At 48.0% G+C, this 68,641-nt stretch overlaps 4 protein-coding genes across 22 annotated transcripts in view; 3 read left to right on the forward strand and 1 right to left on the reverse strand.

Moving 5' to 3' along the window:
- The first annotated feature begins 12,483 nt into the window (after positions 1-12,483).
- On the forward strand, positions 12,484-20,809 carry Gata1 (GATA binding protein 1). The gene is made up of 6 exons (XM_042669248.1): positions 12,484-12,583; positions 16,702-16,938; positions 17,523-17,900; positions 18,001-18,146; positions 19,325-19,450; positions 20,112-20,809. The coding sequence occupies exons 2-6, from the start codon at positions 16,722-16,724 to the stop codon at positions 20,481-20,483; spliced, it is 1,239 nt and encodes a 412-aa protein (XP_042525182.1). The 5' UTR covers positions 12,484-12,583; positions 16,702-16,721; the 3' UTR covers positions 20,484-20,809.
- A 10,873-nt stretch (positions 20,810-31,682) lies between these two features.
- Hdac6 (histone deacetylase 6) lies at positions 31,683-57,566 on the forward strand. Of its 19 annotated transcripts, none has more exons than XM_042669201.1 (31): positions 31,685-32,402; positions 32,493-32,621; positions 32,745-32,833; positions 35,596-35,680; positions 35,780-35,820; positions 37,846-37,942; positions 38,072-38,169; positions 39,875-39,979; positions 40,073-40,141; positions 42,631-42,757; positions 42,842-42,907; positions 43,010-43,069; positions 43,147-43,236; positions 45,053-45,159; positions 45,459-45,526; positions 46,449-46,623; positions 46,714-46,842; positions 47,039-47,207; positions 47,466-47,599; positions 48,269-48,337; positions 48,440-48,632; positions 50,562-50,711; positions 54,098-54,272; positions 54,379-55,007; positions 55,050-55,091; positions 55,134-55,208; positions 55,293-55,529; positions 56,556-56,705; positions 56,830-56,976; positions 57,073-57,201; positions 57,434-57,566. In XM_042669201.1, exons 1-31 carry the CDS (start codon positions 32,310-32,312, stop codon positions 57,500-57,502), a joined length of 3,996 nt encoding a protein of 1,331 aa, XP_042525135.1. In that variant the 5' UTR covers positions 31,685-32,309; the 3' UTR covers positions 57,503-57,566. The 19 variants fall into 19 exon arrangements, with proteins under 19 accessions (XP_042525142.1, XP_042525148.1, XP_042525149.1 ...); XM_042669199.1 differs by having other exon boundaries at positions 31,685-32,008; positions 32,280-32,402; positions 55,050-55,208; XM_042669198.1 differs by having other exon boundaries at positions 31,685-32,003; positions 32,280-32,402; positions 55,050-55,208.
- Positions 57,567-62,316: 4,750 nt separating this feature from the next.
- Eras (ES cell expressed Ras) lies at positions 62,317-63,188 on the forward strand. The gene has a single exon (XM_042669284.1). It carries the CDS (start codon positions 62,343-62,345, stop codon positions 63,009-63,011), a length of 669 nt encoding a protein of 222 aa, XP_042525218.1. The 5' UTR covers positions 62,317-62,342; the 3' UTR covers positions 63,012-63,188.
- Positions 63,189-64,616: 1,428 nt separating this feature from the next.
- Positions 64,617-68,641, reverse strand: part of Pcsk1n (proprotein convertase subtilisin/kexin type 1 inhibitor) — a 4,514-nt gene continuing 489 nt past the window's right edge. The window contains exons 2-3 of the mRNA XM_042669260.1: positions 65,205-65,677; positions 64,617-64,937 (exon numbers count right to left, since the gene is read on the reverse strand). Coding sequence (XP_042525194.1) covers positions 64,742-64,937; positions 65,205-65,677 — 669 coding nt within the window. The 3' untranslated portion in view covers positions 64,617-64,741. The remainder of the gene's footprint in view (positions 64,938-65,204; positions 65,678-68,641) is intronic.

Genomic DNA, 68,641 nt, shown 5'->3' on the forward strand with positions numbered 1-68,641 from the left:
TTTTTATTTTTCCTGCTTATGTGGTGCTGAGGAATCGAACCCAGGGCCTCATGCATGCAAGGCAAGCGTTCTACCACTGAGCCACCTTCTCAGCCCCCGCCCAGCTATTTCTTAATCCCGTCACTCTCCTAAACAATCTTACTTAACTTATAACACGTGTGCACCAATAAAGCTAGGATGCCTTATATGGATACCAGTGGCTTATACATTTAATACTAAGTACTTGGGAGGTAGACATCATCTGGAACATTGCAGTTCACACCAGTCCAGGCAAAGATCTCCTGAGACTGAATCTCAACAAATAGCTGAGCACTGTACTCCATGTATGCTACCCCAACTATCCAGGATTCTGAGTTAAGTGAGGTCACTGTTCCAGTTTCGGGACAGTTTAGAGAAAAAAAAACTATTTAAAAAAACAAACTAGCTAGGCACTAGTGGCTCACACCTATGGTCCTAGCTATTCAGGAGGATCTGAGGATCATTGTTTGAAGCTAGCCCAGGCAGGAAAGTCTGTGATACACTTATCTCCAACAAACTACTCAGAAAAAAACTGGAAGTGGAGCAATGGCTCAAGTGGTAGAGTGCTAGCCTTGAGCAAGAAGCTCAGGGCCAGGGCCTGGGCCCTGAGTGCAAGCCCCAGGACTGGCACAAAACAAAAAGGGAGATGTAGACAGGCACTAGTGGCTCACACCTGTAATCCCATCTACTCAGGAGGCTGAGATCTGAGGATCGTGGTTTGAAGCCAGCCTGGGCATTAAAGTTCCCATGATACACTCATCTCCAATTAACCACTCAAAAACTGGGAGTGGCACTGTGGCTCAAGTGGTAGAGTGCTAGATGTGAGCACAAAGAAGCTCAGGGAAAGTGTCCAGGCCATGAATTCAAAGCCTCAGCATCAGCACCCCAAATTTTTATTCATTTTTTATTTACTTTTATTTATTTATTTAGGTCGGTTGTAGGGCTTGAATTCTGGGCCTTGGCGCTGTCCCTCAGCTCTTCCGCTCAATGTTAGCACCCTACCACTTGAGCCACAGTTATACTTCCAGTTTTCTGGAACTTTCCAGTCTCAGGAACTTTCCTGTCCAGGCTGGCTTTGAACCATGATTCTCAGATCTCAGCCTCCTGAGTAGCTAGGATTACAGGTGTGAGCCACCAGTGCTTGGCTATGTTTTTTTTGTTTGTTTGTTTGTGTTTTGGTCGGTCGTGGGGCTTGAACTCTGAGCCTGGGCGCTGTCCTTCAGCTCTTCAGCTCAAGACGAGCGCTCTACCACTTAAGCTACAGCACCACTTCCGGTTTTCTGGTGGTTTATTGGAGATAGGAGTCTCACAGTCTTTCCTGCCCGGGCTGGCTTTGAACCGCGATCCTCAGATCTCAGCCTCCTGAGTAGCTAGGATTACAGGCGTGAGCCACCAGAGCCCGGCTTGGCTATGTTTTATGTTTTTGTTTTTGTTTTGTCGTGGGGCTTGAACTCTGGGCTTGGGTGCTGTCCTTGTGCTCTTCAGCTCAAGGCAAGCGCTCTACCGCTGGAGCCACAGCACCACTACTGGTTTTCTAGCGGGGGTGGGGGGGGTGGGGGGATGGGGGGGTGGGGGGATGGGGGGGGTTGGGGGGCGGTTGGGGGGGTGGAGGGGGGGTAGTAATTGGAGATAAGAGTCTCATGAACTTTCCTGCCCGGGCTGGCTTTGAACCGCGATCCTCAGATCTCAGCCTCCTGAGTAGCTAGGATTACATGCGTGAGCCACCAGCGCTCAGCTAGCTTGGCTATTCTTTATTTATTATTTTTCTTTTTTTGGGTCTGGTCGCGGGGCCTGAACTCTGGGCCTGGGCGCTGTCCCTCAGCTCTTCAGCTCAAGGCTAGCGCTCTACCACTTGAGCCACAGCACCACTTTCAGCTTTTTTCTTTTTGCTTATGTGGTGCTGAGGAATCGAACCCAGGGCCTCAGGCATGCAAGGCAAGTGCTTTACCACTGAGCCAACTTCCCAGCCCCTCTTTATTTTTTTTTTTCACGTTATTTTATTTTATTTTTTTTTTTTGTGAACATACTGTACAGAGGGGTTACAATTACATGGGCAGGATAATGTGTACATTTCTTATCAAGCATTGCAGCCTCCTCCTTTGTTTACCCTTCACACCCCTCCCAGCCTCCCCCCCAATCCTCCCCCGCCCCACCAACGTTGTAAAGCTCGTTTTCGACATGACAACTTGTACTTCTCATTGTTGCAACAGGTCCACCTGTATCCTTAAACGACTTGTTTTTCCCCATCTCCTCCACAAGTTATACTGACATCAAATATAGTGAAAGCAGGGGTTATACTGTGGGGGAGGGACATAAAAAGCAACAAAGAAATAATCTTATAAATGCGTTAGAAACAAATGCATGAAAGAACAAAACATTAAAATACATATCTAAGGGTTCATTTTCCTAACATCACATTATCTGACCTTTTCCGCTTGACTCATACATATACTAGATACTGCAAATAAGGGAAACCATGGGACCTATGTTTCTTTGGGCCTGGCTTACTTCACTTAATATAATTTTTTCCATTTCCTAACAAATGGGGCAATGTCATTCTTTCTGATGGAGGCATAGAATTCCATTGTGTATATATACCACTTTTTCTTGATCCATTCATCTACTGAGGGGCATCTGGGTTGGTTCCATATCTTAGCTATGGTAAATAATGCTGCAATAAACATAGTTGTGCTGGTAGCTTTAGTATGGTCTTGTTTGTAAACATTTGGGTAAATGCCCCAAAGTGGGATTGCTGGGTCATAGGGGAGCTCTATGTGAAGTCTTTTGAGGAACCTCCATACTGCTTTCCAAAGTGGTTGAACAAGTTTACATTCCCACCAACAATGTTGGCTATTCTTTATTTTGTTTGATTATAATTCTTTTCGTACCTCTGATGGTATACTAAGATTACTGTGACTTGGGTGTTGTGGCATGCTATGAACGTGACCTACAGAATCTGTTTATTTGGGGGTTTAGTTCCTTAGGCCTTAAGAATACTTTGGAGCTCCCTCTAAAAATGCCCCAGGATTTTTTGTTTTTGTTTTTGTTCCAGTCCTGGGGCTTGAATTCAGGGTCTGGACACTATCTCTGAGCTTTTGTGCTCAAGGCTGATGTTTTAACACTTGAACTAGAGTTCTACTTCTGGCTTCTTGTTAATTAACTGGACATAAGACTTTTACAGATTTTCCTGCTCAGGCTGGCTTTGAACTGAACTCAGGGCCTGGCACTATCCCTAAGCTTCTTTTGCTCAAGGCTAGCACTCTACCACTTAAGCCACAACACCACTTCCAGCTTTTTCTGTTTATGCAGTGCTGAGGAATCGAACCCAGGGCTTCATGCATGCTAGGCAAGCACTCTACCACTAAGCCACATTCCCAACCCAGAGTTCAACCTCTTTAGGATTGCAAGTGTGAGTATCAGTGCCTGGCTAAAAATGTCTCCGTTTCAAAGGGAAAAGAGCATTGCTTTTCCACAGTTAATGCTACCTAAAAAGAACCCTAAGGTAAAGGGATCAATTTTATAACTTCTTGATTCTAAAACAATGAGTCTAAGAAGTAGAATGAAAAACTAAGGGGAAGTGGCGCTGTAGCTCAAGTGGTAGAATGCTAGCCTTGAGCTGAAGAGCTGAGGGACAGCGCCCAGGCCCAGAGTTCAGGCCCACGACTGGATCCCCCCCCCCCCCATAACAAAAAGCAAACAAACAAACAAATAAACAATAAGTCTGCTGGGTACCGGTAGCTTACTCATTGAATTCTAGCTACTTAGGAAGTTAAAACTTGGAGAATCAAAGTCCTAAGTGATTTGAGCAGAAAAGTCTATGGAGGCTCTGTCTCCAATTAAGTACCAAATATCCAATTGGAGGCATGGCTCAAGTGCTACAGCTCCAGACTGAGCAACAAAGCAAACTGAAGTCCTGTGTTCAAGCTGTAGTACTGGTACCAAAAATAAATTACTAAACAACAATGAGCCTTTCTCAGTTGTTTGCTTCCTTGAGTAAAGTGTCCTTGCCAGTTTTTTTTCTTTTTTTTTGTCAGTAATGGGGCTTGAACTCTGGGCCTGGGCGCTGTCCCTCAGCTCTTCAGCTCAAGGTGAGTGCTCTACCACTTGAGCCACAGCGCCACTTCTGGTTTTCTGGTGGTTTATTGGAGATAAGAGTATCATGGACTTTCCTGGGTAGGCTGGCTTTGAACCTCAGTCCTCAGATCTCAGACTCCTGAGTAGCTAGGATTACAGGTGTGAGCCACCAGTGCCCAGCCATGGGTGCTTTTTGTTACGTTATTTTCTTTTTCTTTAGAATTATTTTTCTTTCTAGTGATACTTGAGTTTTGAATTCAAGGGCCTTGCATTTGTTTTTGTTTTGTTTTTGTTTTTGGGTCCAGTCGTGCGGCCTGAACTCTGGGCCTGGGAGCTGTCCCTCAGCTCTTCAGCTCAAGGCTAGCGCTCTACCACTTGAGCCACAGCGCCACTTCTGGCTTTTTTCTTTTTGCTTATGTGGTGCTGAGAATCAAACCCAGGGCCTCATGCATGCAAGGCAAGCACTCTACCACTGAGCCACCTTCCCAGCCAAGGGGCCTTGCATTTGATAAGCCAGCATTCTGCCAATTGAGCCACACTTCAGCCCATGAGACTTATCTCCAATTAGCTACCAAAATAAGCTGGGAGTGGAGCTGTGGCTCAAGTAATTAGAGCACTAGCCTTAAGTAAAAACAAAAACCTCAGGGACAATGCACAGGCTCTGAGTTCAAACCTTAGCACCAGCATCCCTACCAAAAAAAATTTTAATAGAGGAAGTGGCGCTGTGGCTCAAGTGGTAGAGCGCTCGCCTTGAGCTGAAGAGCACAGGGACAGCACCCAAGCCCAGAGTTCAAGCCCCAGGACTGACCAAAAAAAAATTTTTTAAATAGAGATTGGCACAGTGGTTGAGGCAGAATTTCTTGAGCCCAAGAGTTGGAGGGCTGGGAATGTGGTTTAGTGGTACAGTGCTTTCCTAGCATGCATGAAGCCCTGAGTTCGATTTCTCAGTAGCACATAAACAGAAAATGCTGGAAGTAGCACTGTGGCTCAAGTGGTAGAGTGCTAGCCTTGAGCAAAGGAAGCTCAGGGACAGTGCCCAGGCCTGAGTTCAAGCCCCAGGACTGGAAAAAAATCAACATAGTGAGACTTCAGATATTTTCTTAAAACAAGCAAACAAACAAAAAAGCCAGCCCTAGTGGTTCACCCCTGTAATCTGAGCTATTTAGAAGGCTGGGATATGAGGGTCATGGTTCGAAGCCAGGTTGATCAGAAAAGACTATGAGACTCTTATCTCCAATTAACAAGCATATAGCCAGAAGTGGAGCTATGGTTCAACTGTTAGAACACCATCTTTGAGTGTTGGGATCACAGTGTTTATCACCATGTCTGTATAACTTAATTTTAACTCTTTTTTTTTTTTTGGGTCGGTCGTGGGGCTTGAACTCTGGGCTTGGGCTCTGTCCCTGCACTCTTCAGCTCAAGGCAAGCACTCTACCCCTTGAGCCACAGCACCACTTCCGGTTTTCTAGTGGTTTATTGGAGATAAGAGTCTCAGGGACTTTCCTGCCCGGGCTGACTTTGAACCGCGATCCTCAGATCTCAGCCTCCAGAGTAAGCTAGGATTACAGGCATGAGCTACCGGTGTCCGGCTTTAATTTTAACTCTTAATTTTATTTACTTACTTACTTACTATCCAGTAGTAGAGTTGGAACTCAGGGCCTTATGCTAATTTGGCTTTGCTTACTAAGCTGGTACTCAACTACTTGTACCAATTACCCTTCTAGTTTTGGGGGGGTTTTTTGGAGGGGGGGGTCTGGTCGTGGGGCCTGAACTCTGGGCCTGGGCGCTGTCCCTCAGCGCTTCAGCTCAAGGCTAGCACTCTACCACTTGAGCCACAGCGCCACTTCTGGCTTTTTTCTTTTTGCTTATGTGGTGCTGAGGAATCGAACCCAGGGCCTCATGCATGCAAGGCAAGCGCTCTACCACTCAGTCACCTTCCCAGCCCGCCCTTCTAGGTTTTTTTTTTTTTTTGTCAGTTGTGGAGCTTGAACTCTGGGCCTGCTTGCTGTCCCTAAGCTCCTCAGCTCCAGGCAAATGCTCTACTACTTGAGCCACAGCACCACTTCCAGTTTTGTGGTGGTTAATTGGAGATCAGAGTCTCATGAGAGGCTGCGAAGGTGGCTCAGTGGTGGAGTGCTTGCCTTGCATGCATGATGCCCTTGGTTCAATTCCTCAGCACCACATAAGTAGAAAAAGCTGGAAGTGGGGCTGTGGCTCAAGTGGTAGAACGCTAGCCTTGAGCTGAAGAGCTGAAAGACAGCACCCAGGCCCAGAGTTCGGGCCCCACGACGAGCAAAAAAAAGAGTCTTATGAGTATTCCTGCCTGGGCTGGCTTTGAACTGTGATCCTCAGATCTCAGCCTCCTGAGTAGCTAGGATTACAGCAACCAGCTCCCAGCTAGCTTTGAACCATAATCATCCAGCTCTCAGCTTTCCTAAGTAGCTAGGATTGCAAGCATGAGCCACCAGTGTCTAGCAAGTTAAAAGTTGTTTTTAATCAAAAGTTTGATAAAAACTTTTAACCAGCTTGTTTAATAATATGTTATTTTCCTGTATCATTAAATAAGAACATCATGTGTGTGTGTGTACGCACACACACTTATCAGTTTACAATCAGTTGTGAACTATAGTAAACTAGTTATCCGACTGTACTGAGCTAGAACTTTTTTCTCCTCTATAACTGTATTCAGTACTGATTATTTGCCCCCTCTACTTCTCCCTCTTCCCAGCCTCTAATGATTGCTTGCTATTCTACTTTCCTTCTATGAAATACTTTTGTAGATACCAAGAAACAAACATTTTGAAGGAGCTGGATATGATAATTTTCCTGACTTAACTGTTAAACATTAGCATATGTGTCCAGTGGTCATGCTGTACCCCCTAAGTATATACAATTATTACGTTCCAGGTAAAAATAATCCTTAAAAAAAAAAAAAAACAACCACATGTGGTTCTGAGGTCAAACGTATGACTTCTTAGCAGGTTTTGATCGCTGCGTCTCTTGGTGGTGTGGACATGGAGGTGAATTGGGCTCTAGAAGATGTCCAAATGTCCAAAGACAGTGGGCTTGGATCAAGCAGGGGCTCAAGAGACCTGGAAGATGCCAAGATGGAGGGGACCAGTCAGAGAAGGCTTCCAAGAAGAGAGGACATTGCAGTGGGTTTCAAATGGCAGCCTGACAGAAAGGACTTGGTGCCCGGACACCCCACCCTGCCCCCGCCCTTGGCTCCCCAAAGCCTGGCCTGGCCCCCGCTGATTCCCTTATCTACACGTGCCCAGCTGCCTCCCTGATGGCTGAACTGTCGCCACAGACTTCTGGGCCTATGCCCCCTCCACAGGGATGGGGGAGGGAATAGGGTGAGGCTTGGCCTCAGAGGCACCCCACTCCCCACTCCTTACTTCCTTTCCTGAGCCATTTGTCCTCTATGGGAATAAAGAAATGGGGTATGAGTCCAGAGCCAAACTCTAGTCTTAGACATGCCTCAGTTTGGCCCTCCTGATGAAGATCCCCATACTGGCCCTGGACCTTTCAAGTTCTGTTGCATGATAATAATAACAGGGATGATGAGAATTGGCCATTTACACAGTATACCATAAGGGCTTATACCCATTTTCCAGGTGAAGCAACCGAGGCCCAGAGAGTAGCTTGCCCAAGAGCCAGGCAGTAAATTGGTATGAGAGCCAAGACAAAGATGTGCACTTACTCTTGGTTTAGAAGATGGGAGTGATTGTATACATTTACACTACATGGAGCTAGATGAGAATGGAATGGTAAGCAGCATAGTAGCTGTGGTCTCTTAGCAAATAATGCCACTCTTGTAGTGTATTCGTGCAGAAGAACACCGGTATCATAATTAGTGTTGTTATTCTTCAAATTATAATAAATAATAAATAGTTTTAGGGATTGGGGATATGACTCAGTAGCAGAGTGTTTGATGAACCAGAAGCACTGAGCTCCTGTCATTGTCATAATCAAATATTAGTGGTTTAAAATTAGCATTAATGACAGTATTTTTATTTGTTTTATTTGTTTTTTTTTTTGTTTTTGCTTTTGGGTCCAGTCGTGGGGCCTGAACTCTGGGCCTGGGCGCTGTCCCTCAGCTCTTCAGCTCAAGGCGAGCGCTCTACCACTTGAGCTACAGCACTACTTCCGGTTTTCTGGTGATTTATTGGAGATAGGAGTCTTACGGTCTCTCCTGCCCGGGCTGGCTTTGAACCGCGATCCTCAGATCTCAGCCTCCTGAGTAGCTAGGATTACAGGTGTGAGCCACCAGCGCCCGGCTTAAAATTATTTTTATTGTTATTATAAAGGCAATGTACAGAAGGATATAGTTACATAAGTCAGGTAATGAGTACATATCTTTTTTTTTTTTTTTGTCATTCGTGAGGCTTGAACTCAGTTCCTGGGCGCTGTCCCTGAACTCTTTTGCTCAAGTCTAGTGCTCTACCATTTGAGCCACAGCTCCACTTCTGGTTTTCAGGTGGTTAACTGGAGAAAAGAATCTCATAGGCTTTCCTGCCTTGGCTGGGTTTGAACTGCTATCCTTAGATCTCAGCCTCCTGAGAAGCTAGGATTATAGGTGTGAGCCACCAAAGCCCAGTATGAGTATGTTTCTTTTTGGACAATGTCATCTCTTCCCTCACAATGACAATATTAATGTTAGATTAGAATTAGTATCAGTGTTAGACTAATATAACTATTAAAATGTGGATTAGTACTAGTATACATTTAGCATTTAGTGTCAATTTGGTTTTACTAGTGGCATCAACACAAAACCTCAGAACTAGAATTAGAAGCAGTACTAAGTCAGAGGCTGGTGGTTCACACCTGAAATTCTAGCTATTCAGAGGTTGAGATCTGAGGATTGAAGTTCAAAGCCAGCTGGGGCAGAAAAGCCCATAAAACATATATCTCTCCAAGTAACCAGTAAAAAGCAGAAATGGAGTGGTAGCCCAAATGGTAAAGCACCTTGAGCAAAAAGTTAAGAGAGGGCTGGGAAGGTGGCTCAGTGGTAGAGCGCTTGCCTTACATGCCTGAGGCCCTGGGTTCGATTCCTCAGCATCACATAAGCAAAAAGAAAAAAGCCGGAAGTGGCACTGTGGCTCAAGTGGTAGAGCGCTAGCCTTGAGCTGAAGAGCTGAGGGACAGCGCCCAGGCCCAGAGTTCAGGCCCCACAACCGGACCCCACCCAAAAAAAAAAAAAAAAGTTAAGAGAGAGCATAGACCCTGAATTTAAGCCCCAGTACCAGCACACAAAAAAGCAGTGCTAGTTAAGGCCAGGACTCTCCCTTTTATACTGTAAGGTCTTCCTAAAGAGGGGGATGTGGACTGTTTCCAATTGTGCCAGTTACCTAGGTGACACAGGTACTGGGCAGAGACATGCAGGAGGTGGGGAGTCAGGGCCTGTATTGCATGGGGCGGACCTTACATATACAATAGGTACTCAGTAAATAAATCAGAAGATCAAACACTGAAATTTAAGACTCAAGTGAATACTCAATAAAAATTACAATAGTCAAGGTTTGTTTTTGTTTGGTTGGTTTTTTTTGTGTGTGCCAGTCCTGAGCTTTTTTGCTCAAGGCTAGTGCTCTACCACTTGAACTATAGCTCTGCATCTGTTATTTTGGTAGGTTTTTTTGGTCAGTGGTGGGGCTTGAACTCTGGGCCTGGCCGCTGTCCCTCAGCTCTTCAGCTCAAGGCCAGTGCTCTACCGCTTGAGCCACAGTGCCACTTCCAGTTTTCTAGTGATTTATTAGAGATAAGAGTCTCACAGACTTTCCTACCAGTGCTGGCTTTGAACCGTGATCCTCAGATCTCAGTCTCCTGAGTAGCTAGGATTACATGCATGATCCACCAGCGCCTGGCTTTTTGGTAGTTTTTTATTGGATAAGAGTCTCACAGACTTTCCTGCCTGGGCTGGCTTCAAACCAGGATCCAACAGATCTCAGCCTCCTAAGTTGCTGAGATTAGAGACATGAGCCACCTGCTCTTGGCTAGAATAGCTGAGGTTTTTTGTTTTTTTTTTTTCTGGTTGGTTGTGGGGCTTGAGCTCTGGGCCTGGGCACTGTCCCTCAGCTCTTCAGTTCAAGGCTAGCACTCTACCACTTGAGCCACTGTACCACTTCCGGCTTTTTCTGTGGTGCTGAGGAATCAAACCCAGGGCATCATGCATGCAAGACAAGCACTCTACCACCTTCCCAGCCCCTGATTTATTTTTTTTTTTTGAGGTCTCAGATTCAAGCCAACTAAAACCACTTCATAGTGATTAAAACTCATTCAGTCTCCAGTCAGCCTGGAGAGAATGGTGATTAGAAACTCCACCAAAGTTGAGGCAGGGGAGTCTATGAGGTCTATGAAGGAGGGCAGGCTGACTGACATGCATGTGGCAGTATCCTGCCTTTCTTTTTTTGCTGGTCCTGGACCTTGAACTCAGGGCCTGGGCCTTGAACTCAGGGCCTGGGTTCTGTCCCTGAGCCTCTCTATGCTCAAGGTTAGAGCTCTACCACTTGAACCACAGCAGCACTTCCTGTTTTTTCTGTTTATGTGGTACTGAGGAATCGAACCCAGGACTTCATGCATTCTAGCAAGCACTCTAACACTAAGCCACATTCCCAGCCGCAGTACCCTGCCTTCTTATTGAAGAGGGCTCAACATCCAGAGGAACACTCAGCTGGAGGTGGGCAAATAGGAAGCCAACCTCAGCCTAGCTTTTTCCTCAAATTTCCTATTTTGCCTACTAGGACAAGGAAATGTAGAGAGGTAAGATGAGAATGGTCTTCTTCTTCTAGGATGGACTAATAAGCAAGCGGATCCCACTGACATGGGGCTCCATCCTTGCCCTCTGCAGGTTTCCAGTCTCCCTAACTGTAGAATGGGTGAGGAGAGTTTCTGGTCCCATGGAATTCCAGGATCATGACAAGGAGTCTTATGCTCTTGCTTTATGGGGACTCAAGTTCGACACCTACTGTGTGCATGTGTCAGATGCTTTTATACAGTGAAAGGCTCAGTGTGAAGCACTATGACAGTGTGAGGCACTGTGGTAGCTGAATATTTGGCGAAATATTCAGAGGAGGTCAGGCAATGCAGAAAGGTTGGGACTTGATTGTAAGGGCCCAGTGACTCTCTGAAGGGGGATGGTGAATCCCTCAAAGCAGACTGGGAGCAGAGCCACATAAATCACATCAGTCAATATTCCCAGCTCACCTACCCAAGGACCACCTGCCACCTGTAGAGGACTTTCTCCAGACTGCCATCTTAGGCTCTCAGACTCAGATTTGCCTATGAATATCTGTCTCAGTGGCCCTCTCTTCAACATCCTCTGTCACATTTTTTGGTTCTGGTTTCTTCACCTGTGTCCTGGGCCTCTATTATTTTCAGGTTTTCTTTTACCTTTTGTCCATTTGTCTCACATTCTGTCTTGGGCTCTCTCCAGGCCTCTCTTTCTGTACCATCTCTCAGCCTTCACTTACCTCTCTTTTTCCTCTGCGTATCATCTGCACTCTGCCCCATTTACATTTCTGTTTTTCTCTGTTCCTGTCTCTGCCTCTCTCATCATCTCTTCCATACCCTATTCCATTCCTCAAGAACTCATAGGACAACTCACCCTGGGTATCACCTCAGTTTCCCGCCTCCAGTGCAGTATGGCGGGCAAGTTGAGGCCACTGTCCCTGAGTACCCGCCCACCCTGCTCCCTAACCCCAAGTCAGCCTGTTACTACAGGCGCCAACAGCCACAGTGGCCTCCATCTGATAAGAGTTATCTGCTGCCCCAGGGCAGGCCAGAGCTGGCGTAAGCCCCAGGCATAAGCCCCAGTCACTAAGGGACAGTGTCCTGGCCTCCTGCTGGCCCTGGCCCTGGCCTAGACCAGGAGCCTGACTCCCCCAAGGTGGTCCACAAGCTCTGACTCAAATTCTATGAAACCTCTCTGAATCTCATTCTTGTCACTTGGAATATGGGTATAACCACATCTCTGCCCTCCCTGTGGTCAGAAAGGAACATATATGTATATATGTGTGTGTGTGTGTGTATATATATATATATACACATATATATATATATGGATCCAGTTCACACATAGCCTAGCACACAATAGGAGCTTTTCTTGCTGAAAAGCTCTGAGGAGTCAAGAACCCATATCTGCTAGTTTCATTTATCTTGATTGCAGCCATGTCACTTAGCTGGACACTGAACTCCTTGGAAGTCCAAGGCAAGCTGGGTCCAACAATCCATAGGGTGGACAGGTAGGGTTAGGGCCCCCAAGTGCCCAAGAGGTCCCCCCACAAGAAGGGGCACGCCCCCCTCCCCTACACTGCCCCACCCACTGTGGCACCAGCCACTCCCTGGGGAGGAGGGAGGAGGGAGAAGAGAGAGAGGGAGGGTGAGAGGGAGGAAGGGAGCCTCAAAGGCCAAGGCCAGCCAGGACACCCCTTGGGATCACACTGAGCTCACCACATCCCCAAGGTGGCTGAACCCTCCGCACCAACCAGCCCAGGTCAGTCTCAATTCCCCTGAAAAGCCCCAGCAAGGAAACCCTAGCTTGCTGTCCCTAGCCTTTTGGCTAGCTCTCCAGACTGTCCAAGCTGCCCTACCCACTTCTCTCCCTAAAGTACCGGCCGCCCCTGAATCCTTCCACAGTTTCTCACATCCACTGCTGTCTTTCCAATCTCATCTTTACCTCTCACCTTATCCTTCTCCGCCCCAACTCCTACCCACTCCTCCCTAGATAGCTACGTGACCCTAAGCCTTTAACTTAGTTTGCCCCCAGCTCTGCCTTCCCTAGAGATCAACTCTACCTCCAATATGCCTCAAAACTACTACCTCTACCTCAAATTTGATTTCTGCTCACTCAAACTTGTCTCTCTCCCTGAGTTCTCTAGAAAACCCTCACATTTGCTCCTCCAAAGAGATTTCTGTTCCCAAACACCTTGTCCACTACACAATCCCCTTATCTGGGTTTCAAATTCTTTCTGTCTCTCTAAAACCATCTCTGCCAAACCTAGCTTTATTCTCTTACTCCTTTCTGCCTCACCAGCCCATATCTGTTCCCTGTCTTCCTTGCTCTCATCTCCACAATCCATTTCTCCCAGTCTCTCAGAATGTTGGTTACTCTGAATACTAACTCTATTCTCCCGAATGAACCTTCACGTCTGCCTCTCCTAAACCCTATCCTAGATCTAAAACCTGTCTGCCTCCTAAATCACTCTAATTCTGCCTTTTTCTGCTCCAGTTCTATTTTGACTTTTCCACCTTCTTTTGTGCCTACCATTTGTAACCATCAGCTACAATATTGTCTGCTCAAGGTGATCTCTGCTTCCTAAACTTTATGTTTTTTCTATGAACCTCTCCCCCACAAAAATACATCTCTAACCCTAAACCACATTCCTAACTTTCCAGCTTTATCTGGCTCTCAAACTTCATCGGATTCCCCAATCTCATCTGTTTTCTCAATCTATCTCTGAACCCAACATGTGTCTACAATTCCCAAGCTTGGTTCTGCTTCTCAAATCCCATATTTGCTTCCCCCAAACTCCACAGTTATACCCCAACCTTTCTCTCACTCAATGCCCCATCTGCCCCTCAGATTCTACTTCTAACCACCCCCAAGCCCCATATCTGCCCCCTCTGGCCCCATGAGACCCTCAGCAGAGGGTTGGGATAGGGACATGAGTTACCTGGGGCGAGGGGCTGGGCCGAGGGAGAGTAGAAGAGAAACTGGAGGGTGCAGCTGCTGCCAGTGCCTCTGGTTGGGGCAGTTGCTTTTTCTAGTGGGGTAGCTGATAAGGAGCTTTCATATCCCCCAGCCTCGAGATAAACTTATCTCTGTTCAGAGAGTGATAACTGAAGTGGGGGTGGGGGCTACCACAGGAGGGGTGGGCAGCCCTGGGCTCATCACAAGTGTGAGGGTCTAGAGGGAGAGTGTGGGGGGGTAAGGATGAAGGGATGAGGAAATACATGGTGACAACAAAAGAGCAAGAATGCAGAGTACAGAGGAGAGCAAAGGGAAGAAGAAACAAAACAGGGGAAGACACACAAAGAGTGAGACAAAAGACATGAACAAATATAAAGGAGAAACAAAGATAGAAGCCCAAAGGAAAAGTAGACAGAGACAGTGTAACAGTAGGAGAGAGGAAGAGAGCCAGGAGCAGAAAATGAGAGATAGAGACAGAGACAGAGACAGAGACAGAGAGACAGAGAGAGAGAGGACAGACAGACAACTGATGGACAGATAGACAGACAAAAAGAATCGTGGAGACAGAGACAAAGAATCAGAGATAGAGATGGTGGAGGCCAGAAATGGAAGCATGGAGAGACAGGGGAACTATGGAACCAGGAATGTAGTGGTGGTGGGGATGTGATGGGCACATCCAAGGATTGTCTCTTTCTCCCAGGACAGTCTCCAACTCTGGGTGCAGCCCTTGGCCTAGCTACACAATGACAGGATAAGGGGATGGTCTGAAGGTCGGCTTCTATTCCATCTGTCACCTCACTATACAGAGAGGGCACTGAACAGGCAAGTCCACAAGCAGGGTTCTCGACTCCTTGGGGTTTTTGTGACAAAGTGTGCTGCAAGATATGGAAGAGTAACAGAGATCCAACAGCTCCAAGAGAGAAGTAGGTGAAAGAGGTAAGGGGAGATAGAGCAACAATGTTGAAGAGACACAGAGACATGCAGAGGGAGGAGTGAAGGAGGGAGAGAGCAATAGTAATACAAGTGCTGAGAGAGACTCAACAGAAAGAGACAGAAATAAAGCTGGACAGAGATAAACATGAAAGGACAAATGACGGAGGGAAAATATGTATTCATAGAAGCAGCGTGGGAAGGGGGTTGGGGGGCAGGCTATCACAAAAACATGGGAAGATGGGGGAGAAACGCTTAAGGAAGACTTGAAGGGAAACAAGAGAAATGATACCCAGGAATACAAACAAGACAGACAGCAGCAACTGGCCATGTCCCAGGTCTGAGTTAAGCCTGTCATCACCTCCAATAGAGCAAGTATGGAAACTGATGCCTGGGAATGGTGGTGGGACCTGAAGATGCTTGAAACTGAGGCACCCCTCCCCAGGAGACAGGGTATGAGAGGGAGTACCCCCACCTGTCACCCTCCTTAGAGGAAGCCAGTAGCCTTGGGGTGATTTCAAAAGTTGGGCGGGGATGGCAGAGATAAGCAGTGAGGGGTACTGACCCCCCCATGGGACAGGGAGGAACTAAGGGGGCCCTTAACGGAGATGGGGGTGGAGGAGTGAAGCCGGAAACCATGGGGTTTCTGAGAAAGTCTGAAGGCAAGATGCAACAGATAGGGATGAATTTGGGGAACACAGGAGGGTGAACCCCAAGTTCCTGGGGGGATTACCAAAGAGTTCAAAGGGATGGTTATAGTTCCAATCCCACCTCATCTAGATTCTTACAGAGGAGTAGGGGAGGAAGGATGGGTAACAGAGAGAGAGACTAAGAGGAAATGGGGGAAGAAAGGAGGAACAGGAGAAAATGAGGGAGAAAATGGTAAAGGAGGAAGATAGAAGGAAGAAAAAGGAGGCTGGGAAGGTGGCTCAGTGGTAGAGCACTTGCCTTGCATGTCTGAGGCCCTGGGTTTGATTCCTCAGCACCACATAAGCAAAAAGAAAAAAGCCGGAAGTGGCGCTGTGGCTCAAGTGGTAGAGTGCTAGCCTTGAACTGAAGAGCTGAGGGACAGCGCCCAGACCCAGAGTTCAGGCCTCATGACCGGACCCAAAAAAAAAAAAATGAAGAAAAAGGAGGGGAGGAAAGAAAGGGAAGAGGCAGGAGGTGAAAGTAACAGGATAAAAGGAGTGGAGGGGAGCCGAACAAGGGGAAGAGAGATAAAGCACTTGAAAAAGGGAAACAGAAGGGAAGTTGAAATGAGGAGGAAACAAAGATGGAATAGAGAAAGGATAAGAGGAGGAGAATGAGGATGGAATGGAAAGAAAAGGAGGGAGGGAAATGAGAGGAGTCTGGGGAAAGAGAGGAGGAAAGATAGGAGAAAGGGATATAAGAGAAATGGGGAGGGGAGAAAGAAGAGAAAAAAGTGAAAAGGAGAATGGAAAGCAGATGACAATAAATGGAAAAAAAGAAATACTAGTGAGGCAAGAAGGAAAGGGGAGGATGAAAGGAGGGGAGACAGGAAGTGAGAGGAGAAAGAAATGTGAGAAGGAAGGAGAGAGCTGGGCACTGGTGGCTCATGGCTATAATCCTGGCTACTTAGGAGGCTGAGGAGGCTGAGATCTGAGAATCATGGTTTGAAGCCAGCCTGGTCAAGAAAGTTCATGAGATTCTTATTTCTAATTAACCATCAGAAAACCAGAAGTGGCGCTGTGGCTCAAAATGGTAGAGCACTAGCCTTGAGTGAAAAAGCTCAGGGACAGCGCCCAGGCCCTGAGGTCAAGCCCCATGACCGACAAAAAAAAAAAAAAAACTAGAAAAACAAAAGAAAAAAACCCGGGAAGATAGGAAGAGGAGGGCATTTGGCAAATGGGAAGGAAGAATATGGAGACAAGGAGATAGGCTGGGAGGAGGAGTATTAGGAAGGAAGAGGGGCAGGCAGAAAGAGAGGAGGGGAGGAGAACTGTGTCTGAGAGCCCTTTCTGCCTTCACAGGTTAAACATCTGTGCTCCTCATGGAGTTCCCTGGCCTAGGGGCCCTGGGGACCTCAGAAACCCTGCCCCAGTTTGTGGATCATGCTCTGGTATCCTCAACACCAGAGTCAGGAGGCTTTTTCCCCTCTGGGCCTGAGGGCTTGGATTCAGCAGCTTCTTCTGCTCCGAGCACAGCCACGGCTGCAGCCACTGCACTGGCCTACTACAGGGACACTGAGGCCTACAGACACTCCCCAGGTAACTCTGTTGGGTGGCTGTCTTGGCATGGTCTGGGTGTGGTGGGATGGCCGCGGAGATCCTTAGCTAGGTTAGAATCCCACTAAGAGGTCATCTTGGGGATGCCTGGACTCTGAGGATGAATGTGCTGACCCCTCTCCTACTTAAGTCTAGACCTTGGAATGCTAATATTCCTCCGTCCACCATGTTGCGGCAAGTATCTCGAAAAGTGTGGTCGGAAGTATGTGGTAGTTGCTGCCCAGTTATCTGGGCTACAAATTCCCAAACATCCTCAAAGCCCATTGGAAATGGTTAGCAGAAAGGCTGGAGGTATGGCTCAAGTAGTTTAGCCCTTGTGCCCAGAAAGCACAAGGTCCTGAGTTCAAATCCCATTAATGCAGAAACAAATAGGAAATGGTTAGAAGGTATTGTGACAAGTGGGCTCAGGACCTAAAGGTCAATGTCAGCAGCTGTTCTGGTAACTTTGTGGAAAGTTTAGAAACCTAACTGCCATGTTGGGCTAATGCACACCATTGGGCCCTAAAGGTGGGATGGCATAAGATTGACCTCCCCACTCTTTCCTCTTTCCTCCCTACCCCCAACAGTTTTTCAGGTGTACCCATTGCTCAACTGTATGGAAGGGATCCCTGGAGGCTCACCCTATGCTAGCTGGGCCTATGGAAAGACAGGGCTCTACCCTGCCTCAACTGTGTGCCCCAGCCGCGAGGACCCCCCTCCCCAGGCCTTGGATGATCCAGATGGGAAGAGCAGCACCACCTTCCTGGAGACCTTGAAGACAGAGAGGCTGAGTCCAGACCTTTTGACCCTGGGGACTGCACTACCTTCATCAATCCCTGTCTCCAGCAGTGCTTATGGGAGCCCTGAATTTTCTAGTCCCTTCTTTCCTCCCACTGGAAGCCCCCTGAATTCAGTGGCCTATTCCTCTCCCAAGTTTCATGGAAGCCTGCCCCTGCCCTCTTGTGGTAAGAGTGTCAAGAAAAGACTGGGAGGTTGAGTTGAGGTGGGTGGCACAAAGCAAAGTTAAACTGAGCCTGGCTCTCTATTCTCTGTTCACCCTACCAGAGGCCAGGGAATGTGTCAACTGTGGAGCAACAGCCACTCCACTGTGGCGGAGGGACAGGACAGGCCACTACCTGTGCAATGCCTGTGGCCTCTATCACAAGATGAATGGGCAGAACAGGCCCCTTATCCGGCCCAAGAAACGTCTGGTAAGATTAAAGGTCTGGGGCTGGGAATGTGGCTTAGTGGTAGAGTGCTTGCCTAGCATGCATGAAGCCCTGGGTTCAATTCCTCAGCATCACATAAACAGAAAAAGCCAGAAGTGGTGCTGTGAACAAAACAACTCAGGGATAGTGCCCAGGCCCTGAGTTCAAGCCCCAGGACTGGTTAAAAAAAAAGACTGTAGGTCTGCCTCAACTGTACAGGAGCCCTGATGCTGTAGGGGCCAGAACCACACTCTCCTATCACACAGGATGTCTGTCTAACTACTGCCTATCACTCTGCATAGGATGGTAGCACCCTATTGCACAGAAATCCTTGTCTTCATCCTCATCCCATGTGGGTCCTCATCCTCTCCACTCTATCCCCATGCAAGAATCCCACTGTGTCCTGGAACTCACATCCTTTAGCTAACCCTCAGAGGTCTGAAAAAGGAATTCAGTCTACACACTGTACAGAAACTGCCCCTTGCCCTGCACAGTAGGATTTTCATCCTTGGCTTCCCACTGCAATCACTCTAAGTCCTTTCCTCAAAGGTGCTGAGTTAAGCTGGGGCTGGTAACTCACACCATTAATTCTAGCTACTCAGGAGGCTGAGATCTGAATATCACAGTTTAAAGCCAACCCTGGGCAGGAAAAGCCTATCAGACTCTTACCTCTATTTAACCACAAAATGCTAGAAGTGGAATGGCTCAAGCCTTGAACAAAAGAGCTCAGGGACAGTGCTCAGGCCCAGAGCCCAAGCCCCAGTACCAGTATGTGCCAGTATATGTGCGTGTGCGCGCACACACACACACACACACACACACAGTACTGATAAAGTTGAGTTGCAATGATTGCAATGTTGAGCATTGCAATTGTGGGCATCAGGATTTTGTTTTGTGGCACTGGAGATGGAGCTCAGGTTTTCGTGCAGCTTATGAATGCTAGACAAGAGCTCTACCATTGAACAACATACCAGATTCAGGATGTTCTTTAATTCTTTAAGTAATTCTGATATGTGGCCAGAGTTGAGAGGTACTGGTGGAGTCTCTTATAGAATACAGCAAAAAGAAAGTGTCCTGGACAGGAAACCTTGCCTTTACCTGATCCTCAGCCCTTCCCCTTGAGTCCTGATCCCTACACTCACCTCCACTGGACACTGTGCTCATATCATTTTGTTCCTCAGATTGTTAGCAAACGGGCAGGTACTCAGTGCACCAACTGCCAGACAACCACAACAACATTGTGGCGGAGAAATGCCAGTGGAGACCCTGTGTGCAATGCCTGTGGCCTCTACTATAAGCTACATCAGGTAATGCCCTGTCCCTTGGAGCCTGTCCTCCTTCTGCTTTCCTATCCTCACACCATCGTGTCCTTGCACCAGGCTTGCTTTCTTCATTTATCCTATTGTATCCTGAATCTTTTTTTTTTTCTTCTGCCTTCCTCTCACCTTTCCTTCCTGGCCCTTCCCTTCCCTTTCTCCTTCCCCCTCCTTCCTCTCCTCTCTTTTCTCTCTTCAGTTAACTTCCTCCTTCCTTCTCCATTCTTTCTTCCATTCTTCTTCCCTCTTTCCATCCCCTTCACTCCCATGCCCTCGGTCTTGGGTACCTTTTGTCAATCCAGGACCCTAATCTCAGGGTTTCACACCACTAAATTGCTTAAGACAGGTCTTTGTGAGGGCCCTGGGCTGTGCTCCTCCATTCTTGAGCCAATTCCCTATTCCTAAAGAAGGGAGGTGGAGGGGGAAGGGTGGTGTTAGGGGAGAGAAGGGAAAGTAGGGGAAAAACAAAGGAGGGGGTTACATGCTCGATAGGAAATGTACTCATTTCTTTACTCACGTAACTGTAACCCCTCTGTACAGTATCTTTACAATAAAAATATTCAAAAAAAAGAAGGGAGGTAGAGAATGTGTACCTGACCAGACAAACAGACAGAGCTGGAGCTGGGCATCCCTGTGGCTTCCTTTTCTGCAGGTGAATCGGCCACTGACCATGCGGAAGGATGGTATTCAGACTCGGAACCGCAAGGCATCTGGAAAAGGGAAAAAGAAGAGGGGATCAAGTCTGGGAGGAGCAGGAGCAGCTGAGGGACCAGCTGGGGGCTTCATGGTGGTAGCGGGCAGCAGCAGCAATGGAAATTGTGGGGATGTAGCCTCTGGTTTGACACTGGGCACCCCAGGTACTACCCACCTCTACCAAGGTCTAGGCCCTGTGGTGTTGTCTGGGCCTGTTAGCCATCTCATGCCTTTCCCTGGACCCCTGCTGGGCTCACCCACAGGCCCCTTTTCCACAGGCCCTGTGCCTCCCACCACCAGCACCACGGTGGTGGCTCCACTCAGCTCTTGAGAGCATGTGGCATGACCTTTGGTCAGGGTTGTAACTCCTCTGCATTTTCTTGAGACAAGGTCTTGCTGTGTAATCAACTGGCCTTGAACTCAGATTCTCCTGCATCCTCTTCCTGAGTGCTGGGATTATAGGGGTGCTCCACCATGCCTGCCTGGGTGTTTTCTTTCTTTCTTTCTTCCTTCCTTTTTTTCTTTTAAAGCAGGGAGGTTTCAGTCAAGCTCTTCTTGTGTAGTCCAGGCTGGTCTAGAACTCTAGATCCCCCTCCCTCAATTCTCAAAAGTTGGAATTGTAAACTGTTTTCTCCTCTTCTAGCCAGCAAAAGTCTTTACAGCCCAACCCCTAGATCCCAGACACCCCCTTGCCTGTACTTTCAAAGCTTTTGTAAAATAAAAACATCAAAGATCTGAAGTTGAAGATGTGAGTCTATGTTTGGCTGCATAAATGGCAGTGTCCAGTGGGAGATGTAGCAGTGTCTGTGACTCTCTGAGGAGAGTATCCAGCTGCAACGTTATAACTGGGTGAGTCTGGGTGAGGTAATATATGCGATATATCTTGACTTAAAGTTATGATGTGCAAGGTAACAGTACATGTGAGGTTCTGTGGAGACCATCCAAGAGGTTCTGATGTTCTGAGGAGATGGCATATGACTGGCAACTGAGGGTGAGGCACTGTATGATGCCATGTATGAAGGGATGACAGTAGGTACAAGTATTGCACAGTCGTGAATGATAAGGAAGTGTGTGGGGTTGTAGTCATGTGGTTGTGCATGACTCAGGGTGATCTTTGAGACAGTGTGACTGCACATGCGCTGAGCACAGATCTGACAGATAAATATCTTTGGAACATTGAGCAAGAACTGTGTAGGCCACGGGCGGAAGCAGAACAGGGTAACCATGACACTGTGTACTGGAATGTCTTTATGGATCTGGCAGTGGCGATATCTCTGTCAGTATGTGTGTGTGTGTGTGTGTGTGTGCGCGCGCTCGTGCGTGCGCGTGCTTCCCATGTGGCATGTGTTATGACACATTTTTTCTAAGTGATTGATAATGTGAGCTGCTCTGTGTACTTGAGTACTTTACTCTAAGCACATAAGTTTAAGGAGGGTGCTCCTTGAGTAAATATAATGTACATTGGATGGAGCTCCAACAGCTAGTTGCCATACCAGTGCCACTAAGTAGTTCATTGCACAATTACAGCAGGACTGGCCAGAATAGCCAGAATAGCCTTAAAAACTACCTGCCTGGCTCCTGAAGCTACCTGCCTGGCTTCCTCATGTAAACAGCCACTTCATTTAGACCAGTACTAGGCTGGCACATGGCTCTGCCTTGCTCAGGGACCCAGCCCAAACTCTATAGCAGGGGTGGGGAACATCCAACCGGTGAAATCATTTGGCAGGTAATGGGACAAGTGTATATGTTTCTCATATGTTTCTCCTAGGCTGCCTATGTCCATCTGCCTGCATTGATCATTTTGTATAGCCCTTGAATGATGTTATAAATCTCCAAATGGCCTTTAGCAGAAGGCCCTATAGGAGTATCTTCCCTCACCTGGTTTCAGAGACTAGTTCTGAGCACTTAAGCTTAAGAACCCTTTCTCTAATTATCAGCAGGAACCCATGCTGACCCTGGGCAGGAACACAGGACCCAAGTCCTCCTTCAGCACAGAATCTCTATTTTAATCTAGATAGGAATCTCTGATTGCACACTATAAAGAAACTCCTGTAGCACATAACAGGCATGCTCATCCTGACTACCTACATGAGCCTTCATCTCTCTGAGTCCCCAAACCCTTCAGGAATACCAAAAGCCCTTACTTTCATTGCTAACAATAACCCCTGACATTGCACAACAGTCTCGGAGCTCACATCTTACCCTGTAGCATCTGCAATAACCCAAGATTCAACTTACAACACAAACCTCAGTCTGGAAATTGTATTAAAAAAAATTCTTACCAGGCACTGGGGGCTTATGCCTGTAATCCTAGCTACTCAGGAGGCTGAGATCTGAGGATCATGGTTTGCAGCCTTCTGGGGCAGAAAGGTCCATGAGACTCTTCAATAAGTACTCAGAAAAAGCCAGAAGTAGCACTGTGGCTCAAGTGGTAGAGTGCTAGCCTTGAGCACAAAGAGGTTTAGGGACAGTGTCCAGGCCCTGAGTTTAATCTCTAGGAATGGCAAAACATAAAAAAGAGGCCTACCTGGACAACTGTACTAGGAACTCTGATGGGATTCTGTAGGATATAATCTTCCATAATCTTCCATTTTCGAGAATTTCTAGTCTGATCCTTTATAGCATCTCCTACTTTTGCTCTCTAGAAACATTCTTCTGGTCCTGAACAAGAAAGCCCTGATGGGATGCTGTGTAACAGTCCTTGCCTAGCTTTGTCCTGGAAAGCCTGCCTTCACCCTACACAGGAGCCACTGCTCCAACCAGTAGAAGAAACATGAACCTGAACCTCTGAAGGAACCACAGCCCGAATACTAAAATGGACTTCCCTCTGTGAATCTTAGCAAGGACCTATATTCTGAGCTGCTACAGGATGCCCTGCCTTATACTCAACAAGAACCTTCCATTTGCCTTAGAGTAATCCAAAGAATAAACCAGTATGAAAACATTCATATTATACCACAAGGTTGAGAAACCTTTTCTGTCAAGGGCTATATGGATATTTATTTATTTATTTAATCAGGAGGCTTGAAATTAGGGCCTAGAAGCTGTCCCTGAGATTTTTTGCTCAAGACTAGTGCTTTTCTACTTTATCCCCTTCTAGCTTTCTGGTCGTTAATTAGAGATAGAGACATAGACTTTCCTGCCTGGGCTGGTTTTGAACTGTGATACCCAGATCTCAGCCTCCTGAGTAGCTGGAATTTACAGGCATGAGACATCAGTGTCCAGCCATTTGGATAATTTTAACATAATTCTTGGGCCATACAAAATTATCGATACAGACAGATAGGCTGAGGGTAGCCAACAAGAAGCATGTCTGTCCCATAATGTACCAAATGACTTCAAAGGCCTTATATAAATGGTCTAGCAGGGGTGGGGAACCAAGAGGTTCTTGCTGAAAGCGAACTTGTTCTTTCTGTTAAAAATAAGCCATAGGGAGCAGGGCGCTGGTGGCTCATGCCTGTAATCCTAGCTACTCAGGAGGCTGAGATCTGAGGATCACGGTTCAAAGCCAGCCCGGGCAGGAAAGACCCTGAGACTCCTATCTCCAATAAACCACCAGAAAACCAGAAGTGGCGCTGTAGCTCAAGTGGTAGAGCGCTCGCCTTGAGCTGAAGAGCTGAGGGACAGCGCCCAGGCCCCGAGTTCAAGCCCCATGACCGACAAAAAAAAATAAGCCATAGGGGTTGAGAAAGTGGCTCAGTGGTAGAGTGCTTGCCTCGCATGCATGAGGCCTTAGGTTCGATTCTTCAGCACCACATAAACAGAAAAAGCCGGAGTGGGCGCTGTGGCTCAAGTGGTAGAGCGCTAGCCTTGAGCTGAAGAGCTGAGGGACAGTGCCCAGGCCAAGAGTTCAAGGCCCACGACTGACAAAAAAAAAAAAAAAAAAAAGATTAAAAAAAAAAAAAAGACCCAAAAAATAGTACTTGCCGGGTGCCAGTGGCTCATACCTGTAATCCTAGCTACTCAGGAGGCTGAGATCTGAGGATCATGGTTCAAAGCCAGCTTGGGCAGGAAAGTCTGTGAGACTCTTATCTCTAATAAACCACTCAGAAAACCAGTAGTGGTGCTGTGGCTCCAGTGGTAGAGCACTAACCTTGAACTGAAGAGCTGAGGGACAATGCCCAGACCCAAAGTTCAAGCCCCACGACCTACCAAAAAAAAAAAAGTCACACACAGTTGGGCGCTGGTGGCTCACCACTGTAATCCTAGCTACTCAGAAGGCTGAGATCTGAGGATTGAGGTTCAAAGCAAGCCAGGGCAGAGAAGACTGTGAAAATCATCTCCAATAAACTACTTGGAAAAAGCCAGAAGTGACACTGGCTCAAGTGGTACTAGCTTTGAGCACAAAGAAGGTCAAGGACAGTGTTTAGGCTCTGAGTTAAGCCTCAGGACCGGTGTGCGTGTGTGCGCATGAGTACATGCGCGCGCGCGCGTGCGCACACACACACACACACACACACATTACAGGTATGAGCCACTGTTACCCAGCTGTGTGTGTGTGTGTATGTGTGTGTGTGTGTGTGTGTGTGTTGTTGTCAGTTGTGAGGCTTGAAGTCAGAGTCTGTCCCTAAGATTTTTCACTCAAAGCTAGTGCTCTACTGCTTTGAGCCACCACCCCACTTCCAGTTTTCTAGTGGTTAATTAGAGATAAGTCTCATGGACTTTCCTGCCCCAGTTAGCTTCAAACTGGGATCCTCAGATCTCAGCCTCCTGAGTAGCTAGGATTTCAAGTGAGAGCCACCAAAGAGCAGTATGTATGTACGTATGTATTTGATGTGCCAGTCCTGAGGCTTGAATTCAGTGTCTAGGCACTGTCTCTGAACGCTTGTGCTCAAAGGCCAGTGTTCTATCACTTTAGCCAGGCACCATTTCTGACTTTTTTTTTCCAGTCCTGGTTCTTGAACTCAGCCTGAGCATTGTCCCTGGGCTCTTTTGCTCAAGGCTAGTGCTCTACCACTTGAACCACAGAGCCACTTTCAGGATTTTCTGTGATTAATTGGAAATAGTTTCATGGACTTTCCTGCCTGGGTTGGCTTCAAACTGTGATCCTCAGATCTCAGCCTCCTGAGTAGCTAGGATTACAGGTGTGAGTCAAAAGTGCCCAACCATTTCTGGCTTTTTGGTAGTCAATTGGAGATAAAGAGTCTCGTGGACTTTCCTGCCCAGGTTGACTTTGAACCACAATCCTCCAATTTCAGCTTCCTGAATACCTAGGATTACAGTGATGAGCCACCAACATCTGGCTCTGGCTCCAGCTTTCTTTTTTTCTTTCTTTCTTTATCTTTCTTTCTTTCTTTCTTTCTCTTTCTTTCTTTCTTCCTTCCTTCCTTCCTTCCTTCCTTCCTTCCTTTCTTCCTTTCTTCCTTCCTTCCTGTCTGTCTTCCTTTCTTCCTTCCTTCCTTCCTTCTTCTCTATCATCCTTCCTTCCTTTCTTTCTCTCCTTTTTTCTTAGCTTTGTATTTGTTGGGGATGAAATTCAGGGTTTTGCTTATGCTCAGTAAGCTTTCTGCACTACACTACATCCCTAGCCCATGTCCCAGCTACACAGGAGGCTGAGGCAGGATAAGAACCCTTGCCCTTGGCCAGGTGCTGGTGGCTCACGCCTGTAATCCTACATACTCAAGAGGCTGAGATTTGAGGAATTTGATTCAAAGCCAGTCCAGGTAGGCAGGAAAGTACATGAGACTATTATCTCCAATTAACCACCAGAAAACCAGAAGTGGAGCTGTGGCTCAAAGTGCTAGGGTGCTAGCCTTTAACAAAGGAGCTCAGGGACAATTCCCAGCCCCTGACTTCAAGTCCCACAACCAACAACAACAAAAAGAACCCCTGTCCTAATCCATCAGAGGAACCCAGCTCTGATCCTGTACAGAAACACCTGGCCAGAATATGTTGTGATCCTCTGGCCTATCTACAGAAACTTACTTTCAGAGCTTTTTTTTTTTGCCAGTCCTGGGGCTTGAACTCAGGGCCAGGGCACTGTCCCTGAGCTTCTTTTGCTCAAGGCTAATATGCTACCACTTGAGTCACAGCACCACTTCTGGCTTTTCTGTTTATATAGTACTGAGGAATCAAACCCAGGCAAGGACTCTACCACTAAGCCACATTCTCAGCCTAACTCTCAGAGCTTTGAAGGAAACACTTAACCTTAATCTATACTGGAAAATATACCTTCACGTCCTTTCCTTTTCCTTTACAATGTCTCCAACACTTCTATTTCCTGAATTCTCTTTACCCAGACAGGAAATACTAGCTTGAGAAATCCCTACCTCTATTCTATAAATAAATCCCTGTCCCAAGGCAGAGATGTAGTTCAGTGGCACAGCATGTGCTCAGTATGCATGAAGCTCTGGGTTCTAGCCCCACCTGCAAAAGAAAAAAATAATGTGAATAACATAACTAATATAAAACTTTCATGTGACCACATTAAAAAGAGAAAAAGAAGCCAGGCGCAGGTGGCTCACACCTATAATCCTAGCTACTTAGGAGGCTAAGATCTGAGAATTAATAGTTCAAAGCCAGCCCATGCAAGAAAGTCTGTGAGACTTTTATTTCCAATTAAACAACAGAAAACTGGAAGAGGAGCTGTGGCTCAAGTGATAGAGTACTAATTTTGAGTGAAAAAGCTAAAGGAAAGTGCCTAGGCCCTGAGTTGAAGCCACAGGACACACACACACATACACACACACACACAGAGATTAATTTTAATAACAATATATATTTATTCAATACCCCCAAATATTATCACCTCAATATGTCATCAGTATAAAAATGGACATGTCACCAGGTGCTGGTGACTCAGTCCTGTAATCCTAGCTACTCAGGAGGCTGTGATCTGAGGATCATGGTTTGAAGCCAGCCAGGGCAGAAAAGTACCCATAAGACTTTTATCTCTAATAAACAACTCAAAAAAAATGGAAGTAGCACTGTGGCTCAAGTGGTAGAGCACTAGCCTTGAGCACAAAGAGGCCCAGGGACAGGATCCAGGCCCTGGAAGGGGGGAGGTTGAGGGGGGTGGGGGGGGGCGCGGGCAAGGAGAGGACATATTTATAGTTGTTTTTATGCTGAATAGAACTTAGGGTTTCAAGCATTCTTTTTCTTTTTTTGCCCATCATGGGGCGTAAACTCAGGGCCTGGGCACTGTCCCTGAGCTTTTGCTCAAGGCTAGCACTCTACCACTTGAGCCACAGCACCATTTCTGGCTTTTTCTGTTTATGTGGTACTGAGGAATAGAACTCAGGCAAGCACTCTACCACTAAGCCACAGTCTCAGCCCAAGGCTTCAAGCATTCTTTTTTTTTTTGGGGGGGGGGGGGCCAGTCGTGGGGCCTGAACTCTGGGCCTGGGCGCTGTCCCTCAGCTCTTCAGCTCAAGGCTAGCACTCTACCACTTGAGCCATAGCGCCACTTCCGGCTTTTTTTCTTTCTTTCTTTTTTTTTTTTAATTTTATTTTATTTGTGAACATACTGTACAGAGGGGTTACAATTACATGGGCAGGATAATGCATACATTTCTTACCAAGCATTGCAGCCTCCTCCTTTGTTTACCCTTCACCTCCCTTCCCAGCCTCCCCCCTTCCCTCCCACCCAATCCTTCCCCCGACTTTTTTTCTTATGTGGTGCTGGGGAATCGAACCCAGGGCCTCAGGCATGCAAGGCAAGCGCTCTACCACTGAGCCACCTTCCCAGCCCTGATCTTAATGTTTCTGTGCAGACTATGCTCTAATACCTGTTCAAAAACATCTGAGCTGATCTAGTAATGGACCATCTAAGCTCTTATAGGAAGCTATCATAATGCAGTCTAAGAAGCCCCATTCTGAACTTGCACAGGAACACACAGTCTAGAGCTCTCTAGAAACAATAAGCTTCTCTTTTACAGGAACTTCTGCTTGATTCAATACAGTAACACCATTCCTCATTCAGTCTAGGAACATTTGTTTGACACAGTAGAGAAACAGCAGAAGTGACCTGTTCCTGTCTATTCACATATCCACAAATGTTTCTTCTTCAAGGAAAAGTAGAACCTTTATCCTCGGGCCTGGGAAGGTGGCTCAGTGGTAGAGCGTTTGCCTTGCATGCATGAGGCCCTGGTTCGATTCCTCAGCACCACATAAGCAGGAAAAAAAAAGCCCAAAGTGGCACTGTTGCTCAAGTTGTAGAGCACTAGCCTTGAGCTGAAGAGCTGAGGGACAGTACCCAGGTCCAGATTTCAGTGCTGGAGCACTTAATAGTGCAAGGCTCTAAATTCAAACTCTAGTACCACCCCACCCCCAATCAACTGGGCATAATGGCACACATTACAGTTTCATCTACTTTTTGTGTGTATGTGTGCTGGTCCTGAGAGTTGAACTCAGAATCTGGGCCCTATCTCTGAGATTTAGTATTCAAGGCTAGTGCTCTATCACTTTGAGGCACAATTCCACTTCTGGCTTTTGGTGGAGTCTCACAGCCTTTGTTCTTCCAGCCTGGCCTTGAACTGCAAACCTCAGATCTCAGCCTCCCGAGTAGCTAGGATTGCAGGCATGAGCCACCAGTACCCAGCTTTCCATCTACTTTTTTTTTTTGCCAGTCCTGGGGCTTGAACTCAGCGCCTGAGCTCTGTCCTTGAGCCTCTCTGTGCTCAAGGCTAGTGCTCTACTTAAGCCACAGTGCTCACACTTCCGGATTTTTCTGTCTATGTGGTACTAAGGAATTGAACCCAGGGCTTCATGCATGCTAGGCAAACACTCTACCACTAAGCCACATTCTCAGCCCCTTTCCATCTACTTTTTTCTTGTCAGTCATGGGGCCTGAACTCTGGGAGTGGGCACTGTCCTTCAGCTCTTCAGCTCAAGGCTAGCGCTCTACCACTTGAACCACAGCCCCACTTCCAGCTTTTTCTGCTTATATGGTGCTGAGGAATCGAACCCAGGGCCCCATGCATGTGAGGCAAGCACTCTATCACTGTGCCACCTTCCCAGCCTCTCCATCTAGTTTTGATTCTGATGCCAGAGGATCATTTGAGTCTTAGAAGTTCAAGGCCAGGTCTGAGAATGTGACATTAGTGGTACAGTGCTTGCCTAGCATGCATGAAGCCCTGGGTTTAATTCCTCAGTACCACATAAACAGAAAAACACAGAAATGGCACTGTGGCTCAAGTGGTAGAATGCTAGCCTTGAGCAAGAGAAGCTCAGGACATTGCCTAGGCCCTGAGTCCAAGCTCCAGGACTGGCAAAAAAAAAAAAAAAAAGAAATTCAAGGCAAGCTAGGGCAATGCAGCACATCCTTATGTTGAGGGATAAAAAAGAGAATTTGGAAGAAGCTAAAATCTGATGATGTAGTTCAAAGCCAGCCCAGGCAGAAAAGTCTATGAGACTCTTTTTATTTTTTTTTGGGGGGGGGGTCCGGTCGTGGGGCCTGAACTCTGGGCCTGGGCACTGTCCCTCAGCTCTTCAGCTCAAGGCTAGCGTTCTACCACTTGAGCCACAGCGCCACTCCCAGCTTTTTTCTTTTTGCTTATGTGGTGCTGAGGAATCGAACCCAGGGTCTCAGGCATGCAAGGCAAGCACTCTACCACTGAGCCACCTTCCCAGCCCCTCTATGAGACTCTTATGTCCAATTAACCACCACACACACACACAAATGCAAAAATAGAGCTTTGACTCAAATGGTAGAGAGTTAGGCTTCAGAAAAAAAAACAAAATACCAACAACTACAGCTCAGTGCTCAGGCCTGGAGTTCAAGCCCCAGGATTGGACTAGCACACACAAGAAAAAAGAATATTTCATAGAAAGTATATGTGGCAGGCTGGCAAGGTGGCTCAGTGGTAGAATGCTTGCCTTGCAGGCATGAGGCCCTGGGTTCGATTCTTCAGCACCACATTAGCAGAAAAACCCAGAAGTGGCGCTATGGCTGGAGTAATAGAGCACTAGCTTTGAGCTAAAGAGCTGAGGGACAGCGCCCAGGCCCAGAGTTCAGGCCCCATGACTGGCCAAAAAAAAAAAAAAAAGAAAGAAAGAAAAAAGAAAAGAAAGTATATGTGTCTTGCAAAGCACAAACTATTTACTATCTTGCTGTATATATAGTTTGCTGACTTCTGTTGTACAAGAACTTCTGTTCCTACTGTATAGGAAAATGAGCTTTGGCCCTTTACATGACCCTTAGTATGTTATTTGCAGTTATCACAGCCCAAGAACGTTTCTGTAGGTGTGTTATCATGTTTTCTTTGGTGTATATAGACTCAAACGTCTTAGGTCAGTGACTCTCATGCATTATGGGTGAAGTTCTGCTCAGGTAGGAAAAGTGTGGAAGAGGAGGCTGCAGCTGGTTGTTTGAAGAGGGTCAGAGAGCCTGAAAACTGGGCAGTGGGGCTGTCAATCTGTTTATTAGTCAGCGATGCTGAACCCCAGACCGCTTATCTCTGTGGTCCCAGACTTCAACCCGCTAGGAAATGGTGGAGAATGACAGAGGGAGATTAGGAGGACAAACCGGCCTCCTTTGTCGCGGATATTTAGACACTCCACCCGAGTATTGAGTCCTGGGAGGGTGAGGGCATAAAGACAATCCTCTAGTTCCCCCATTGGTGTGTGCACACTTCTTACTACAGCTTGAAAACAAGTTCCCCGTGGAGGAAGGTAGAGAGCTGTCACCAATGAGAAACTCCTCTCTCGTGCTCATTCTGGCCCCGCGCACTAGCATCATAATTTTCCAGATGAGAAAACGGAGCACAGACCTTCTCAGTGACTTGCCCACGGTCTCATGGCAACTCAGTTGCCTTATCTGCAATGCAACTTGAATAACGGGAACTATCTCAGAACCGTGGCTTTCTACAATGCCTGACACAAAATACTTGACACTCCTTTCCATGTCACAACAATGTCAATAGTTACTATTGCCTGCGTGCGTTTTATGTGCCCTTCCTAGTAAATAGTAACTTAGCATTTATAAGTAGCATCATGGCTATTTTGGCTCTCAGCCAAGAGACCAGCCCGCTCACGCTAAGTCATAATCACGCGCCGCGCGGGAAAACTCCCGGAAGGAAAGGTGTCCCTTTCTAACTTCCTTGCTTGCTTTCAGATCACCGCATCGAAAGATAGCGCGACCCAGAGGGTTCCTGATGTTACCAGAAAATGATAGAGGAATACCGGCCGCTCCTGGCAACCAAAGCCTGGAGCGGTGGCGACTAGAGGGAGGGGCAAATATGGCCGAAACTAGGTCTCCAGATGATGGCGCAATCACAGTATGTCACGTCACTGTTGGGAGCATTGTCCGTTGTTTCCCCCCCCCCCCGTGAGTTCGCGACAGGTGTGGCCTGCGAGAGGGGCGCAGCCATTCGGCGCGCTTCCTTTTGTGGGCTGGACCGGGGCGGGCTGTAACAGCTACTGGATCCAATGGAAAGAAAGATATGTGTCACCCGGGGCTCCCTGAGTCGCAGGGAGGTTGGCGTCACGAATCAGACACGGCGAAGGGGATTGCGCGCTGTGAGTAAACCGAAAGGATTGGTTGCTATCGACTGCTTGGCGGGGAAGATGGGAGGAGCCTGGAAGACGGCGGTTTGGGACTGGCTGGAGAGAATTGGCGAGACTTTAGAGGACTGATTTAAGCCGTGGGGTGGGGTCTTATGGAAGGAAGGGGGCAGGCCCCCGTGAATATGGGCTTGTTGAAAGGCTAGGAGCAGAATTTGAAAGAGTGGAAAGTACTGATCCGGCGGGATAAAGGGGTGGGGCTAAGTGAGTCGTTAGTGTGTGAGCGCGGATGGGTCTGGCTGAGTGAAAGCGTGGGTGTTTGTAACGGGGCGATAGGCCGGAAAGGGCAGGTTTGTGAAAGGATACAGGAAGGGGTGTAAGAAATGAGTGAGGCTTGATCGAGTGAAAGGGACGGTGAGTTGCTGGAAAGAGCAGGTCCTAAAATGTCCGGATTGAATCTGAGGTTAATTGCTCCCAGGAAAAGGCGAGACGTGAAAGAAGGAGGGGGGGGGGGGGGGGAAATCATGTAAAGGGGGCGTGGTCTAGTGGAACAGGCGGGACCAGGTGGGATGGGCACCTCAGTGGCTCGAGAGGCCCTGAAGGGGCGGGATTTAGAGGCACTGCGGATTGGGTTCCTGGGGCCCCTTCGGACCCCCTAACCCCCTCAAAACCACTATCCCGCCAGAGTCGCGTCAGGGCCCGAATCTCCCCAGCTATGACTTCCACCTGCCAGGATTCCACAGCCTCCAGGCAGCGGAAGGGTAGGCAGAATCCCCAATCGCCTTCTCACGATGTGAACGCCATCACGGTGAGGCCCGAGATGTTTATTATTACCCTGATGGGGAGGGAAAGCAAGCTAACCAAGTCTTGCACTCTGATCCTTCTCCCTGATTGGCAGAAGAGAACTGTTAAGAAGGGTGCTGTGCCCCGCTGTACTCCCAATCTATCGGAGATAAAGAAGAAAGGAAAGATGAAGAAGCTTAGCCAACCAGTTGAAGAAGACCTAGTCATGGGGCTGCAAGGGCTGGTGAGAGGGGCCTGGCGCGATGTGGCATTCTGTAACTAACAAAACCCTGTTTCTATGAGTAGTGTGAAATGTTTCCTCTAATTCAGCCCCTGAATGGATATATCTTTTTTCCCCCCTCTGCAGGATCTTAACCCTGAAGTGAAGGTAATGATTGGTACTGGCTTGGTGTTTGATGAACAGCTAAATGATTTTCATTGCCTCTGGGATGACAGGTGAGGCTGGATCCTCCAAACTACAAAATTACAGACTTAGACAGTCCTCCAGCAAGAATGCTTTCTAACAGAAAGGGTAGACCATTTCTTTCAAGGTCAAATCTCAATTCTACATCCTGACCTCTAAGATTCCATGGGATCTGGCTCTATATCACCTTAGTGACTTCATCAGCTGCCACCATCCCCATGCGCTTCACTTTGTTTTACCTATAGTGCTGTTCTTCCAGCTTTGCCAAACACTTCTTGCTTCAAATCATGACTGATCCCTTTTACAACTCAGTGCTTCTCTCAGAGCCAGACTCTCACAGTCAGTTTGCCTGATCTGAGCTGTTTTCCTAGCCTTTGCCATTGTTTGTTAATCATTATATTCATGCATTTACTCATTTAAAAGCTACCTCCCTTAACCTGATCTTAGGCCAACTCATAAGCACAAAAATCTCATTTGTGGAGTACATATGAGGAGTGTATGAGAGTAAACAAAAATAGAGAGCTAGAGGCTTGGTTTAAGTAGTAGTATGCCCGCCTAGCAAACCTAGCACACTGAATTCAAACCCCAGTACTGTTTTGGTTTTTTTTAAGCCTTGAGAATAATGACGGAGTCTTTTTGTGTGTGTGCTGGTCGTGGAGCTTGAACTCAGGACCTGTGGTAGTGTTTGTGAGCTTTTTTTCCTTCAAGGCTACCACTTGAGCCTCAACTCCACTTCCAACTTTTTGGTGGTTAATTGGAGATAGGAGTCTCATGGACTTCCCTGCCTGGACTGGCTTCGAACTGTCTTCGAACTGTCATCCTCAGATCTCAGCCTCCTGAGTAGCTAGGATTCCAGATATGAGCCACTGGTGCCCTACCTGGAGCTGTTTTTTTCTCTTTTTTTGCCAGTCCTGGGGCTTGAACTCAAGGCCTGACCTGGGCACTCTACCACTCGAGTCACAGCGCCACTTCTAACTTTTTTGTGTATATGGTAATAAGGAGTCGAACCCAGGGCTTCATGCATGCTAGGCAAGCATTCTACCACTGAGCCACATCCCCAGCCCTGTAGTCATTTTTGTTTTTGTTGTTATTTTCATACTGGGACTTGAACTCAGAGTCAGGGAACTCTCCGTAGCTTTCTCTCAAGGCTGCTGTTATACCACTTGAGCTCCATCTCCACTTCTGAGATAAATGGAGTCCTATTTCCTTCATAGGGAACACAAAATGTTTTGCTTTTTCTGTTTGTCCACACTTTAACCCTGTTATAATAAATCTTTTATAAGACTTTCAAAACAAAAAGGAAACCCATGCCTTCAGGGAAAGGAGAAGACAGAAGTAAGCAAACAAGTAAATGATATAGTGTATTAGAGATAGCAGTGCTGTGGGAAAGGACTAAGGTGTGTGAGAGGGTAATGGAAAGTTGGATGGAAACCAGACGGTGGTTCAGGCCTGTGATCCTAGGTAGTCAGGAGCTGAGATCTAAGGATCACTATTTGAAGCCAGCTGAGGCAGGAAAGTCTGTGAGACTCTTATCTCAATTAATCACAGAAAGAGCTGGAAGTGGCACTATGGCTCAAGTGGTAGAAGGCCAGCCTTGAACTGAGCTGCTCAGGGACAGTACCCAGGCCCAGGGTTCAAGCCCCAGTATCAGCAAAAAAAAAACGTTGGAAGGGTGTTTCCATTTGTAATACAAGCGGGTGAAAGCCTAGCTGGCATTTGAGCTTGGGTCTGAAGGAGATAAGGGAGTGAGCTATAGTGTCATCTGGGAGAAGGATTCTAGGCAGGAAAATGGCTAGAATGAAATCTTTGGAGCTAGCTGAAGTGTATGTGTTTCAATTGAGGACAAGGGAGACCAGTGCAGATGAAACAAAGAGAATGAGGGGTCAGAAAGTTGGTGTGCACATTGTTTAGTGCCTTCTGGGTTATATATATAAGGAAGATGTCAGCTTCCAAAGGGAAGTGGATGGTAGCTATCAAAGGGATTTGTTTGTTTGTGTGCCAGTCCTAGGGCTTGAACTCAGGGCCTGGGTGCTGTCCCTGAGCTATTGGTACTCAAGGCTAATGTTCTACCACTTGAGCCTAGCTCCATTTCCAGCATATTGGTAGTTTATTGGAGATAAGAGTCTCAGCTCCTGGGGCTGGGAAGGTGGCTCAATGGTAGAGCACTTGCTTTGCATGCTCGAGGCCCTGGGTTGGATTCCTCAGCACCACATAAGAAAAAAGCCGGAAGTGGCGCTGTGGCTCAAGTGGTAGAGCGCTAGCCTTGAGCTGAAGAGCTGAGGGACAGCGCCCAGGCCCAGAGTTCAGGCCCAACGACCGGACCAAAAAAAAAAAAGAGTCTCAAGGCCTTTCCTGCCTGGGCTAGCTTTGAACCATGATCCTCAGAGCTCAGCCTCCTGAGTAACTAGGATTACAGGTGTGAGTCACCAACTCATCAAAGGGTTTTTTTTTTTTTCTTTTCTTTTTTTTTTGGTCCAGTCGTGGGGCCTGAACTCTGGGCCTGGGCGCTGTCCCTCAGCTCTTCAGCTCAAGGCTAGCGCTCTACCACTTGAGCCACAGCGCCACTTCCGGCTTTTTTCTGTTTTTTGCTTATGTGGTGCTGAGGAATGGAACCCAGGGCCTCAGGCATGCAAGGCAAGCACTCTACCATTGAGCCACCTTCCCAGCCCCTCATCAAAGGGTTTTGATGAGTGAAAAAGCCATGTAATAATGTGAAGCCTGAGTTCAAGTACCAGCTGAAAAATAAGAAAAATAATGGTATCTGTGTTTCTAATGTTGTCTCCCATCTCTCCAGCTACCCTGAAAACCCTGAAAGACTCCATGCCATTAAGGAACAGCTTATCCAGGAAGGCCTTGTGGATCGTTGTGTATGCTTTCCGGTGAGTTCCATAGCCAACACTAGATGGAAAGCAGGGATCTGGCAGGACCTACTTTAGGTGCAGCCTACTTTAAGCTCTTTATTTCTCATGTCTCCTCAGGCCCGGGTCGCAGAAAAGGAAGAGCTCATGTTGGTTCACAGGTGAAGGCTTAGGAACCCGGTAGGGCGGGGAAGAGGTTGTTCTGGACCAATAAGAACAGGCTGAATGATTTGGTCAGGAATTTCATGGACTTGGGCAAGTAGCTGAGCCTCTCTGAGACTGCCATTTTTAGGAAACTGAAGTTCCTCAGGAGGGCTCGATATATAACATGTGCTTAGAATGTTAGCCCATGATGATATGCTTTTATTATAATCTGGTTGTATAAACAGGTGCTGAATGTGTGCACAGTGATGGAAGGGTACCCCCAGGGAACTGCGGGAACTCAGTAGGAGGTTTGGTGCAGTATGGCTCAGGAAAAGCTAGCTTGATAGTGGAGAGTGATAAAGCTGAGCTATTTATTTATTTATTTTGTTAGTTATTTAGTGCTGATCCTGAAACTTGAACTCAGGGTCTGGGCATTGTTCCTGAGGGCCTGGGTAGTGTTCCTGAGATTCTTTTTCTCAAGGCTGTCACTCTACCACTTGAGCTACAATGCTACTTCTGGCTTTTTCTGAGTAATTTATTGGAGATGAAAGTCTCACAGACTTTCCTGCCCAGGCTGGCTTCAAACTGTGGTCCTCAGATCTCAGCCTCCTGAGTAGTTAGGATTACAAGTCTAAGCCACCAGTGCCTGGCTGCTCTTTTGCTCAAGGCTAGCTTTCTACCACTTAAGCCAAAGTTACACTCTAGCTTTTTTTTGTCAGTTGTAGGATTTGAACTCAGGACCTGGGCTCAGTCCCTGAGCTCTTTTTTTTTCCCCCCAGTCATGGGGCTTGAACTTGGTCTGGGCGCTGGCCGTGCACTCTTCAGCTCAAGGCAAGCACTCTACCACTTGTTCCACAGTGCCACTTCCGGTTTTCTGGTAGTTAACTGAAAATAAGAGTCTCACCCACTTTCCTCCCTGGGCTGGCTTTGAACCACAATCCTCAGATCTCAGCCTCTCTTGAGTAGCTAGGATTACAGGCGCAAGCCAGTGGCGCCCAGCACTTCTAGCTTTATTTTTTTAATTATCAATTGGAGATAAAATTCCTATAAACTTTCCTGCATGGTCTGGCTTTGAACTGTGATCCTCACATCTCAGCCTTGTGAGGATTATAGGTATCAGCCACTGACACCCAACTAAGTTGAGCTTTGAGAGGAAAAAGAAGAGTCTAGTAAAGAGAAGGGCTTGACACTGATGAAAGTGGACTATACAACTCATGGATGGAGATCAGAGGAAGGAAGTGGGAGAGAGTAAGGGAAGGGAAGACACTACAGAAGGAAATTTTAATCCCTCTGTACATTACCTTTATAATAACAATAAAGTAAGTAACAATTTAAAAAAAACACACAAACCAAAACCGGGTGCGGGTGTAATCCTAGCTACTCAGGAGGCTGAGATCTGAGGATTGAGGTTCAAAGCCAGCCCAGGCAGGAAAATCCGTGAGACTCTTATCTCTAATAAACCAGAAGTGCCGCTGTGGCTCAAGTGTAGAGTGCTCACCTTGAGCTGAAGAATGCAAGGACAGCGCCAAAGCCCAGAGTTCAAGCCCCACGACCAACCAAAAAAACAAAACAAATAAAACAGGGCTGGGAAGATGGCTCATTGGTAGAGCACTTGCCTTGCATGCATGAGGCCCTGGGTTCGATTCCCCAGCACCACATTAGATAAAAAAAAAGCCGGAAGTGGCGCTATAGATCAAGTGGTAGAGCACTAGCCTTGAGCTGAAGAGCTGAGGGACAGTGCCCAGGCCCAGAGTTCAGGCCCCACGACCGGACCCAAAAAAAAAAAAAAAACAGAAACCAAACATCTCCAAATAACTGAATAGATGTGGGTATGGGCGTCGAGAGAGAGAGAGTGGGCGGGGGTGGGGGGGGCGGGAGAGGCTGGGAATATGGCTTAGTGGTAGAGTGCTTGTCTAGTATGCATGAACCCAGAGCTGTTTTTCCAGGTTGAATCTGGGGAAAGCCTGATTTGATTGGTGTGTGGTAAGCTTAGTTAGGGAGGGTATAGGACCCTGAATCTCATGACCCATCTGTGTTCCCAGCCCAGAGTACATTGACCTCATGGAGACAACCCAGTACATGAATGAGGGAGAACTTCGCATACTGGCAAACACCTATGATTCAGTTTATCTACATCCGGTATGGATAAGAACCATGGGGTTTGGGAGTGGCAGCAATCCTGGGGTCCCTCCATCCCTATGCCCTGGGGAAGAAACAGAGCAGATAAAACAGATCTTTCACATCTTCTTTGGCTTCCCACTTTTCCAGAACTCTTTTATTTGTGCCTGTCTGGCCTCAGGCTCTGTCCTTAGACTAGTAGATGCGGTCCTGGGAGCTGAGATCCGGAATGGCATGGCTATCATCAGGTATTTGACTTTTTAAATTTGAAAAAAAGCCTTTCTCCTAAAATATATTGACGTGGGTACTATCTACATGTAGTTTCAGAATCAAAAGACATGAGCCTATTAATAAATAAAGTCTTCCACCCTTGTTGCCCAGACATTTGCTTCCTCTTTTGAGAGGTAGTCATTATGTGACAGTCTTTTTTTTTTTGCCTGCCTGCCTGCCTTCTTCCTTCCTTCCTCCCTCCCTTCCTCCCTTCCTGTCTTTCTGACTTTCTGTCTGTCTCTTTCTTTTTTCCTTGCCAATCCTGATGCCTGAACTCAGGGTAGCTTCTTTCATTTCCAGCTTTTTTGGTACTTAATGAGAGATAAGAGTGTCATGGACATTCCTGCTCAGGCTGGCTTCAAACTGCATTCCTCAGATCTCAGCCTCTTGAGTAGCTAGGATTACAGGCATGAGCCTCTATCACCGGGCTCCTACAGATAGTCTTATTCAAAGAATAGCCATCACATTTAATTGATTCTAAGATGTGCATTCTCTCTCTCTCTCTCTCTCTCTCTCTCTCTGTATATAGATGTGTGTATACATATATATGTATATATATGGAACATCTTGAAATCCAGATACATATAACAAAGAGTGACATCTTAAAATCTAGTCAGTATTTTCTGCTTAGTTGGCCTGTAAAGTCATAGACACACCCCACTCCTCCCATCGTGACTGGCTTTCTTTTTTTTGGGGGGGGTCCGGTTGTGGGGCCTGAACTCTGGGCCTGGGCGCTGTCCCTCAGCCCTTCAGCTCAAGGCTAGTGCTCTACCACTTGAGCCACAGTGCCACTTCTGGCTTTTTTTCTTTTTGCTTATGTGGTGCTGAGGAATCGAACCCAGGGCCTCAGGCATGCAAGGCAAGCGCTCTACCACTGAGCCACCTTCCCAGCCCGTGACTGGCTTTTTAGAAGTGACAAAATGCAGAAGATAGAACCTTTGTCCTCCCTCAGTTTTTTTCTTGCAGTGCTGGGGATGACCCAGGATCTTGTACAACCTAGGCAAGCGCTCTATCACTAAGCCACCCTTGAGCCTCCCTTCTAACCTTTTAAAATCACCGGTGATAGTAAGCATGTAAACGCTCCTTTCTAGAACATGTATTTTTCACTTACATGTCTTAGAAAGCTTGCTCTAACAGTATTTAAGTTAGGCCTCAGTAGATGTCATTGTACAAGTGCACTTTTTATGCTAACCACTCACCAACTGATGGGCGCTCTGATTCACCCCAATCATTTGTTATGGTGGGACATTTTGTAAACATGTTGTTTTACCTTTATGTTATATAGGCTATGGGCTACATCCCTGAAGCAAATGACTGGATATAAGAATGTATGCATGGATAACCTTTTTTTTCTCTTTTTTTAAAAATATATTTCACTTTGTAGCACAGGCTAGGCTAGAACTCTCTGTCCTTCTATCTCAGCCTCCTGAGTTCTGGGATTAGAGGAATCACTACCATGCTCAGCCAGGGCATGGATAACTTTAGTCAATATTTTATGTCTTCTCTGGAGAGAGAACAGTAGATTGGGGGTTGTAAGGACTTAAGGACCCCAGTTAATCAGTTGCTAGAAGATTTATCGTGTCAACACTGAAGGAATTGTTGGTCTAGGATTGGGAGCCTGGGAGAGCCTATCTCTCTATAGAGGAAAGCTTTCAAACCTTGGGCCTTTCCTATCCTGTGCAGACCTCCAGGACACCATGCTCAGCGTGATCTGATGGGTGGGTATTGCATGTTCAACCATGTAGCTGTAGCTGCTCGTTATGCTCAAAGGAAGCACCACATTAAGAGGTCAGTGCCTAACAGTGGATACGATGGGGGTGGCATGGGGTCAGCTACCCCATGGCCCCCTGGTATAGCGTTTCCCTCCCTTTCCTCCCACAGGGTCCTTATCGTGGACTGGGACGTTCATCATGGCCAAGGAACACAGTTCATGTTTGACCAGGATCCGAGGTATACCTTGTCCCAATCATCCACAATTCCTACCCTTCTAGACCCAGCCAGAGGGGCTAGAAGGAAATACATTCAAATTCATTGGGCCTACCTGGTAACAGCATGTGTGCTGCCCCCTGTGTGTCTGCTGCTTCATAATGTCATGCTGAGGCAGGGTGTTATCCCTGAGCTTTTTTACTCAAAGCTAGTGCTATTATTTGAGCCACAACTTCCAGCTTTTTGGTGGTTAATTGGAGATAAGAGTCTTGTAACTTTTCTCCCTGGGCTGGCGTCGAACTGTAGTCCTCAGATCTCAGCCTCCTGAGTAGCAAGGATTACAGGTGTGAGCCACCAGAGCCTGGCTGTCAGTAAGGAACATTAATTACTAAATCGTAGTTTTTTTCTAGTTGTCTATCCAACTGACTACACAGAGTCTACTTTTTCCTTCAGAAGTCTTGAGCTCCCATGGCCCTTTGTTCTCGAGACATCATTTTATTCATATGCTGTTGCTGGCAGTTTTTTTTTTTCATTTCTTTGTTTTTTGGTGTGTTTATCTGTGTGTCTATGTCTTTTTCATTACTGTGTCTCTGATAGATCTCTCTTTCTTCATAGGGGAATTTGAACTTAGGGCCTTACACTTGATAGGGCCTTACACTTGATAGGGTGGTGCTCTATCACTAGAGCCATGTTCCTAGCCCCCTTTTTTTTTGTCGGTTGTAGGGCTTGAACTCTGGGCCTGGGCACTGTCCCTCTTCAGCTCAAGGCTAGGGTCCTACCACTTGAGCCACAGCGCCACTTCCGGTTTTCTGGTGTTTTTTTTGTTTTGTTTTGTTTTTGGCCGTGGGGCTTGAGCTCTGGGCCTGGGCACTGTCCTGCAGCTCTTCAGCTCAAGGCTAGCGCTCTACCACTTAAGCTACAGTGCCACTTCCCGTTTTCTGGTGATTTATTGGAGAGAAGAGTTTCATGGACTTTCCTGCCCAAGCTGGCTTTGAACTGTGATCCTCAGATCTCAGCCTCCTGAGTAGCTAGGATTACAGGTGCCTAGCCCTTTTTTGCCTTAGCTATTTTTTGGTCAGTTGTGGGGCTTGAACTCATGGCCTGGGTACTTTCAGTGAGCCTTTTTACTTAAGGCTAGCATTCTACACTTGAGCTATAGCCTTAAGGGAAAAAAAAAGCTCAAGTGACAGCACTCAGGCTCTAAGTTTAAGCACCAGGACTGGCACTAAAAAACAAACTCCAGGGGCTAGGAAGGTGGCTCAGTGGTAAAGCACTTGCCTTGCATGCATGAGGCCATGGGTTCAATTCCTCAGCACCACATAAGCAAAAAGAAAAAAGCTGGAAGTGGCGTTGTGGCTCAAGTGGTAGAGCACTAGCCTTGAGCTGAATAGCCGAGGGACAGCGCCCAGGCCCAGAGTTCAGGCCCCACGACTGGACCCCCCCCCCAAAAAAAAAAAACACCAGGCCTAGTAAGGTGGCTCAGTGGTAGAGTGCTTGCCTTGCATGCATGATGCCCTGTGTTCGATTCCTCAACACCACATAAGCAGAAAAAAAAAGCTGGAAGTGGCACTGTGGTTGAAGTGATAGAGCACTAGCCTTGAGCTGAAGATCTGAGGGACTGCGCCCAGGCCTGAGTTCAGGCCCCACGATCCACAAAAACAAACAAACAAACAAAAAACACCAAAAAAAACCCTAAGGGACAGCATCTGGGCCCTGAGTTCAAGCCTCAGTACACACACACACACACACACACACACACACACACACACACACACACACACACACACACACACACACACACACACACACACACACACACACACACACGAAAGAGGAGAAATTCAGCCTTAGTTTCTGAATCAGGTTGGAGGGACTGATCAGAAGACAGGGTGGACAGATGGATGATAGATTATTCATTTTGTTTCCTTAGAATGAAGCCCCACCCCAGCAACTCCACATCATACCTGTTCATCTCATCTTCTCTGTCTGAACCTGTACATCATTTTTTAGTTGAAATCTATATATATATCATGTCTTTTTATATCTGTTTTTCATGTCAGTCCCTCTCAATGCTGTGACAATTGACTTTTCTCACCTATAAAATAGAAGTAGGGATATCTTAAAAGGTACTGGGGAGAAGAGACTGGCCTGATGACAATCCTAGACAGCTCCTCCATTCCATACACAGAACCAGCTTCCTCTCCTCACTCTTGGCCTCTAGGTCCCCTCATTTCCTTCAGGAGAATCTCTAAACTCTCCTGTCCTGGGATTCTTTTCAGCTTTTGCTGTCTTCACCAAGGCCCTATGGGCCTCGTGTTATAGGTTTTATCCTGCTCTTCCTACCTTGACCTCAGACGAAGGTACCAAAATCCTCAGACATCAGCCTCCTGAGTAGTTAAGATTATAGGCCTGAGCCCCTGGCTCCCAGATTACCTTTATTATTTCTTATCCTCGGCATTTAACCCAGAGCCTTTAGGGCACAATCCTTCATTCTGTCTTTTATCTGTCCCCAGTGTTTTATACTTCTCCATCCACCGCTATGAGCAGGGTCGGTTCTGGCCCCACCTCCAGGCCTCTAACTGGTCTGCCATAGGTTGTGGCCAAGGGCAAGGATACAACATCAATATACCTTGGAATCAGGTCAGTGTCTGATCACTCTTAAAGTGAGGCCCAATTCTATCCAACACCTTATGGCAGCTAGCTGACTATCCCCTATGTCTGCAGGTGGGGATGCGGGATGCGGACTACATTGCTGCTTTTCTCCACATCCTGTTGCCTGTTGCTTCTGAGGTTCTGGGGATTTGGGGAAGGTTGGGATAAGGGGCAACATTGAGGGGGGTGGTCCCTGAGGGTAGGTAGCCTCATATACTCTTTCTACCCATCACCCTATAGTTTCAGCCTCAACTGGTCCTGGTAGCTGCTGGATTTGATGCCCTCCAAGGGGACCCCAAGGTAAGGCAGTATCTCTGGGATAGCAAGTGTACAAAAGGGGGTGTATTTAACCAGGCTTACTCTTCATGTTTTTTCAGGGCGAGATGGCTGCCACCCCTGCAGGGTTTGCCCAGTTAACCCATCTGCTCATGGGTATGGCAGGAGGCAAGCTAATTCTGTCTCTGGAGGTAAGTGACTCAACTTCATCTTACCCTGGGCACCTTAAACATTTTAAGAAAAAAACTTTTCTAGAAACGGAAGTATGGCTGAAGTGGTAGAACACTGGTCTTGTGCTAAATCGCTGGGAGAGCAACTTAGCCCTTCCTTAATTAAAGCCTCAGTACCAGCACACAAAAAAAATGAAGAGGGCTGGGAAGGCAGCTCAGTGGTAGCGTGCTTGCCTTGCATGCAAGAGGCCCTGGGTTCGATTCCTCAGCACCACCACATAAGCAGAAAAAGCCAGAAGTGGCGCTGTGGCTTAAATGGTAGAGTGTTAGCCTTGAGCTGAAGAGCTGAGGGACAGTGCCCAGGCCCAGAGTTCAGGCCCCACAACCAGCAAAAAAAAAAAAAAAAAATGAGGAGAACTTTTGGACTGGGTATGGCTTCAGTGGCAGAGCACTTCCCCAACATACTTTTGAGGCTCTTGGCTCCATCTTTTTTTTTTTTTTTCTTTGTCAGTCGTGGGGCCTGAACTCTGGGCCTGGGCGCTGTCCCTCAGCTCTTCAGCTCAAAGCAAGCACTCTACCACTTGAACGACAGTGCCAGTTCTGGTTTTCTAAGTGGTTTTTTGGAGATAAAAGTCTCAGGGCCAGCCGGGCACGGGTGGCTCACGCCTGTAATCCTAGCTACTCAGGAGGCTGAGATCTGAGGATCACGGTTCAAAGCCAGCCCGGGCAGGAAAGACTGTGAGACTCCTATCTCCAATAAACCACCAGAAAACTGGAAGTGGTGCTGTAGCTCAAGTGGTAGAGCGCTCGCCTTGAGCTGAAGAGCTGAAGGACAGCGCCCAGGCCCAGAGTTCAAGCCCCACGACCGACAAAAAAAAAAAAGTCTCAGGGCCCTTCCTGCCCAGGCTGGCTTTGATCTTCAGATCTCAGCCTCCTGAGTAGCTAGGATTACAGGCTCACCACCAGCGCCCAGCTTCTTGGCTCCATCTTCAGCACTGCAAATTAAAAAAAAAAAAACAAAACTCAGCCAGGCCCTGGTGGCTTAGGCCTGTAAAGGAGGATTGCGGTTCAAAGCCACCCCTGGCAAAAAAAGTCCCCAGGAGACTCTTATCTCCAAATAGCCACTCAAAAACCAGAAGTAGTGCTGTAGCTCAAGTGTTAGAACATTAGCTTTGAGCACAAAGAGGCTCAGGGACAATGCGTAGGTCGTGAGTTCAAGCCCCACAACTGACAAAAAAAGGTCACAAACCAGCTGGATGCGAGTGGTTTACATCTGTGATTCTAGCTACTCAGGAGACTGAAATTTGAGAATCCTTGTTCAAAGCCAGCCCAGGCAGAGAAGTCTGTGAGACACTTATCTCCAATTAAGCACCAAAAAAGCCATAAGTGGAGCTGTGGCTCAAAGTGGTAGAATGCAGCCGGGCTGTGGCTCATGCCTGTAGGAGGCTGAGATCTGAGGATTGAGGTTCAAAGCCAGCCGGGCAGAAAAGTCCTTGAGACTCTTATCTGGAATAAACCATCAGAAAACCGAGAAAGTGGTGCTGTGGCTCAAGTGGTAGAGAGCTAGCCTTGAGCTGAAATGCTGAAGGACATCACCCAGGCCCAGAGTTCAAGCCGTGTGTGTGTGTGTGTGTGTGTGTGTGTGTGTGTGTGTGTGTGTGTGTGTGTGTGTGTGTGTGTGTGTGTGTGTGTGTGTGTGTGTGTGTGTGTGTGTGTGTGTGTGTATATGTGTGCGCGCGCGCATATGCATATATAGTGTTACCTAATACAGTAATTATTATCAGTATTCCCTGGTAATGTGGTAACATAGACATGTCTGATCCCTACTCCCTTTCAGGGTGGATACAACCTCCAGTCTCTGGCTAGGGGTGTCAGTGCATCTCTCCATACCCTTCTGGGAGACCCTTGCCCTATGCTAGAGTCCCCTGGTGCACCATGTCAAAGGTGAGCCTGAGTGGAGGTGGGGAAAAGGGAGACTCTTGGGCTAGGAATGTGGCTTAGTGGTAGAGTGCTTGCCTAGCATGCATGAAGCCCTGGGTTCGATTCCTCAGTACCACATAAACAGAGAAGGCCGGAAGTAGCACTGTGGCTCAAAGTGGTAGAGTGCTAGCCTTGAGCAAAAGGAAGTTCAGGGATAGTGCCCAGGCCCTGAATTTAAGCCCCAAGACAAGAAAAAAAAGCGGGAGACCTTTCTTGCCCACCTGGGGGCCATTTCATCCAGTTTCTCCCTCTTCTGCCCCCAGTGCTCAGGCTTCGGTCTCCTGTACTCTGGAAGCCCTAGAACCATTCTGGGAAGTCCTTGTGAATACAGGTAGGAGGTGGGGGGGAGGGAGAGTGGACTTGATAAGATCGTGCATGTAATATACCCTGTAGGGAGGGACAGCACTCTCTGAGACCTCCTGTTTTGTGTGCCAGTACTGGGGCTTGAACTCAGAGCCTGGGTGTTCTTTAGCTTTTGTATGTGTGTGTGCCAGTAGTAGGGCTCAGGTCCTAGGAGCTATCCTTTAGCTTTTTCGCTCAAGACTGGCACTCTACCACTTGAGCCACAGCACTACTTTCCATTTTTTTTGGTTTTTGTTTTTGTATTTTTGTCCATCTCGAGGCTTTAACTCTGGGCCTAGGCACTTTCCCTGAGCTCTTCAGTTCAAGGTGAGCACTCTACCACTTGAGCTATAGCACCACTTCCTGTTTCTGGTGATTAATTTGAGATAAAAGTCTCACAGATTTTCCTGCCTGGGCTGGCTTTGAACCACGATCCTCAGATCTCAGCCTCCTGAGGAGCTAGGATTACAGGTATAAGCCACCAGTACTTGGCTACTCCCTGTTTTTTGGTCGTTAATTGAAGATAACCATCTTACACACTTGTCTGCTTGTGGCTGGCTTTGTACCATCTCATCCACCAATGGCTGGCCCCTTAGCTTTTTCACTCAAAAGCTAGTGCTCTACCATTTATCCAAAGCTGTACTTCTGGCTGTTTGGTGGCTAACTGGAACTTAGTTTCACGGACTTTCCTGTATGGACTGGCTTTGAACCATGATCCTCAGATCTCAGCCTCGTGAATAGCTAAGATTACAGGCGTGAATCACTGGTGCCTAGGCCATCTTGGTTAAGGAGAGTCGTAGTCTCTCCACCAGACCCAGATTTCAGGCTTTTTGTGTGTTTGAGTTACATTTGTCACAGTATGATGGGGATCCAAATTGGGGAAGTAGGGTGAAGGTGACTTCTCCTTGCAGTTGATAGTACGGAGGAGGACAATGAGTCTGGAGACAACTGGGACGAGAGACAAGAGGAAGGGGAAGGACCCTTGGGGGCCACTTCACTGCCAGTCCTGACATGGCCCACGCTACAGCATCGTACAGGATTGGTCTATGACCAAAGAATGATGAGTCACTGCAACCTGTGGGACAAGTATGCATTTAGAAGGCTGGAATGAAGTTGGTGAGGGACACTTCTCATAAGCCACTAAACCCTTCTCTCTGATTTTATCTCCACTGCTAGCCACCACCCTGAGACACCCCAGCGTATTTTGCGGATCATGTGCCACTTAGAGGAACTAGGGCTTGCAGCACGCTGTCTCCACCTGCCTGTGCGGCCTGCCACTGATGCCGAGCTCCTTACCTGCCACAGGTCAGTCTGTACTGAAAATAGGTAGCCACAAGACTGTGGTGGTTCTCTGGGGGGGGGGGGGGCGGGGGGGGCGGGGGGGCGGGTAGAGCTTGGGGCTCCCCTTCCATTGTGGGTGAAACTGCTGCTCACCTATTCTTGACTCAGCATGGGGTGGGAAATGGACAGATCTACCCAACTGTCTCTATATTACCTCCAGTGCCCAGTATGTGGAGCGTCTCCGGGCTACAGAGACAATGAAAACCCGGGAACTGCACCGCGAGGGTGCCAACTTTGACTCCATCTACATCTGCCCCAGCACATTCACCTGTGCTCAGCTAGCTACAGGTGCTGTCTGCCGCCTGGTGGAAGCTGTACTATCAGGAGAGGTGGGTCCTCATGAGATGGCATTGGGCTAGAGAGAGGAGATCCTGGGGGAATGGGAAGAGAGCCATCTACCACTTACACTCTCTCCTTGAAAGAGCTGAACAAGGCTGGAGAGAGGTAGTGGGAGTGTCTATGCTCACTGGGAATTGGGATTAATCCCACCAAGCAGGTGGTGGACTGGTGGAAGGGACAGAGAAGAAAGAGGGAGCCACAAATATGATGGCCAGGGATCCGGTCTTACTCTTCATTTCTCCCCTAAGGTTTTAAACGGCATTGCTCTGGTGCGCCCCCCTGGACACCATGCAGAGCACGATGCTGCTTGTGGCTTCTGTTTTTTTAATTCTGTGGCTGTGGCTGCTCGCCATGCCCAAGCCATTAGGGGGACTGCCTTAAGGTAAGAGCTCCCTGGAGACACCCCCACCCCACCCCCACCATCACCACAACCTGCTCCTTGCAACAATCTGGACCTCCCCACCTCTGGCCCATAGTACCAACCCCTAGAACTTTCCCAGAAACAAGCCAAGGATCACTGAAGCTTCTCCCCAGACAAAAACCAAAAAGAATCCTTTCAGCACTTCCCATGCAAGACCTCTAGATTTTGCCACCAGGATCCTGCACAGGCAGCAGCGGCTCATGCCTATAATCTTAGCCACTCAGGAGGCTGAGATCTGAGGATTGAGGTTTGAAGCCAGTCCAGGCAGACAAATCCATGAGACTCATATCTCAAGCTAACCAGAAAAAAAGCCAAAATGTAAACAGCCAAGCAAGAGCACAAGGCCTTGAATTCAAGCCCCAGTTCAGGGGTTCTGTCTTAGCATTCCTGACCACCCCCTAGGAGCCAGCATGTGAGACTTGGCCATCCAGGCCCCTCCATTTACCTAGTCATTCCCCAGAAAAGCCCAGAGGCCAGGATTTATCCTCATACTAACATCCAACCCTTTCCCAAGAGACCAAAGGTTCTGCTACCCAGCAACGAATGCCTCTGCAGACCCCACGCAACTAGCCCTAGCCCTCTTCCAAGGGACAAATATCTCAGCTTACTCAGATGCTATTCCCTCTCCAGGATCCTAATTGTGGATTGGGACATCCATCATGGGAATGGAACTCAGCACATCTTTGAGAATGACCCCAGGTAAGGGATAGAAGCTAAGGACAAAGGGTATGGTGAGGGAAGGGGCTGACCATGCCCCTAACCAGCTATGGCTCCTTTTTCTTCCCATCCTGTTGCCCACAGTGTGCTTTATATGTCCCTGCACCGCTATGATCGTGGCACTTTCTTCCCCATGGGGGATGAGGGGTCCAGCAAACACGTAGGTCTGGCTGAGGGCATGGGCTTCACTGTCAATGTGGCCTGGAATGGGCCCCGTATGGGTGATGCTGACTACCTGGCTGCATGGCATCGACTTGTGCTTCCAATTGCATACGAGGTAAGGCTTAGGTTATTACATGACACATCTATAAAGGTAGCAACATATGCCTGCCTTTGCAGCATGTGTCTGACTGCCAGGTGTCTGATCCTGTGAGACAGCCTGTGGGTGGAGATAGTAATGACTCTTGAGGCAGGGGTGGCTTTGATGATCTCGAACTTGTATATCTGTCTGCACACATGGCAGCATGTCATTGCTCTCTGTGTGACATTTTGCAAATAAGCAACTCTCTTGCTGCTGTATGTGATGGGCTTCTGTGGTTTCTCTGGGTATGAGGGCCTTCTTGATGTCTGGTAGTAGCCTGTGTGACCTGATTGGATCTGTGTCCTGTGTGACTGCTTGTCTGGGTATGAGAATGGCCATGAGTTGCCATCTGTGTGGAACTGAGTGTGCAAGGGAGGTGGGGGTTGGGTACATGCATGTGATACCACACAGACTGCTGTTTGTCATCTCCTATTCCCTATATAATACGTGTGATGGGGGGGGTGAGTTTTGGGGAGGGGTTGGCTGATGGTGTGTACATGACTGACTCAGTGAATGCATGTGTGAGCCTGGATGTGAGCACATGCCTCGATTTTTAGTTTCTTTTATTGTTTTTTGTTTTGTTTTGCCAGTACCAGGGCCTTGAACTCAGGGCTTGGGCTCTCTCCCTGAGCCTCTCTGTGTTCAAGACTAGCACTCTACCACTTAAGCCACAGTACCTCTTCTGCCTTTTTCTGTGTATGTGGTACTGAGAAATCGAACCTAAGGGTTCATGCATGCTAGGCAAGCACTCTGCCACTAAGCCACATTCCCAGCCCTATGTTTAGTTTTTAAATTTTTCCCCTGGCTACTAGGGTTTGAACTCAGGGCCTTTTGCTTGACCAGGTTTGATTGCTCAGCTAGTGCTCTACCACTTGAGCCATGCCTCAAGTGGAGATGGACTCTTTTTTTTTTTTTTTTTTGGTTCTGTTCGTGGGGCCTGAGCTCTGGGCCTGGGCGCTGTCCCTCAGCTCTTCAGCTCAAGGCTAGCGCTCTACCACTTGAGCCACAACGCCACTTCCGGCTTTTTTCTTTTTGCTTATGTGGTGCTGAGGAATCGAACCCAGGGCCTCAGGCATGCAAGGCAAGCGCTCTACCACTGAGCCACCTTCCCAGCCCTGGAGATGGACTCTTAACCTCTCTGCCTAGGCTGGTTTCAAACTGTAATCCTTCACATCTCAGCCTCTTGAGTAGCTAGGATTTACAGATGTGAGCTCCCAGACCTTGGCTGGCCATGTGCTATTTTTAGTCTTTGGCTATACACAAATGGCCAGGGTGACCTTATGTGTAGTGTATGTGCAAGTGTGTGAAGATGACTACCTCCTGTGGGCATTGTTAGTGTGGTACTGGCATGCATGTTTGTGACTATGCAGGGTTTAGCTATGGATTATTGCCCTCTGAGAAAGCAAGTGTGTGGTGCATGACTAATGTGGATGTGCAGTTCCATGTGGAACTGTCTGTGACCATCTGCATAGCACTTTCATATTCATGTGCATCTCGTGTGAGAGAAAACATGTCTCTACCTCTCCAATTCTCATGTCACCATCTTAATATCCTGAGTTTCCATGTCTCTTGTGCCTGTGACTTATATTTGTCTCCTGACTCTTATCTCATGTCCCCATCATGTCCACTTGTATTGTTTTCACATCCCCTAGGTCTGCCTAACATGTCTCTGTCTCTGGCAGTCTGTCCAAATCTCTGTTTCTCACATTGCCCTGTCTTCTGCTCTTTATTTTCAGGTCTGTAGTCTGCCTTCTCCCAGGCTCTAGGTCCTGAGTCTCCATGTCTCTGACTTGCCCTCCATGCCTTTACTTACACTCACTCCCATCACCTACTGTCTATTTAAGCCCTCCTCCTTCTCCTCCTCCTCCTCTTCATACCCATGTTTCTTTTTTCTCTTTGCCTCAGTTTAACCCAGAACTGGTGCTTGTATCTGCTGGTTTTGATGCTGCACAGGGTGACCCACTGGGTGGCTGCCAGGTGTCACCGGAATGTTATGCCCATCTCACTCACCAGCTGATGGGCCTTGCCAATGGCCACACTATCCTTATCCTAGAGGTAACTCTCGGGCCCCCTTCCCATGGTAGGAGGGCAGTTGGAAGAGTTGGCTGTGTCACTCGGTGAAGGTTCCTTAAATCCCTTTTGAGTATGAATCCATCTGGGGTCATGGGCATATAGTGTGCATTGATAATGACAATAACAGCTTTAATTGGGCCCTGACTATGCACAAATCACTCTTCTCAGCACTTTATTTACTTGATAAAGTACCCCTATAAAGTAGGTCTGCTTTACCTCATTTTCATCTCTCAAGATCTCAAGAGCAACTAGCTGGGCACTGGTGGCTCATGCCTGTAATCCTAGCTAATCAAAAGGCTGAAATCTGAGGATCATGGTTTGAAGTCAGCTCAGGACAGAAAGTCCATCATACTCTTATTTCCAATTAATCACTAATCCAGAAGTGGAGCTGTGGTTCAAAGTGGTAGAGTGCTAGCTTGAGCAAAAGAGCTCAAGGACAGTGGCTAGGTCTTCAGTTCAAGTCCCATGATCAACAAAAAAAAAAAAATCAAGGGCTGGGAAGTGGCTCAGTGGTAGAGCGCTTGCCTTGCATGCATGAGGCCCTGGGTTCGATTCCTCAGCACCACATAAGCAAAAAGAAAAAAAGCCGAAAGTGGTGCTGTGGCTCAAGTGGTAGAGCGCTAGCCTTGAGCTGAAGAGCTGAGGGACAGCGCCCAGGCCCAGAGTTCAGGCCCCACGACCAGACCAACAACAAAAAAAAAAAATCAAAGGAACCAAGGCACAGAGTGGAACAGTGTCATATATTTAATAATGGAAGATTGGGATTGTACCCCAGGCAGCCTAGCTCTGACCTGGAGTCTGCTTTTTACCACTGTCTGAATTGCTCCTAGCAAACCAAATTCCTGAACAAAGTAAATTTGCAGGTCCCTTCACCCCTGTGCCTAGGTGTCCTCATCTACAAGATGAGTCTGGCTACCCATGGCAGAGTGGCTGTATGATAAGAGATGTAAAATACTATGTCTCCTTACCATTAAGCATTGTCCACACCTTCATTTAACCCTCAACAAAAGTCAATGCTGTTATTATCACTATTTTTTTTGGGGGGGGGGTCCGGTTGTAGGGCCTGAACTCTGGGTCTGGGCGCTGTCCCTCAGCTCTTCAGCTCAAGGCTAGCACTCTACCACTTGAGCCACAGCACCACTTCTGGCTTTTTTTCTTTTTTGCTTATGTGGTGCTGAGGAATCGAACCCAGGGCCTCATGCATGCAAGGCAAGCGCTCTACCACTGAGCCACCTTCCCAGCCCCTATTATCACTATTTTACAGATGAGAAAAGTAAGTGACAGAGAAATTAACTGGCTGGCAAAAAGTCTGACTTACAGTGTACCCAGGAATGCTTGTGCCAGGCCAGGGTGGTGATTAAAATTGCAGACTAATAGCCAGGTGCTGGTGGCTCATGCCTGTAAATCCTAGCTACTCAGAAGGCTGAGATCTGAGCATTGTAGTTCAAAGCCAGCCCAGGCAGACAAATCAAGAATACTCTTATCTCTACTCAGAAGAAAATGGGAAGTAGAGGCATGGCTCTAGTGATAGAGTACCAGCCATTAACAAAAAAAGCCAAGTGAGAGTCTAAAGCCTTGAATTCAAGCCGCAGTACAAGAACAAAAAAAAAAACAAAACACAAAAAACAATGTAGACTATTTTGTCAGATAGCACATCTAGCACTAATTCTTCAATATGAGTTATCTAAGCATTCTGAGCCTTAGTTTCTTTATATGTGTAAAAAGGGAAACAGGTTACTATAGATGAAAAAGTTCAAGTCATGAGGAATCATATAGAGAGAAATACCAGTTGTTCATGTACAAGGTCAGGTCTAGGACTCCTGTATAGGTTCACACTACACATTTTGTGCAGGTCTGGACAGATCTAGGTGTGAGGCCAGGGATTCAAGGATAGTGTTAAGACAGTTTTCTGGATGGTGCAAAGGCATTTTTTTTTTGTTAGTCGTGGGGCTTGAACTCTGGGTCAGGGTACTGTCCCTCAGCTCTTTAGCTCAAGGCTAGTGCTCTACCACTTGAGCCACACGGCCACTTCTGGTTTTCTGAGTGGTTTATTGGAGGTAAGAGTCTCTCGGACTTTCCTGCCAGAGCTGGCTTTGAATCCTGATCCTCAAATCTCAGCCTCCAGAGTAGCTAGGATTACAGGCAAGAGCCACTGGCACCCAGCTTGAAGGCAGATTCTTTTTTTTTTGGGAGGGGGGGTCCGGTCGCGGGGCCTGAACTCTGGGCCTGGGTGCTGTCCCTCAGTTCTTCAGCTCAAGTCTAGCACTCTACCACTTGAGCCACAGTGCCACTTCCGGCTTTTTTCTTTTTGCTTATGTGGTGCTGAGGTATCGAACCCAGGGCCTCATGCATGCAAGGCAAGCACTCTACCACTGAGCCACCTTCCCAGCCTCCGAAGGCAGATTCTTCTACAGATTAAGCACCTGTGGTTGTGAGGATTAACTATGTTAGTATGCACTAAATATTTAAAATAGAATCTGGCAGAAAACAAACACTTGATGTTAGCTAATTACTAATGACTTTTGCAGGTAGGGGGGTACTGGTCCTGGGACTTGGGCCCTAAGCTGCTTTTACTCAAGGCTAGTGCTCTACCACTTAAGCCACAGCTCAAGGTTTTTAGGTGATTAATTGGTGATAAGAGTTTCTTGCCTAGGCTAGCTTCAAACCATAATCCTCAGATTTCTTTTGCTGGTCCTGGAACTTGAACTGTGGCCCTGGGCACTAACCCTGAGCTCCTTTTGCTCAAGACTAGCACTCTACCACTTGAGCCCCAGTGCTACTTCCAGCTTTTTCTGTGACTAATTGGAGATAAGAGTCTCAGAGCTGGCTTCAAACCACGATCCTCAGATCTCAGCCTCCTGAGTAGCTAGGATTACAGCCATGAGCTGCTGGTACCCAGCTAATGTTTTTTGGGTTTTTTTGGTCGGTTGTGGGGCTTGAACTCTGGGCTTAGATGCTATCCTTGTGCTCTTCAGCTCAAGGCGAGGCGCTCTACCGCTTGAGCCACAGCACCACTTTCGGTTTTTCTAGCAGTTTATTGGAGATGAGAGTCTCACGAACTTTCCTGCCCTGGCTGGCTTTGAACCATGATCCTCAGATCTCAGCTTCCTGAGTAGCTAGGATTACAGGCGCCCGGCTATCAGTACAGTTATTGCTACTTTGCACTTTGACAACCCAGTTTACCTTTCCCACAACAACCACCTCATACAACAAGTGGTGCCCATTTTACAAATGTGGGTTTCGTTCCTCCTACCACCCACCATTCTGGGCTTTGAGGGCCCTGACATGGGAAAGAAGGGGATTTAGGACTGTAGGATCCTCCCAAATTCCCCAAAGACCTTCCCACTGTTATCTTTTCCTCCCCAAAGGGTGGCTACAACCTGACATCCATCTCAGAGTCAATGGCTGCCTGTACCCATTCCCTCCTTGGAGATCCGCCACCCCTGTTATCGATGCTTCGGCCACCACAACCAGGGGCCCTGGCCTCAATTACGGAGACCATCCAAGCCCATCGCAAATACTGGCGCAGCCTGAGGGTCCTGAGTGAGTAGACATGGGAAAGTGGGGACAATGAAAAGAATTGGGAGGGGGGCAGACATTAGAGGCAGAAAAGGGGACAGCACTCAAGGATTTTCCTCCATGGTTCCAGAGGTAGAAGACAAGGATTCACCCTGCACTTCCAAACCCATCACCAGGAAGGCATCCCATCCAACCCATCTTAGGTTGGCTAAGGGGGTAACCATGCCAGAAGGGAAGGGTGTAAAAGCAAGCATGAGGAAGGTTACCTCAGCGTCATCTGCAAAAGCACCTACTGCAGTTCACACCAAAGTGAAGACAGCCAAAGTGACCACATGTGCTCAAAACAAGGCTCAGAGAGATAGTTGGAAATCAAAACTAACCTGGGACACCTCTGAGAACACTGTGGGAGGAGCCATGGTGGTCCAGGCCATCTTCGAGAATAGTGTTGGAGGAACCAAGATGAACCAGGCGACCTCCAATGAGACTGTGGGAGAAGCCATGATGGACCCGATCACCTTTGAGGAGACTGATGGAGAAGGAGCCGTGGTGGACAAGGTCATCTGTGAGAAGACTGAAGGAACCAAGGTAGACCAAGCCACCTCTGAGGACACTGTGGGAGGAGACACGGTGGATGAGGCCACTTCCAAGGAGACTGTGGGAGGAGACATGGTGGACCAATCCACCTCAGAGGAGACTGTGGGAGGAGACATGGTGGACCAGGCCACCTCTGAGATTGTGGGAGGAGCCAAGGTGGACCAGGCCCCCTCCAAGGAGATTGTGGGGGGAGACATGGTGGATCAGGCCACCTCTGAGGAAACAATGGGAGGAGCCAAGGTGGACCAGGCCACCTCCAAGGAGACTATGGGAGGAGACATGGTGGATCAGGTCACCTGCAAGGAGACCATGGGAGGAGCCAAGGTGGACAAGGTCACCTGCAAGGAGACCATGGGAGGAGCCAAGGTGGACGAGGTCACCTGCAAGGAGACCGTGGGAGGAGCCAAGGTGGACAAGGTCACCTGCAAAAAGACCGTGGGAGGAGCCAAGGTGGACGAGGTCACCTCCAAAGAGACTGTAGGAGAAGCCACCTCAGAGGCTACAGGGGAAGTCATACTAGACCAGACCAACTCAGAGGATGCTCTGGGAGGAGCCAAGCTGATCCAAACTCCTCTAGACTCAGACAGAGATAAGGAGATCTCACTTCAGCAGGGAACCACATTCCAGCTATCCCCCATTCAGCAGATTGGGAATCCCAGAATTTTAGAACCAGGCAATGAAGCTCAGGTAAGGCCACCACACCTGGGGCAAGGGAAGGAGAGTTAAGAATTGTTCTTGCTGGGCATGGTGGCATGCATCTGAATTTCAGCTACTCTGGAGGTAGAAGGATCTGGAGGATCATGGTTCAAGGTCAGTGTAGGCAAAAAGTTAGCAAGATCCTACATCAACAACCTGGTGTTGTAAACAACCTGGCACATGTAAACTGGGATGTGTAAGTAGGGGGATCACAGTCTAGGCTGACCCTGGTACAAATATAAGACCCTAACCAGGCATGGGTGGCTCATGCCTATAATCCTAGCTGCACAAGAGGCTGAGAACTGAGGATTACCATTTGAAGCCAGGCTCAGGAAAGTCAGTGAGGCTCATCTCCTATTAGCCAGCAAGAAGCTGGAAGTAGAGATGTGGCTCAAGTGGTAGAGCACCAGCCTTGAGCAAAACAGCTTAGGGACAGTGCCTAGGCCCTGAGTTCAAGCCCAGAACCAGCACCAAAACAAAACAAAAGGTGAGACCCTATCTGAAAAATTACAAAAGTTAAAAAGGGCCAAGGGTATGGCTCAAGTGGTAAGAGTACCTGCCTAGCAAGCATGGGGCCCTGACTTTAAACTCCAGTTGCCACCAAAAAGAAAAAAGAATTGGAGGGCTGGGAATGTGGCTTAGTGGCAGAATGCTTGCCCAGCATGCACAAAGCCCTGGGTTCAACTCCTCAGTACCACATAATCAGAAAAGGCCAGAAGTGGTGCTATGGCTCAAGTGGTAGAGTGCTAGCCTTGAGCAAAAGAAGCTTGGGGATGGGGCTGGGAAGGTGGCTCAGTGGTAGAGCGCTTGCCTTGCATGTATGAAGCCCTGGGTTCTATTCCTCAGCACCACATAAGCAGAAAAAGCCAGAAGTGTTGCTATGGCTCAAGTGGTAGAGCACTAGCCTTGAGCTGAAGAGCTGAGGGACAGCGCCCAGGCCCTGAGTTCAGGCCTCACGACTGACAAAAAAAAAAAAAAATTAGACTTCTCAGTTCCATCTTTTCCTTCTCTGTCCAGAGAGCCCTGGAAGATGAAGACCCAGAAGATGAAGGCCTACTGGGAGAAGCAGCTGGAGGTGAGCCTATTAATAACTCTCAGCTGGCATTTGGATCTGGGGAAGCTGCTGCTGCTGTTGCTACTATCACTGTTGCTCCTGACAATGATGAGGTGAGCTCAGGGAGAAGCTGGGGTTATGGTTTCTTCATCTTGCTTCCTCATATCACTAGACAGGGTCATACGATATATAGTAGAGAGATAAAGTCTTCAATTTAGTTTCACTTTTCCATCCTAGGACTTATTTTATGCTGTAACACCAATGCCTTGGTGCCCCCATTTGGGGGCAGTGTGCCCCATACCTGCAGCAGGACTGAACGTAAACCAACCTTGTGATACCTGTGGAACTATGGAGGAGAACTGGGTGTGTCTTAGTTGCTATAAGGTATGGAACAGAAAGGCAATGGAGTGGTGGCCAACCCAGCAACAAATCTAAGGGTGGTGCCAACCCCACTTCCCCATACTCACTCCCCCATCTCAGGTCTACTGCAGTCGTTATATAAATGGTCACATGGTCAGCCATTACGAAGCTTCTCAACACCCATTAGTCCTCAGCTGTGTAGACCTCTCTTCCTGGTGTTACCATTGTGAGGCCTATGTCCACCACCAGGTGAGTTGGGGCAAACCCTTTAACCCATGCACACTCACCCCCTACCCATGCCCACGTCCTTTCTGTGATCGAGTAAAGGAAAAACACAGACCCCCCCCTCCTCATGGTTGTCCTGTGAGGGTTTAAGGGTGGTGTGGGTTAGTCTAGGAGATAGAGTGGCTGAGGGCTGGAGCAGGCCAAGGTAAAGTCATCCTCACTTCTCTCACCTGCCTTCTTGTTGCCTCCTCCTCAGGATGTCCTCCATGTGAAGACTGTGGCTCACAAGAACAAATTTGGAGAGGACATGCCCTCCCCCAATTAAATCCCAGAATCCACATCATCTTCTACCTTTCCCAAGACCCCAAAATAAAGCAGCCCGAGTTCTTAGTTTGTTGCAACCTGTACCTTGGGTGAGGGCAACCCCTCATTCTGCCCCACCCTGAATATCCTTTACAAGTTTCCCATGGGTGCTTATTTAAGTGTAAATAATTTTTAAGAAACTGTAATGTTCAGTTTTGGACCTGATCTTATCCACTACTGTTCAAGGAACACCACTACTTCACCCCAGAAGGAGAGGGAAAACTCAGTAGCCCCAAGCCAGGGGTAACACTGGAGGGAGGGGAACTGGCAGTAACAGCAGGGTTGCATATGAATAAAATTGATGCAAAAACTGGAGAAAGCCTTTTGAGTATGTTGAAAAATCCTCACATCTTCAGTCAGCTGGACTGATGAGTAATGGACTAGAGAATAGGTATTCCTCAGTTCAACCCCTATCCATCCATTGCACAGCAAACAACCAAAACATGGAACAGCTTGATTGGCTTCACTGGAAATTAATGAGAACACATGAGAAAATGAGTGCTTGCCTTAGAAATGGCCTTCTAGACAGCCCCAGCCATTCCCTAGGCTGAAAAGATAAGAAAACCACCAGGAAGTATCCTCACCAAGCGCCAGTTTCCCTATCTGTTTTGCTGGCCTGATTGGTGAGGTAGGAATAGGATTCGATTTTAACTTGGATGTGGTGGCCATGGTGGTTCTTGGGAAAGAGTATAGTGCGATTACCAAGAGGTAGGAAATAGGAGCACAATTCTGGAGTTTTATTTCTCCTGCATGAGAATTGTTTTGGTTGATGCTTCTAGGAAGTTTTTTCTTTTTTTTTTTTTTGGTCGGTCGTGGGGCCTGAACTCTGCCTGGGTGTCCCTCAGCTCTTCAGCTCAAGGCTAGTGTTCTACCACTTGAGCCACAGCACCACTTCTGGCTTTTTCTGCTTCTGTGGTGCTGAGGAATCGAACCCAGGGCCTCATGCATGCAAGGCAAGCACTCTACCACTGAGCCACCTTCCCAGCCCCTCCCTCCCTTCTTTCCTTCCTTTTTTTTGCCTGTCCTAAGGTTTAAACTCAAGACCTGGGTATTGTCCCTGAGCCTCCCTGTGTTCAAGGCTAGTGCTCTGCCACTTGAACCACAGCACCACTAATGGCTTTTTCTGTTTATGTGGTACTGAGGAATCGAATCCTGGGCTTAATGCATGCTGGACAAGCACTCTACCACCAAGCCACATTCCCAGCCCATGGGAATTTTCTTCATTGCCACCTTCTAACTCCAAAATGACCTCAGAGACCCACCTAAGTAAAAAAGAAGAGAAATCGGGAAGGACGAGAGGATTTGGGGAAAGGGCACCCCAGTTGTCCGTCCCCAAACCCCTATTTAAATCTCATTGGTCAGATTGTGTCTTATGATTTCCATAGCTGCAAATTTGGAACATGCAGATCAAGTTCTTTCTACTTTAACAAAATAGCCCCTTGTAACTTTTTTCCCTCCGGGACCGACAGATGCAAACTCTTCCAGAACTACCAAAAAGCTAAAGCTGCCTTACAAGCCCCCTGGCCCCAAAGAAGCATTCACTCAAAATGGTTCCTCAAATCTCCATATCCTGCCCTCCAGGTTAAAGCTTGACACAGTCCCCTACACGCAGACAGGTCTCATCTCAAATGGTCAAGGGAGTGAGGAGCAGCCTTGTAGCGCCGCGCCGCGCACCGCACCAGCACATCTCGGAAAACGCCTTCATGACCCGCGATAGGTGATCTGTTGCTCCAGGCCAGACCCGACTAGTGGCCGGCCCCCCAGCGGTAGGGGCGGGAGCAGAGTAGGGATTGCAGACAGGTGGGTGGGGGCGAAAGAGGGCGGCTGCGCATGCCCACTCCCCCCCCCGCCCCACCCCCCGAGCTGGCTGGAGGTGGGGAGCAGAGAAGCCCCTTGTTGGTGTGGTCGTCAGAGCTGAGCGACGCCTGCCTACCTGCGCACCGCTGCTCTTGTGACACAGGTGAGTGGGGCGTCTGTTTCTTGGCCTCATTCAGGGCCGTGGGGTTGGAGTGTCTTTCTGTGCTGGTCTGAAGGAGTCCTTCCCCGACCGCCCTAACTTCTAGGGTAAGCGAGCCCCTCACTCATTCTCACTTCGTCCCTCCGGGGGAGCCTGTGGTGCTGCTTGGTCCCCTGCTTCTCAGGACGCACCTAGGCGCCCGACGTGGAAGTGTGCCCTGGAAGTTTGAGGCTCACTCTTCTCCTACCCTCAAACTTTCCTCTCAGAAAAGTGGGTAGTAAGCAAGCGAGTTGCCTAGGGTAACTTGAAAAGCCATTTTGGGGCACCCACACACTCTTCCGGCTCTCCCCGTCCGAGATTTGACTAAGGCAAGGCCAGACTGCTCCCGACGAACTCAAAGCTCGCGCCCAAAGGAGGCGCCCCAGTCCCTGGGGACTAGCCGAACACTCAACTGCCAAGGGGCCCTCGGCGTTCCTTGGGCCGAACGCTGAGACTTTCCATAGCATCTCCGTTGGGAGAGCAAAGGCCCCGCCAGTAGCCTAGGACTAGCTCTAACACTTCCAGAGCACTCCATAACCTTGACCTCCCCAGCGTTTCACCCTTAAGTGTTCGTGGGCTCATGGACAGGGCGCCTCCTGCTAGTTCGCGGGAAAGAAGCATGCCCTTCTCCCTGCTGCGCTCCCGATTATTACTGTAATGGCCAGCACCTTAGCCGCGAGGGAAGGGAAGGGCCGCTCACACTTCCCTCCGCGTCTGTGCTGATGGCACCACACGTGCAAGTCATTCTTTTCTGCTCCCCCACCCGTAATCTCTCTTTTTGTGTGGGTCCTGAGGCTTGAACTTAGGGCCGGGGCGCTGTCCCTGCGTTTGGTTGTTTTTGTTTTGGGCTCAAGGCTAGCGCTCTACTTTTTGGGTGCTTAATTGGAGATCAGAGTCTCACAGACTTTCCCGCCTGAGCTGGCTTTAAATCGGGATCGTCGGATTTCAGCCTCCTGTGTATGTAGGAGTACACGCAAGAGGCAACGGTGCCCGGCCTGTAATCTCTTAAGAAAGCCGTTGGAGTCAAACCTTCAGAACATACCAGAATCCCACCTCTCCTTTCCACCCTACCTTGCTGCCGACCAACACTGACCTTTTCTCTTCTGAGGGGGCTGTGGTCACTGCTCATTGCCTTCATAGACTTCTCCCAATTTTTTCTACCCAAACAAAGGGAATCCCCCAAAGCGCTGTTTTGTTACCCTGTTTTCCCCCACCCCTTTTCTGGAAAAGTCCTTCCAGGGAACATTTTCTGAAATTCCCCCCCCCCAAAAAAAAAAAAAAACTGGGATCTTCCCCTCCCCCCACCCTGGCATCTGCATCTGAAGCTCAGTTGAACCTGTTGTGGATTTGCTCCCCCACCCCACTACTTCTGGCTTTCCATAGAAAGTTGTGGGGAAGACCATTATGATGCACTCTTGCAGAGGCACTCCCCAAACCGGATATGGAGGTGCATTGAGTGAGTTAAAGATGACTTACTATTAATAGCTAACACAGATTGAGCACCTGGTGTGTGCCTACCCTTACCTAATATACAAGATAATTTCCTTACTTACCATGTTTATTGTCTCCCAGCTAGACTCTAAAGCTCCCAAGGCTAGGAGTTGAGTTTGTTTTGAGTGACTTCACCTGCAGGAATTCTTGAATCAATGAAAACTAAATAAGAATAAAAATGCATAGCATTAACTGAGCCCCTGCTGCCTACAGACTACCAAGTACGGAAAAATATTTTCTCTTATTTGTGGCTCCACAAGTCAACAAACTCACCAATTATACAAAATAAGAATTATATTGCACTAAGTACAATGTAGAAAATGTCTGCAAAGCCCAGGGTTGGTTGGTTTGTACTTCTCTGTTCCTAGCACTTAGCTTGTCAATAGATAAGACTAAATTCTAATGGGAAGAAATTGGTTAACAGGAACTAGAGGTGTGGCTAGCGGTAGTAAAGCACCAGTTGAGCTGGAAAAGCTGAGCCAGAAAGGGAGGCCCTGAGTTCAAGCCTCAGTACCAGCACAATGAAAAGAAAGAAAAAAAAAGATAACGGACATGTTTTACTTAGTTTATTTTCTTTTTAGATAATAATGTCCTTATAGAGGGTCCTTAAACTGTGTCCTTGTGGGTAAAGCAGAATGTTTGTATGAATTTCTTTTTAAAAAATTGTCCTTATAAACATAAAGTCACTGGGCATGGGAAAGGTTCTGAGCAGTCAACTAACTATCTGACAGACACTACCTGGCTATGGTTCAAAGACGACCAAAACAAACAAAATTCTGCCCCACTCTGCAATGGGGAGGGACTGCTAATGAATGCGCTATTTTTTGCCAGGTGAGAGCTGTGCTCTAAAATTCCACCATGTTGATGGTCGCACAAATTCTATGAATATTCTGAAATTCATGGAATTATATGGTTTATCTGAGTGAACCTTAAGAGATGTAAATTACATCTCTGTAAAGCTGGAGATGAGGACTCTTCCTCAGGGCTGAGTTTGGAGGCCTGGGTTTGCTTCCCCCAACCTGGAGGAAAAACAAGAGTTGGGGGGGGGGATGGGGGAGAACAAAACCCCTGCCTTCAACAAGTTTATCTCTAGAAGGAAGAAAAGTAGGTGGAGTCACATAAATAACACGAGCATATTGTTAAGAGATCAGCACACAATAGGCACTTAACAAATGTTGATTCAGTGATACCCAGGGGTTCCCCCTGCCTCCACCCCTGCTCCTAGATGGTCTCCCCTCACTTAGCCCCTGTTTTTTTCTCACTTGCTGAGCCTGCTGTTTACATCTCTTCCTTTAGCTGCCTGCCTGCTTGGGACATGCCGCTGCCAGCTAAGCCTAGTGTCTTGGACCTGGGCTCTTGCACCCCAGTGGAGAGTCATGAGACTTGGGCACAGTCCAAAAATGCTGACAAACGACTGCCTGAATACAAGGCAGTGGTAGTGGGTGCAAGCGGTGTGGGCAAGAGTGCCCTGACCATCCAAATGATCCACAAGTGTTTCGTGAAAGACCATGATCCCACCATCCAGGATTCCTACTGGAAGGAAGTAGCCCAAGATGATGGAGGCTACATTCTAAATGTGATGGACACATCAGGGCAAGATATTCACAGGTCCTTGCGTGACCAGTGCCTGGCAGTTGGTGATGGGGTGCTGGTTGTCTTTGCTCTAGATGACCTCTCATCTCTTGACCAGCTGCAGCAGATGCGGGCCACTTGGGGCCCTCAGATCAACCAGCCACTTGTCTTGGTGGGCAACAAATGTGATCTGGTGTCTACCTCTGGAGATGCTCATGCTGCAGCTGCAGCCCTGGCAAAAAGCTGGGGGGCTCCCTTTGTGGAGACCTCAGCCAAGACTCAGAAAGGTGTGGAAGAAGCCTTTTCTCTGCTCATCCATGAGATCCAGAGAACCCAGGAGGCCAAGGCAAGAGCAGCTAAGAATGTCCGGCACCAAAAAGCAATGTGTAGCTGTGGCTGCACAGTGGCCTGAAGGTCTTCGTTAAGAAAAGACGTCTCTCTCCCCAGCCAAGTTGCAGATTCCCTTGACATGAGACTCCCACACACAGAACCAAAAATCTCATAGACACTGTTGGGGTAATAGGGGCTTATGGACATCTTCATTTGGTGAAGGGCTTTTGATACATGGGTGTGTCTAGTATTGATTGTATCACTTTAAGAGGTTCTGTGCAAAATTAAATGTCCTCAGGTTTTAAAGCTGCCTTCTTGTCATGTGTTTCATGGGTAGGAGTGAGATGAGTAGAGTTACATGATTTATGAGAAATCTTTCAAGAAATTTGGAGCCAATTACTAATGACAGGAATCCTAACTAACAAAGGAGGCTGAGATCTGAGGATCCCTTTCGAAGCCAGCCAGGGCAAGAAAGTCCTTATGTCTCATTTCCAATTAATCATGAAAAAGCTGAAAGGGGGAGGTGTGGCTCAGCCCAAGTGGTAGAACACCAGCCTTGAGAAAAAGCTAAGAAACAATACCTAGGTCTTGAGTTCAAACCCCAGTACCAGCACAAAAAGACAAATTTTCCAGCTTTGCTGGGGGTACAAAGGATGCAGAGACCAGACTTTAAAAATCTCATGCATGAGCTGGTCGTGGTGGTTTATGCCCGTAATCCTAGCTACTCAGGAGGCTGAGATCTGAGGATCGCAGTTCAAAGCCTGTCAGGGCAGGAAAGGTCATGAGACTTATATCTCCAATAAACCACTCAGAAAACTGGAAGTGGCACTGTGGCTCAAGTGGTAGAGCACTAGCCTTGAGCTGAAGAGCTGAGGGACAGTGCCCAGGCTGAGTTCAAGCCCCACGACTAACAAAAAAAAAATGTAGGATCATTAGGTGGGTGGGTTATGGAAGACTGATGATAGGGAGGTGTGAAGAGAATTATAGAGTAGGTGACATCTGGGCAAAAATCCCCCCATAACCAGGAGCTGAGTCCATAAGAGCTTGGCCCTCAGAAGGATGGGCTGACCATGATCTCGGATCCCCACACCCCAGTGAAGCCTAGCAGAGCAGTCCAGGATCAGGACGGGGACTACAGTTGTCACTGTCATTTCCTGAGTGGCTGCCTCTATAGTAGCTCACCTGTGGCTCAGTCCTGTAATCCTAGCTACTTAGGAGGCTGTGATCTGAGGATTATGGTTTGAAGCCATCTAGGGTAGGATGTGAAGCAAGCCAAGGCAAAAAAGTCCGTCTGGGGGCTGGGAAGGTGGCTCAGTGGTAGAGCACTTGCCTTGCATGCTCAAGGCCCTGGGTTTGATTCCTCAGCACCACATAAGAAAAAAGCCGGAAGTGGCGCTGTGGCTCAAGTGGTAGAGCGCTAGCCTTGAGCTGAAGAGCTGAGGGACAGCGCCCAGGCCCAGAGTTCAGGCCCCACGACCGGACCCAAAAAAAAAAAAAGTCCGTCAGACTCTCAATAAACTCAGAAGCCGGAAGTGGAGGTGTGGCTCAGCAAAAGAAGCCCAGGGACAGTGCACAGGCCCTGAGTTCAAGCCTCAGGACCGGCAAAAAAAAAAAAAATACCATTGCCACCCACTCAGCCCCTAGCCACCCTAGCCACTGCCACTGAGACAAATAGCTGCTTCAGATTGTTTATTGAGAGGCAGGGAGGGAATCTTGGGGTGGTGTATGTAAGCTGGTGGATGACGACGTGCAGCCGGGAACGCTTGAGGAGTGAGGAGGGCGGGGTTCCAGGGCGCCTCCCGCAGGTGGTGCTCAGGGCGGCAGGAGGCGTCGCGCAGGCGCCTGGGGCTGGGAGTTTTCCAGGCGTTTCACACGCAGCAGGGCGCCCAGTACGCCCTCAGGGGGCACCTCTGGACCAAGATCCTGTTCGGCCGCACGACGGAGGCGACGCGGGGCAGCAGCAGCCTCCGGCTCCCCGCTTCCAGTAAGGATCCTCCCCAACAAGTACCTGCGGGACAGAGAGGGGAAATATGACCCCGAATGGAGCGCAGGACCCCATAAACTCACTCTGGTCTCCTGACCCTTCTATTAATTAGATACTCAGACGTCCCCATCCCAGAAACTGATGTCCCCTGCGGGAAGCAGTGCAGCAGGGCTGGAAATCCACATCCTGAACTGCCCTCCAGCCCGGCAAATTTGCCTCCTCCGCCTGGATCGATCGATCCAAAGTCTCACTCCCTTTCTAGGGCCCAATCCCCGACCCGTGGTCCAGCACCTCAGTAGCTCCGGGTCCACGTCGGGTGTCTCGTCCCCGGCATCCTCGATATCTGGACCTGTGGGGCCATCGTCGTATACGGGGGGTCTGGGTCGCAGGGCAGCGGCGGGGGCAGGCGCGGGAACCAACTGGGCTGCTAGGGCGGCGGGGTCAAGGCGGGCGCGAAGCAGGGCACGCGCCAGTTGCGCGGCGGGAGCATCCGGATCGTCATCCAAGGCCAAGGGCGCATCGGGAGCGCGCGGGGAGCCCCAGACGCGCAACAGCTGCGCCAAGACGCGTGCCTGCTGATCCTCCGCCTCCTGCGCCTCGGCCCGCGCCCGCTCCTGTCTCTCAGCCTCCAGCAGATGCGCCAGCGCCCGCGCTAGCTCCTGCACCGCACCCGCTGCCTCTCCTCTGGGCACTGCCCGACGGAAGCGGCGGGGAGCGCCAGCCTCAGTCATTGGTGGTGACGCTGCGCCCAGGCTGCGGGGCTCCTGTGAGAAGATGGGAGAGGGGAGAAGGGAGAGGGTGCCAGTCAGTGGTGCAGGAACCTCCAAGTAGAGATGGGGGTGGGGTAGATCCATCACGTGCCCCACCTAAATACACTAATACCTCTAAGGTATTAAATATCTGTAGACACACTTAAGACCACCAAAGACCCTCACCCTGACCCATCCAGGCATGCATCCCCAGTGATATTGTAGGAACTCTCAGAAATTGTCCTGGTTCTACTGCCCAGTTTGATTCTAATAAAGCCTTAGGGCTTTATTTGCTCTCAAGGATACCTCTCTACCAGTTTTCAGCCACAGCTCCACTTTTTTGGTGGCTTTTTGGTGGTTAATTGGGGATAAGAGTCTCACGGGCTTTCCTGCAGGGCCACTTTTAACTCAGATCTCAGCTTCCTGAGTAGCTAGAATGCAGGCATGAGCCACAGGCAATTGGGTTGGAAGTTCCATTTGTTTTGGTCAGTGGGGGGGCAGGCCTTGAACTCTGGGCCTGGGCACTGTCCCTCAGCTCTTCAGCTCAAGGCTAGCGCTCTACCACTTGAGCCACAGCACCACTTCCAGCTTTTTCTGTTTATGTGGTGCTAAGGAATCGAACCCAGGGCCTCGTGCATGCTAGGCAAGCACTCTACCACTGAGCCACCTTCCCAGCCCCAGATTCCATTTCTTTGAAATGAAAATTCTCATATTTTGCCAGTGGGAATTAAATTAGCAAAATAATTTTGAACAGTAAGTTAGTAATGTCCCAAAAGAGCCATATATTCTATAACCCACTCCTGGGGATCATGAAAGATGACAACAGCACTTGTAATTGCCTAAAGGGGGGGGGGAAGAAATGAAAGAAAGGTCTGGAAATAACCCAATATCCACTGACGTATTGCAAATCCATATATAAACCATGACACAGAGTCATGAAATACTTACTCATAGGGCATAATACTATCCAGCCATAAAATTAATTACAGCCACACACTTAGATATACATGAATCTCACCATCAAACTGCACCAAAAATGGCAAATGTGGGCTAGGAGTGTACTCAGTGGTAGAGTGCTTGCCTCACAGGTGCTAAACTCTGAGTTTGAGCTGAAACAACCCCCAACCTCTCTCCCCCTCCCATTAGCAAGTTCCAGAATCTCACTGCAGACTGCCTGAGACAATGAGACACACACTTCCTAGTGATCCCTAGTGACTGCCAGATGGCAAATGCCCAGTTTGATTCTGTTTCTTTGATGTAAAAAGCAGGAGAAACTAAACAATAGGTGGTTTTGAGATAAGCTGCAAACAAAAATAAAGAATGGACAAAAATTACAGGGCAGTGATTATGAGGGAAGGATACCAAGAAAGGATATATGCTGGCTTCCATTATTACCTTTCTTCTAGTTATGTAAAAATATTATTTTATTGTTATTATTAAGGTATTGTACACAAGGGTTACCATTTCACAATTCAGGTAATGTGTGCACTTCTCTTTGACAACCTCACCCCTTTCTTTTCTTTCTTTCTCTCTCTCTCTCTCTCTCTCTCTCTCTCTCTCTCTCTCTCTCTTTCTTTCTTTTTTTCGTCAGTCATGGGGCTTGAACTCTTGCTTGGGCGCTGTCCATGTGTTCTTCAGCTCAAGGCGAGCACTCTACCGCTTGAGCCACAGCACCACTTCTGGTTTTCTAGGGGTTTTATTGGAGATAAGAGTCTCACAGAGTGTCCTGCCCGGGCTAGCTTTGAACCGTGATCCTCAGATCTCAGCCTCCTGAGTAGCTAGGATTATAGGCGTGAGCCACCAGCGCCCGGCTCCTTTCTTCATTTTAATTATTTTATTTTTTGATGTTGGAACTGGAGCTTGAACTCAGGGCCTGAGCACTGTCCCATAGCTTATTCACTCAAGGCTGATATTCTGCCACATGAACCACACCTCTACTTCTGGCTTTTCAGTCATTAATTGGAGATAAGAGTCTCTAGAACTTTCCTGCCTGGGCTGGCTTTGAACCAAGATCCTCAGATCCTGAATAGCTAGGATTACTGGGATGAGCCACTGGCTCATGGTTTATTTCTTAAACTGAATGATAGCTACTTAACAAGTTATTTTATCATATTTTACATTGTCCGTATAAATATATAATAGTGTTATATATAAAAATATTTTTTAAAAAAATCTTTGATTCAGTCCTGAAGAGCTAGAGGAAGAAGCTGCTCCAATTATCCTTGGTTGGTACCCATCAGCTTTGGCTGGGAATTTATTCATCAGCAATCTTTCTCTCTGTGTCTGTCTCTGTCTCTTCTCAGCCCATGCGATGTCATCTATGCAACCCAACACTACCACATCTCCATACAAAGAAACATACACATTCCCATCATTTTTATTTCAGAAGGAGTGGTCCTGTGGTCTCCTGTGATTGTAATGGTTATGCAGTTACACCCTCCAAGCCACCCATGTGCCAGGACACACACCACCCCAACAAACACAATGCAGATTGGAGACATCATGGCTCCTTTTCTCACAATGACACAGCTCCACAAAGAAGCAAAGAGAAGCAGCCTCATGAGTGCACCTACAAAATCCCTCCCACCCTGTCCAACCATCACCAACATGGAATGCATGCACATAGGGAGATGAAGGACTACTCCTTCCCAAGTGAAAATGAACTCACAGAGGCACACACAAGCACACAGGAAGACACGCCCATAAACCACGTCATCACACAAAGATTCACTAATACACACACAGTGTCACTGAGAAAGCAAGTAGGGTCATAAAAGTCATCCATAGAAGCATCATCAGCAATCACATGTCTTACACATCCAGACACACAATGTCACCTTTGTAGGAAGCTGAGCCATGTTCCTGCTAAAGGACACACACATAACACACAATACACCTACACCGCTGTCATCACATCACATGCACACAAGGATATGCGCACAGACTATCTGAATGCGTCTTAGTGCTGCAGACAGCGCT

Source organism: Dipodomys spectabilis, unplaced genomic scaffold (assembly GCF_019054845.1).
Source record: "Dipodomys spectabilis isolate Male_0828 unplaced genomic scaffold, ASM1905484v1 ptg000492l, whole genome shotgun sequence".
Classification (NCBI taxonomy): Eukaryota; Metazoa; Chordata; class Mammalia; order Rodentia; family Heteromyidae; genus Dipodomys; species Dipodomys spectabilis.

What these genes read in the sequence shown, in the direction of transcription:
- Eras (XM_042669284.1), top strand. Translation starts at nt 62,343, where the DNA reads ATGCCGCTGCCAGCTAAGCCTAGTGTCTTGGACCTGGGCTCTTGCACC.
- Hdac6 (XM_042669196.1), top strand. Translation starts at nt 32,310, where the DNA reads ATGACTTCCACCTGCCAGGATTCCACAGCCTCCAGGCAGCGGAAGGGT. An exon ending in CATTGCCTCTGGGATGACAG is followed by an intron (nt 32,834 to 35,595) that starts GTGAGGCTGGAT and finishes CCATCTCTCCAG; the next exon opens with CTACCCTGAAAACCCTGAAA. An exon ending in GAGCTCCTTACCTGCCACAG is followed by an intron (nt 46,843 to 47,038) that starts GTCAGTCTGTAC and finishes TATTACCTCCAG; the next exon opens with TGCCCAGTATGTGGAGCGTC.
- Gata1 (XM_042669248.1), top strand. Translation starts at nt 16,722, where the DNA reads ATGGAGTTCCCTGGCCTAGGGGCCCTGGGGACCTCAGAAACCCTGCCC. An exon ending in CCTGCCCCTGCCCTCTTGTG is followed by an intron (nt 17,901 to 18,000) that starts GTAAGAGTGTCA and finishes TCACCCTACCAG; the next exon opens with AGGCCAGGGAATGTGTCAAC. An exon ending in TCCGGCCCAAGAAACGTCTG is followed by an intron (nt 18,147 to 19,324) that starts GTAAGATTAAAG and finishes TTTGTTCCTCAG; the next exon opens with ATTGTTAGCAAACGGGCAGG.